This window comes from Pseudorasbora parva, chromosome 18 (genome assembly GCF_024679245.1).
Source record: "Pseudorasbora parva isolate DD20220531a chromosome 18, ASM2467924v1, whole genome shotgun sequence".
Classification (NCBI taxonomy): domain Eukaryota; kingdom Metazoa; phylum Chordata; class Actinopteri; order Cypriniformes; family Gobionidae; genus Pseudorasbora; species Pseudorasbora parva.
The window spans coordinates 27,053,160-27,105,193 of record NC_090189.1 but is presented as its reverse complement, the minus strand read 5'-3'; the positions used below and the strand labels follow the sequence as shown (position 1 = coordinate 27,105,193).

The 52,034-nt window shown below is 38.8% G+C and overlaps 2 protein-coding genes across 7 annotated transcripts; one reads left to right on the top strand and one right to left on the bottom strand.

The window, feature by feature from the left end:
* Positions 1-11,547: 11,547 nt before the first annotated feature.
* Positions 11,548-39,565, top strand: mapk9 (mitogen-activated protein kinase 9). Of its 5 annotated transcripts, none has more exons than XM_067424377.1 (12): positions 11,548-11,839; positions 26,168-26,319; positions 27,107-27,236; positions 29,520-29,578; positions 29,994-30,132; positions 32,392-32,557; positions 32,644-32,715; positions 33,593-33,775; positions 33,921-34,045; positions 34,183-34,234; positions 35,122-35,193; positions 36,889-39,565. In XM_067424377.1, the coding sequence occupies exons 2-12, from the start codon at positions 26,204-26,206 to the stop codon at positions 37,029-37,031; spliced, it is 1,257 nt and encodes a 418-aa protein (XP_067280478.1). In that variant the 5' UTR covers positions 11,548-11,839; positions 26,168-26,203; the 3' UTR covers positions 37,032-39,565. The 5 variants fall into 5 exon arrangements, with proteins under 5 accessions (XP_067280478.1, XP_067280479.1, XP_067280480.1 ...); XM_067424378.1 differs by having other exon boundaries at positions 11,549-11,839; positions 36,892-39,565; XM_067424379.1 differs by having other exon boundaries at positions 11,550-11,839; positions 34,171-34,234; positions 38,861-39,565.
* Positions 39,566-39,689: 124 nt separating this feature from the next.
* si:ch211-247j9.1 (rho GTPase-activating protein 24) lies at positions 39,690-50,040 on the bottom strand. Of its 2 annotated transcripts, none has more exons than XM_067424374.1 (7): positions 49,204-50,040; positions 48,710-48,917; positions 43,254-43,383; positions 43,037-43,110; positions 42,761-42,882; positions 41,618-42,617; positions 39,690-40,527 (listed from the first exon to the last, which is right to left on the bottom strand). In XM_067424374.1, exons 1-7 carry the CDS (start codon positions 49,295-49,297, stop codon positions 40,290-40,292), a joined length of 1,866 nt encoding a protein of 621 aa, XP_067280475.1. In that variant the 5' UTR covers positions 49,298-50,040; the 3' UTR covers positions 39,690-40,289. The 2 variants fall into 2 exon arrangements, with proteins under 2 accessions (XP_067280475.1, XP_067280474.1); XM_067424373.1 differs by having other exon boundaries at positions 43,254-43,386; positions 49,204-50,038.
* Between the last annotated feature and the right edge of the window lie 1,994 nt (positions 50,041-52,034).

Genomic DNA, 52,034 nt, shown 5'->3' with positions numbered 1-52,034 from the left:
ATGCTCTATTGATCAATTTCTATATATAGTAATATATATAGTAACTATACGTGATCATGTTTGGGCTACTTGATGAGCATAGACACAGACATTTGAAGCAGTCTAACTCACCGCCCGCGGTTCTAACGTTGGGACTGCTCCATCCTTCAGCATTAGGCTATTGGAAAATCCTGTGTCGAGCTGGGCCTTGTGAAACAGTCGGCACCGAAATGCAGCGAACAGATATAAACATTCGCGCAACTCAGTTGCTGATCCGGAAAAGCAAATTACATCCACTGTTGCCTTACCGCGGGGTTTTGGGGGAATCTGTGCAGGACTGTCTTGGTCTGGCAACCAAAAACGCACTTTTTGATGTCATTGTTAATTGTGCACATTACCTGTGCAGCGCAGCCTACGAGCGCTTTGATGGGCATAGCCTGTTGCTTTCGCTCTCTCCCTCTCTCTCTCTCCCTCTCTCTCTCTCACACGCTTCCGGTAGAATTGTCCGTAAGGCCCATACAAGGAAATTCCGCCCCCACTAACGTCAATGAGGACGCATGATCGCAAAAAACTTGCCGAAACTTATGACTAACCGGAAGTAGTATTTTTGACAAAGAAATACTCCCATCAAACGTCCACCTTAACTTTTGAAACTTTGTCCATGTTTAGTATGGGATTCCATGTCTTTAACAGTGTAAAAAGATCAGTATGCATGAAACAGCATTTCACCCCCCCTTTAAAATTTTGAGTTCATTGAAATTAAAATTTTGAGTTAATACAATGAACATTTTTTTTGAGATTCGACAACCTTTATTAAAATATTATTAAAAGATTTTGTAAGCATATTGGGTAACCGTGTGTGTTTTATTTCTGATGACGCAGTGAAACATGCCAAATAGTGCTATTTTCATGATTTATCAATTTTATTATGTGGTTCAGAATCAGATACAATAATATTTTGAGTTTCTATTTATTAAACAAATTTCCTTCATTGTATCAACTCAATTTTTTAAATTTCAATTCACTTAATTTTTTAAGGCAACCAGGTTACTTACTTTTTTAAGTTAAACCAACAAAAAACAATGTTTTTTTGTTTTTTTTTACAGTGCAGGTTATTTCGATTCTTTGTCTAGTTATAAAGTATGTTTACAAGCTGTTGCAAACATGAATTAAAACAATCATTAATTAAATCCATAAAATGATCCCATGATGGGAACCTATTAAAAAGTTTGATGAACCCTTTAAGGTTATATATAGAACCTTTTCTTCTCATGGTGCTTTCACACCAGACGCCAATGAAGTGTTAAAGGGCGAATAATTTACATGCTAAGATGTGAATAGTGTAGTAATTTTATGATGTGCAAAAATACAGTAGGATGCCTGGAAGATGGGGGGGGGGCACATTTGAATATGGAATTCTTTATATGGAATAATTGTATAAAACTATACAGTCACTTAAACATCAGCTGGTCGTCCATTTTGAACTGGTTTTACTGGCTTATTTCAGTGCATGTCTTTTCTGTGATTATGTGTCTCTCGTCTATAGTGAAGTGTGCACCAGCTCAAAGTCATACAGCCATCTGCTTGTTAAAATGAGCTCAGATGTTTCTTTCTGGAGTTTTAGTTGGAGGACTGTTATTTAGAAATGTTAAATTTGGCAGCTTGAAGCAGCTAGTCAATTAATCAATTAGTTAATTAACTGAGAATAATTAGTATAATCAAATCCCAGAATGTTAGTTTATATATTCATTTTGTATAAATGTATTCATTATTTTCAGTTGGAACCAACTATTGGTGATTACATGCGAGAAACTGTCCATTAATTTTCTTGCTAATGATTTCATCAGGCCGCCAGGTGTTGCCCTAACCCTCCCCATTTCATGGCTTAGGACACACACACACACACACACACACACACACACACACACACACACACACACACACACACACACACACACACACGTTGGTCTATGTGGTTTACAGGGACTCTCCATAGGCATAGGTGTTTTTATACTGTACAAACCGTATTTTCTATCCCCTTACACTGCCCCTGCCCCTAAACCTACCCATCACAGGAAACATTCTGCATTTTTACTTTCTCTAAAAAACATAATTTAGTATGTTTTAAGGCCATTTGAATTATGAGGACATTTGATATGTCCTCATAAACCACATTTATAGTGTAATACCAGTGTAATACCCATGTAGTTATACAAATTTGTGTCCTCATAAACCACATAAACAGGCTCACACACACACACACACACATTCTTGAATATGTGGTTTGCAGGCACTCTCCAGGTGTGATGGTTTTATACTGTACAAACTGTATTGTGGATTGTGTTTACATCGAAGAGTTTGTTACAATCATAGTGCGGAGATGGGGTGGTGGAGGGATGCTCAAATAAAAATGGTCAACGAAAGAAGGTAAATCTGCTGTATATATACACCCCTAATCGTTGATTAGCTTAATGTACTCCTCCCGAAATTGGTTAATGGGGTGGTTCTGTTTTTTTCTTGGTTGTGTTTATGGGATGCAGTGTAATGTCTATATTTCTTTTTTCATCTTCTTCTTTTTAGCCATATTTTTCATATATTTGACCTTTATTCCACACCGCTGTCTCCTCTGTCCTGTGAACGGCTCGTTTGCTTCCTGCTTCTATGAAGCCCATCTCTCCGAAAAACGCAATAGTCTTCGATTGGTTAGATGGCCAAATGTAGTTTCATGTATTTTTATTTGCTGAAGTGCCAAGCACAGGTTGCCAGAAACGCCATGTCCCTTATCATTACACAGTCACATCTGCGGTGACTAGCAAGGTTTTCTGATGTCACCAACCCGGAAAAGAAGCTTGTTGTAGTCCAAACCGGCCGTTTTTGTAGGCAATAAACTGCCATAACTTAAAAGACAATATCTCCGTTTGCATTGAACTTTCGACGCTGTAACTTTGCAGATACTGTTTATACTCAAGCAGCGACATTACACACTAACTGAAGTTATAAAAAGTGAAATCGCAGATGACTGCAAGCAACACATTCCAAAACAATTGGGACAAAGGCAAGTTTACCACTGTTGCGTCACCTCTATACTTTTTGAATGTTGGTCGTTGCTGTCTGATTCTCCTTTTTTTTAATGATGGCTCATTTTCAGCAGAAGACACACACTGTAAAAAGTAATTGTTGACTACTAAAGAAAAACTTGTAAAATTAACTGATTTTGGAAAATTTGTTGATTTAACTTGAATATACTGAGTATTGTGAACTTTTAGGTGGATGCAATAGCTAAACTAAGCAAGTTTAGTACATAGTACTTAAGGATGTTGAGTGTGTTGTACTAAATGCATATTCGCACTGTTAAATGCAACAGCTGTTGTTACTAAGAGTTTTTAGTAAACTTGACTTAATGTCCAATAATTTGAACTTACAATTTAGTAATCTGAACCATTTGCATGTAATGCCTTTGTTACTTAGAAAACCCAAGTAAACATTACTTGACTGGTTTGAGTAAAACCCCTTTCAGACCATTTTGCCAAAGGAAAAAACCTACACAAAAAAAACAGGTGGGGCGGGCAAAAGGTTGAGGCGGGGCAATACTTAATAGACTTTTCACTCATTTCCTCCACTTCTGCAGTCATCGTTCTTCTTAGTTGCATTCACTCATTTTCCAGTCATCATGAATGTTATTGAAAATACAACTAAATATTCTGGGAAAGCGTCACATAAGCTGACTTCATAAATTTATGTTAATTTCCTAAAATGTCTCACCATTATGGTGATCAGTGTTCCCTTTGGTTGGGCACTTGGAACTTAATTTATATTACTGTAAGTCTCTTCCTATTGATGCAGCAATGCAATACAAAATCACAGTTATCTGATTTCAAAGGAATCAGATAATATACACAGTCACACACACACACACACACACACACACACACACACACACACACACACACACACACACACACACACACACACACACACACACACACATACACACACACACACACATATAAACCGTTCTAAACGGTTTGCGTCTCAAATCAGGGCTGATCCCACAAGTTACTGTAGTTATTAACTTTCTGACATGAGTGACAGTCACTCCGACTAGAAATAAACTAATATCTTGAAGTAGCCTAGATGTTGTCACTCCAATCTTTAGCTGAAGTGAGACATGTTTTGCTGAGAGATCTGATGAACTCACGAGCAGCTGATACTGAGCATGCGCGTGTAACCGAACATAGCGGTTCTCAGATCCTCGGATCAGCAGTACAGAATCAAAAAACGTTTCTGTCGGACATGTTCGATACTGAGAACGGATGAGCCGATGAGCTGCGCATGCGTGTTATTTGTTCAGATGAACGAAATACAAGTTTTAAGTGTATAAAACTAATCACATTTGGAAACATCATAACAAAGCTGTCTCATCACTGTATTATTTTAAAGTTTGGAAACAATGGATTGTAAAATGGTCAAACTAAACATTTATTTGTTTTATCAATAATCCATGATATTTTCAGGAACAGCTTTTTTCTTATTTAATTTCTAAGTCGATACACATTTTAAAATGTAATCAAAACAGTAGGTTTGATATAGACTACATATTTAGCTTCCAGCAGTTCGCAGCTCAGCACCCTATGCTCAGCACACACACACACACTGATACAGTGGTTCTCGAGTCAGATCGACCGGGTTGCAACAGTTCTCGGATCACCAGTACAGAATCGAGAACCGTTTCTATCGGACACGTTCGATCTTTCGGACATGTTCGATTCTGAGAACCGGTGAGCTGAGATACTGAGCATGCATGATAGCGTCGTAACCGAACTGTTTCTTTCGGACTGGGAAAGCTGATGCTGATAATATGAGCACGGGTGAACTGAGGATTTGTTTAAGTATTATGTCAATGTAAGTTTACTTAATCGGTGTAAAACATCAGTGTTTGCACGACAGTGACTGTATTGAGTGCTGTTGCAAAAAATAAATGAAAAAATGTGATGTCAATAACATACTAAGTTTTGATTACAAATACTTTATATGGATGTGTTTGAATGTATTTTCATCCACCGGGATGATACACTCTAAAAAATGCTGGGTTAAAAACAACCCAAGTTGGGTTGAAAATGCACCGACCCAACAATTGAGTTGTTTTAACCCAATGGTTGAGTTGTTTTAACCCAGTGGTTGAGTTGTTTTAACCCAGTGGTTGGGTTAAATGTTGCTTAAGACAACCCAATTGCTGGGTAAGAACAACTCAACCATTGGGTTAAAACAACCCAATTGTTGGGTCGGTGCATTTTCAACCCAACTTGGGTTGTTTTTAACCCAGCATTTTTTAGAGTGTAGGAATGACGTCATTACGTAAAGGCGTAAAAGAACTGGTGATCCGTTTTTTTTAACCAGATCATTGAAACGAACTGTCCAAAAGAACCAGTTCACGGAAAAGAACCGAACTTCCCATCACTATTCTGACAAACTTCTAATTGTGTTGATATAATGCCTCTATATTTGTGACAATATCCAACAATTGACCGTGCTTGAGTCACACACCGACTTCAACATTCAGCATGCAAAACACAACAATGGTAACATTTTTTTTTAACTCTTAATAAGACCATTACAATGATTATTGGGGTTATACTGACAAAAAACAGCAAATAAAATGGTAAAATAAAGCCAAAAATAATAAAATGGAGTTACGATTGCCCTGTGATTAATTTATTCATGCTGCAATGCATTCTGGGAGTACACTTCCTCAGCTCACAGATAGAATCATGTCGACATGAATGGTTTAAGTAAGAACAACTTGATGCAGTTAAGCTTACTTAATTGAGTGTCAAGTTCAGCTTACTTGAGAATTTTAAGGCAATCAGTTTCCACACATTCTTCTAGTAAAATGAACAATCAGATCAGATTAAAAGAAGAAGAACAAGTTAAAATAACTATTTTGTTTGAGTTCTGCTTACAAACCCCAACTTATATATGTAAGTTGGCTGAACTTTTGAAATTGAGTTACTTGTACTCAAGTTTTATGGTAACCTCTACAAATACACAAGTTAAGTCTACTAAGTAGTAGCTACACTGTAAAAAAATAATATGTTCAATAAGTTATGACAACGTATGTTTTTACATTGTTTTAACTCATCAAAATAAGTTAAGAAATGTTAAACTTGTTTTTATTAGTTATAAATGATGTAACTAATTTTTTTAAGTCAGTTTAACATAATTTAAGTTGAAATAACTTAAACACCCAAGTCGATTGCACTGCAAAAGTTCAAAATTTGCGTTTTTTTTTTACAGTGTAGTATCAAGTCAAAAATGATGACCTAATTTGCTTGAAAATTCTGAGGCAATCAGTTTCCACAGCTTTTCTAAGTAAAGTCAACTTATTACTTTTAACAGTGCATCTGGACTGCAGAAGGACAGTCAAACACATCCAAGCCTCTGTAGCACATGCTTAATGAGGCGGGGCATTCTCTTGCTTCCCAGGAAAGATGTCATCTTGATGCAATCCCATTATACACCTCCATGTCTGTGTTACCATCACACATCCAAGTCACCCATGCCGTTTGCAATGATGCACTGCAATACCATGACAAAAGTTTGTTTTTGCACCATTCACTGATGAAAGTCTGGATGGTCCATTTCATCTATGTCTGTCTCTACACCCCCCCCCCCCCCCCCCCCAAACAAGCTGAAACATGGACACATCTGACTCATCTCATCTTCACGGTGTTTTGTGTCATCTTAGATAAGCTCAAGTACAGAGAACTATGGAGCATCTCTACATAGAACTTATCTATAGATTTGTAGTATAACAGAGATTAAATTGGCATGTCTTAATGCAGCAGCAGACTGTTAAGTGACAGCGGTTTTCCAAAGTACTCCTGAGCACATGTGACTATATTTAACACAGTAACATTCATGCACATTCAGAGGTTTTCTGCCTTGCCATATATATATATATATATATATATATATATGGAGTGTATTTATTAGGGGTGTCCCCGACTAAGGATTTACACATTCGAATCAGAATTTTCGAATCTCTCTATAGTCGACCGATAGTCGAATAATCTATGTGTGTGTAAACCATAGACCGGAAAAAAATAAACAGTATAAACGGGTTGGGAAGGGCAGGACACTAGTCAGCAGGAGGCTAAGACTATTTTTATTTTACTTTACACAGGGCACACAGCCACCACTTTTAATAAAGTGATCAAAACTATACACTACACATTCGTAAATGAACCGTTCTCACATAACATTTAAAAGCTGCGATCGAAACACAGAACATCACACAAATATATAAAAGAACATTTTTATAAATAAACCTAAAAACAATACCTGCCTAGAGAGGAAAAGAACACTTTGAGTGCGTTTATATGCGCATTCTTAAGCCGATTGTGCCTATAGGGGGTCGCACACACCGGACTGAAGCTCAGCGCTGTGTCTCAGGATCTCACACCAGGCAGACGTGAACATTACGCGCACAAGCTCAATTTTAAATCACTGCACGATGAGTGTATCTTGTAGCACTAGTATATACATTCACGATTTGAAGGAAATATACATTTATCGCAGCGGACAGGTGTCGAATGCCGCCGTCGGTGTATATGTGTTCGAATTTTAAAGGCGCGACGCGTCCAGTGTGAAGCTCAGTGCCCTTAAAGGGGCGATCCCTCAGCGCCGCGACACGTCTTTATAACACTAAGATTGAGCACCCCCATATTGCCAAAATGGTATGATCCTCGTTTCATAACACCCGCGAAGATTCGACCATTAGATCAGTGGTCGAATCCGGTCCTGCATATCGATGCATCGAATCTTCGACTATTAGGGGTCACCCCTAGTATTTATGTTTATTTTTGTAATTAAATCATCTTTTCCTCTGCACATGAGTTCTCACCTTAGTTTTCTTTAGTTATTTTATGACAGAATGGAGGAGAAGTGTTTTGGTGCTGATTTTTAAGAACAAAGGAGATGTGCAGAGTTGTGGAAACTACAGATGTATTAAGCTGATGAGCCATACAATGAAGTTGTGGGAAAGAATAGTGGAAGCAGGGCTAAGGGGAGAAGTGGACATTTGTGAGCAGCAGTATGGTTTTATGCCAAGAAAGAGCAGTACAGATGCATTATTTGCTTTGAGAATGTTAATGGAGAAGTACACAGAGGGTCAGATAGAGCTGCATTGTGTCTTTGTAGATTTAGAGAAAGCATATGACAGATTGCCAAGAGAGGAGCTGTGGTATTGTATGAGGAGGTCTGGAGTGTCAGAGAAGTATGTTAGAGTGGTCCAGGATATGTATGAGAGCAGTAGGACAGTGGTAAGGTGTGCCGTAGGTGAGACAGAGGACTTCACGGTGAAGGTGGGACTACATCAAGGATCGGCTCTGAGCCCCTTCCTGTTTGCAGTGGTGATGGACAGGCTGACAGATGAGGTCAGACAGGAATCTCCATGGACTATGATGTTTGCGGATGACATTGTGATCTGTAGTGAGAGCAGGGAGCAAGTAGAGGAACATCTAAAGAGGTGGAGGTTTGCTCTGGAGAGAAGAGGAATGAAGGTTAGTGGCAGCAAGACAGAATACATGTGTGAATGAGAGGAAACCAAGTGGAACAGTGAGGTTACAGGGAGAAGAGGTCAAGAAGGTGCAGGGTTTTAAGTAGGATCAACAGTCCAGAGCAATGGGGAGTGTGGAAAAGAGGTGAAGAAGCGTGTGCAGGCAGGTTGGAATAGGTGGAGAAAGGAGTGAGGTCTGTTGTGTGATAAAAGAGTACCAGCAAGAATGATATGAAAGGTGTACAGGACAGTAGTGAGACCAGTGATGTTGTATGGTTTAGAGACAGTTGCACTGAAGAAAAGACAGGAGGAAGAGCTAGAGGTAGCAGGTAGAGGGGGCAGGTAACCCCTACGTTATAGGGACAAAATGTCCCCACAAAGATGGCAGTATCCGAAATCCTTGTTGGGACAATTTTTGGTCCCCTGAGGAAAACATCTTATAAATCATACAGAAGGAGTTTTTTTGAGAAAGTAAAAATGCAGAATGTTTCCTGTGATGGGTAGGTTTAGGGCCAGGGGCAGTGCAAGTGGATAGAATGTACGGTTTGTACAGTATAAAATCCATTATGCCTATGAAAAGTCCCCATAATACACTGTGGGTGTGCATGTACGTGCCCATGACATAAGCTTCTGTAACCCTTGAAGGATCCACCTGGCTCGGCACTGTTGATGCTGTAACCATGAGGTTGTCCATAAAGGCTCTAATAGGTGGCTACTCACTCCAGACTTGCTGAGAGGGTCTCTGCACTCCATCTCTGCTGATTTTACCTGCATATCCATTTCCAGCACAAAGAGGGTCACCGAGATAGTATAGCCAGTGATAATCGCTACTTCCAGCTGGTGCAAGTCAGAAGACAGTGGGCCAGCAGACACTCAGACTTAACTTGCTGTAGTACTCCAGGATTAAATATTTCACCTTCTGCGGTACATGGTATCTCTTCAGTGTTACCTCAACCAGCTTATGAGTTATCGAGCTGTAGGCATTGGTCAGATCCAACCAAATTACCGCCAGGTCCCTTCTGCTCTCTCTTGCCTCTCTGATGAGATGACTCAGCACACCTACAGGTCCTTCTCAAAAAATTAGCATATTGTGATAAAGTTCATTATTTACCATAATGTAATGAAAAAATTAAACTTTCATATATTTTACATTCATTGCACACCAACTGAAATATCTCAGGTCTTTTATTGTTTTAATACTGATGATTTGGGCATACAGCTTATGAAAACCCAAAATCTCAAAAAATTAGCATATTTCATCCGGCCAATAAAAGAAAAGTGTTTTTAATACAAAAAAAGTCAACCTTCAAATAATTATGTTCAGTTATGCACTCAATACTTGGTCGGGAATCCTTTTGCAGAAATGACTGCTTCAATACGGCGTGGCATGGAGGCGATCAGCCTGTGGCACTGCTGAGGTGTTATGGAGGCCCAGGATGCTTCGATAGCGGCCTTAAGCTCATCCAGAGTGTTGGGTCTTGCGTCTCAACTTTCTCTTCACAATATCCCACAGATTCTCTATGGGGTTCAGGTCAGGAGAGTTGGCAGGCCAATTGAGCACAGTAATACCATGGTCAGTAAAGCATTTACCAGTGGTTTTGGCACTGTGAGCAGGTGCCAGTTCGTGCTGAAAAAACGAAATCTTCATCTCCATAAAGCTTTTCAGCAGATGGAAACATGAAGTGCTCCAAAATCTCCTGATAGCTAGCTGCATTGACCCTGCCCTTGATAAAACAAATATGCCTCTCTTTTGTACTGATGTGTTAATGTATCTATTGCCCAGAAGGAAGTTGGAGAGTTTCTTAGCCAGAACATTAAAGAAGATCTTACTCTCAACACTAAGTAAGGAAGGAACTGAAACCTGAAACTTGTCGATGTTTTGAGAGTTCTCCTCTTTAGGTATAAATACCCCTTAGCACATCTCCAGGACTGTGCAGCTTTCCTTCTCATGATTGCTTTCAGGAACCTCCAAAGCCATTGTATTAGCTTTAGGTAGTTCTTACAGACTCTGTAGGACACCCCACTCTGCCCAGGTGCTGAGCTGGATCTCGCTCTCTTGACAATTACCTCCACTTCTTTTAGACTGATTTGATACTGTCTCTGGTGGATTTATCTGTGCCTTATATGAGTCCAATGGTTGGCCCTTCTTAGGGTCGCTGTAGGTGTGCTTAAGTCATTAATCTCACTTTTAGAGCAGGTAAACTGACCCACCTTTTTTTGTGCAAGAAGCTGCTTGGTCAACTTTTAGGGGTTGGCTAGGAATGCCACTCTCCTTCTTGCCCTCACTTTCCTCCTCCTTCTCTGGCTCTTTTCTCTCCACAAGGTCAGGAGCTCCTTCCTGAGAATTGTTTGAAGCTCTGCTAAGTCAGCCCTCTCTTTATATCACCTGTCGCCTTAAACTGTCTCGAGACGTTGGATCCTGGCATCTCAACGATTCGGAGCATAGGCCTTTGGTCTGGACTTGCCAGCTTTTATGCTGTGATAATGAGCTCTATTAGCTTGCCCATCATAATTTGTGATCGAAGTGTACTGTATTCATGGAATGCTATAGCTACAGAATGTTTTTCAGCTAAATGTATTTCTCTTTTTCAAATGAAAAGCCCTCTAGGGCTTTACAGAGATATTTTACTCTAAATCAGGCGTATAGCGCATACGTGTTCTCCAAGGCTCTGTGAATTAGGCCCTGCACAATGCTAGACAATCTTTAGTGAATAAGAAAAAAAAAGTTTGTTCAAGTTAAAAGCAATGTCATCAAAAGCATTTATATATTTTAAAGAAATAAAACATTATGATGTCTAACATCAAAGCTACAGGCTTTAATCCTTAACAAATGCACATAAAAAGTGTGTGTAAAAACAATTTTTTTAATCAGGATTCGTTGTGTCCAAAAAATATTGTCTAAGTTATGGATACACCTACCGTGACATAAATAAGGAATGCCTTGCCTTGGCTTCCAGCTACTTTCAAGCTGCATCAAAAGTTACAACTTGACCTGACGAGCGCGCCATTACGTCATCCCTGCCCAGCGCGCGCACGAGAGAGAGAAAAAAGAGAGAGAGAGGCGTCGAAAAATAACTGTCCCACCACCAACCTCCGCCCCTGCAGTCATGCCACGCTCTGGACTTCACTGTCAAGCCTCTTAAAAGAGAGGAAAATAGACTTAATCACCACCCGGCTAACGTTGTTTTATGTGGACGCGATAAACGCGACACTTCCGCGGTTCAGAGGATCTGTTTGCTGGCGTGCCTGCGTGTGTATGTATGCATGGGAGTGATCTGGAGAGCGCGAGGAGAAGAAGAGGAGGTAAGAACGCAGCGAGCTAGCGATAATTCGTCCACCCCAGACGCTCGTCTATATCTGTTAGCGACCATGAGCACGTGCTTTGATGTTTTTACAAACGAGCGACTTAAACGCGCGTGTTTGCGATCGTGTTGTCGCGAAGTGGCAGTTTGCCGGGAGTTTGGCATGGAGTTAGCGCGCGACACATCTGCAGCAAAGCTCTGGCCTCGCGCTGGATCAGGCCGAAGCAAATGTGCCTCGCAAAACAAAAAACAAGCTTAGTACGAGCGTTTGTTACTGCAAAATACATTTGTTGTATGCGTGTGATTGATTAACTGGTGTGTCTTTTGCTTGGATGTTGCTAACTGCTGCTGGAGGACTAACTAGCTTGCTGTGATGGAGCGAGTGTATCCTGCCTGACCTGACTTGATAACGTGCTTTACCGCACTGTGTTCTACACTGAAACTAACTTGCACTTAAAATATTCTCTAGGTTTGTATCTAGTAGTCATACAACACAGTATTTATCATAAGAAGAGGGCAGGTATCTGAATGAGGTCATTGTGTGTGTGTGTGTGTGTGTGTGTGTGTGTGTGTGTGATGCAGAACAGATGGAATGTGTTGACACACTGCCAGTCAAGTGTAACGCATCCATTTAACCTCACAACTCCTATATGTTGCGACCGTTGAAGGGGTGGTTCACCCCAAATTGAAAATTCTGTCATAATTTACTCACCCTCATATTGTTCCAAACCTGTACGAGTTTCTTTCTGCTGCTGAACAAAAAAATAAGATATTTTGAAGAATCTCTAATTTCTTACATTTCCAATGTAATTTTGTGCATTTTATGACTTATTTACACTGTTAAAGAGTTAGATTCTCATGCTAAAAATGGCCCAAAAAACTATTTGGACATTATGATTGAGTATTTCTGTGCCAAAAACACTCCTTCAGGAATAAAACAAGTTCCGGAAAACTGTTTTTGAGTATGGCCCTTTATGACATCACAAATGGCAGAATTACTTGTACTGGCACTTCTCCCAGATGATCGTGTAACGCAACAACCCGAGCGAGGGCGAGATTGCGCCCATAAACAAGCTTTGTCCGGCTTACTGAAGCCGTCGGCAGCGCTGTCTTTTTGTTCTTAGACCACAAAATCAACAATGTTTCTGGTTCTGAGGGAAAAAAACGTGTTTAGCTTCCCAAATAACCCAGCATTAAGGGAACAGTGGATGCAGTTTGTTTTTCCAGAGCAGCAACGGAGTTCTACAAGTGTGTTTGTTTGTTCCCGGTCTTGAGTCGAAACCGCATCAAATGTCTGGCAATCGGCACGCAAGTGCATGTAATGTCAACAGCACAAACAAATAGTGAATCAAAAGCTATCTAGGGGTATTGCGATGATGTATTGTGTGTGTGTGTGTGTGTGTGTGTGTGTGTGTGTGTGTGTGCTCTAGTGACAGTTTTGCTCCGCCCACTGCACACCTGCACTGTAAAAAAAAAAAAAAGAGGCAAATTTTAAACTTTTGCAGTACAATCGACTTGGATAATTAAGTTATTTCAACCTAAAATTATGTTAAACTGACTTTAAAAAATGAGTTACATCTTGAATAACTAGTTAAAAAACATTTCTTTACTTATTTTGATGAGTTAAAACAATGTAAAAACATATGTTGTCATAACTTATTGAACATATCATTTTTTACAGTGTGCATGAGTTCGGCTGTTTTCGGAAAAAATCTGGACAGCGTATCTGTCTTTTATAAATATGATAAAACTAAAGACTCTTCGGAGTAGGGGTGTGCGATATTGACAAAAAATTATTTATGGGGCCACAATAAGGCTGTTAACAATCATATTAAATTAGTATCAACAAAATTCATCTTCACAATGGAGAGGAAACCGTAGCTGCATTTGAAGTGGCATTTACGCAGACTGTTTAATGAGCTTAGAGGTGACAAATAACCTGTAGTAATGCATAAATAACGTTTTGATGTTTTAAACACATAACGTTGAATATTGATATTCGAAATTATTTAAAACTTTAAAAGATTTTTTAAATGTGAAACTAAAACCACCACTAGGTGGCAGAAAGTCACTGTTAATGAGTGAGTCATTGATATTCAACCGATTCATTCAAACGACTGATTCATTCAGGAACAAATCATTTGACTATATTAATCAAGGGGGTAATCTAGCACTCAGAAACGTTTCACCCATAGGGGCGGCATTGCTAACCAAGCATGCCATTGACTCCCATTCATTTTTGCATCACTTTGACGGTGAATAACTTTACATCTGAGGCGTTTAAAGACTCTGCTTGTCCATTGTTTATTTATAAAGAAACACGACAATGTATAAAAGGCTCCATTACCTTGTATCTTACACTATCGCCCCATAGAAGCTGTTTTTGTAAAAAATAGGCTAATGATTGCGTCATAACCAACGATACTCTGTCACACAGTTGAGAAATTACCGTATAGACCATAGACTGAAAAAAAATATGGATCTAGTGTCCGTGACGTCACCCATAGGATTCCGATAAGCCGTTCTGAAGCTTAAAGTATGGGCGAGCTGGGCGTTGCCATCTTGTGAGCGAGTCATCGCGTGTCACTCCCGCATAACAGAAAATGGGCAAAAAGGCGGGATGTGTGCGGAGCTGAGGTGACGCAATGACTATAGACGGCGGATAAATGGCTATCCACTTGTAACCACGCCCTTAATTATGCAGAACTTTAAGGCTTTATATAACGTAAACGAATGAGTTATAAAAAAATTCACCCCCATCAGAGTTGTCATGAAGATCAAAATTAGCCTTATAAGCCAAAACCACAATTTGTACCAGGCTGTAAACATGTTTTTTTTTCTGCTTTAAAGTTGAGAATTTTAACATGGGGCTCAATTAGATTATGCTACCTTCTGGAGCCTGACCCTAGTGGCCAGTTGAGGAATTGCAGTTTACATTACTTCCGTATTGGCTTCAAGAGAGATCGTGGGAGGTTGCTGCTTGGTACAGACAGGAGGAGACGCTCGGAGGCAATCTTTTACTATCTCTGAGACAGTCGGGGGGACGTGGAGACATAAAGTGCCATATCACCCTGTAGCTCAAGACTGGTTTCCCACTGAAGCTAAGCAGGGCTGAGCCTGGTCAGTACCTGGATGGGAGACCAACTGGGAAAACCAGGTTGCTGCTGGTAGAGGTGTTAGTGAGGCCAGCAGGGGGTGCTCACCCTGTGGTCTGTGTGGGTCCAAACACCCCAGTATAGTGATGGGGACACTATACTGTCAGTGAGCACCATCCTTGGATGAGACGTTAAACGGAGGTCCTGACTCTCTGTGGTCATTAAAAATCGAACCCCGGCATCCTGGCCAATTTTGCCCATTGGCCTCTGTCAATAATGGCCTCCTAATCATCCCCATATCCTGATTGGCTTAATCACTCGGTCTCCTCTCCACCAATCAGCTGGTGTGTGGTGAGGGTTCTGGCGCAATATGGCTGCCGTCGCTTCATCCAGGTGGACACTGCACATTGGTGGTGGCTGAGGAGATTCCCCCCTTCTATATGTAAAGCGCTTTGGGTAGCTAGAAAAAGCGCTATATAAATGTAATTAATTATTATTATTTTTTTATTTTATTTTATTTTTATAAAGTCTGATAAAGTCAAGGGAGAAGAATGGGGAGAAGCCCTCTTCTGGTGAAAATGTCGGTCTTCTCTCTGGTGGCGTATGCCGGACTTCTCCATTCATTTAGTACGCGTAAACCCTGTCCCAACAGACTTACTGCCACATCTCAAAAGCCAATCATAGATGAATAAACCAAAAACCAAATGCTACTTTTTTTCTCGTTAATCTGTTACGCTCGGTTATCAGAATAAAAGATCCGCCGCAACGTCTTTTTCATCGCAATTTTAACATGATAGTAAAAATGTAATTGCACAGAACAAATTGTGGTCACCACAAAGCATGTTTATTCTGTATTTCCTGGGCTGAATTTTCTGGTATCTTTTTTGTACCTGTAGGTTATTTGTTCATTGATGTTGAAGATAAAGTGTGCAAGTCATGCACCCTGTCCATGTTGGTATCCGCCTAATTTGACTAGCTTCATCCAACTGACAGATGCATTTGAGCCGAAATACTGTTGAGTTTGATGTAGAAGACAGGACACGTATACGCTTTAAAAAAAACATTTTATTTGTATGGTAGGTTGTTTTTCTCTGCAGTCTTTGGCCCTGTGATTATTAGACCTGCTGTGACCCATTTTCAGGTCACGTCCCACCAGTCACTACTGTTAAAGTTACATGTATTGCTTATGGATCTAAGATACTGATACTTACCCATCTTATCAACATCCAACCCATTTTGTCTGGATCAGATCTCTCCTCAGCCGTCCTCCCATTTGCCATGTTTGTCAGGATAGAGTTCAGTTGTAATGGTCAGGGATGCATTGACAAAATGCTCTTTTCTCTTGTGGAAACATGGCTCTGAAACAGCTTTTGGGCAGAGATAAAATTCGGGCTAGTGGTCCTGTCGGCTGCAGCATGCTAAAACGGGCCAGGCCGTTTTGACTGTGATTTAGCACAGCATGGGCTAGCAGCATGACTGTAATTCAGGCTGGGCAGAAGCTGACTCATGTACCACTGAGAGCCGAACGGCTGTGGAGTCTGTGCGGAGGGAGAGTTTTGTAGCATTATGTTGCTCAAGCTTTTTTTTTTTTGTCATACACCACAAGATAAGCCGAATACATTACCTAGATTAGGGTTGTGTCGATGGACAATGATATTGTGTATTTTGACGATAGCCAGAGATATCATCAAAAGCATCAGTTATCTGCGATAATCATATCAAAATGACTTGGAATTTGCAATTAAATTATTATTATTAGGCTACTATTATTATTAAATTAATATTCAAATTTATTTGCCCCACAAAATTTTCATAACGAGGATAATAAAAGATTGCATAGTTGATTAGTTTACTCCTCATTGAAAGTGTTTTAAAAACATTTATCTATTATACAATGTATTGTATAATTACAATTATATGTCTATAATAGGTTCTAACAATGCAATAATCAGTCTTCAATGAAAATTAAAGGAATAGTTCATCCATAAATAAAATTATCCCATAATTTATTTACCCTCTCAAGCCATCCGTAGGTGTACATTCTTATTTCAGACTAATTCAATCTGAGTTATATTAAAAAATATCCTGGCTCTTCCATGCTTTATAATGGCTGCCCTATATTTTAAGCCCAAAAATGTGCATCCATCCATTAGGGATGGGCAATATAGCCTCAAAATTATATCTTGATATTTCAAGAATATTTGCGATAACGATATTTATGATGATATAGAAATCAAATATATGGAAAAAGTTTTATTGGTGATTTACAGCTGGTAGGCAGCAGCATTTATTATTGCAAAAAAAGAAGTGCATTTGCTATACCTTTCCAATGATAAGCTACTGTAATTGATGACAGAAAAAGAGAGAGAGAGAGAGAGAGAGAGAGAGAGAGAGAGAGAGAGAGACCTTAGACCTTTCTAATGTTTTTAGTCATAGGCTTTTGCATATTAATAGGTAATCCAGCAGTTTTTTTTTTTTGTAAAATAAGTTTTCGATAAAATATTACAGTAATAATAATTATTAGTATTATTATATTGTTATATTTGTGACATACTCTATTTTTCATTTGTAATTATGAAAATGTTATTGTAATGTTAATATTTCTTATTTTTTAAAATAATAATAATTAATCATATTAATATATAAACACAATGTTATATACACACACTTTTCATTTGTAAAAAAAAAAAAAAGGCAAAAAAGAAACAAATAATAATAATAATTGCATTTTAAATCGCAATCGCAATTTTAACCAGAATAATTGCAATTATATATTTTCCCCAAATTGTGCAGCCCTAGGGCTGGGCAATATGGCCCCAAAAAATTATCACGATATTATTTTCCAGATGAGTCAATATCGATAAATATCACGTTAAAAGTTAAATCTTTATTTCTTTAAAGTTTAAAGGCATATTTTTGTTCCCGAGTGAAAGATGTGAAAACAGACAGTTAACTGGGGTTTTAAACTATCCTTTATTTTCAAAACATGACAAACTTCCCAAATAGGTAAACAATTTATTAAAAATGAGGTAGATTTATTTATTAAAATCTTAACTGTGGTCAGCAATTTTTACTGTAAACTATATATCAATAATATTATTATATATACTTAATTGTGTAAGTAGTAAAACACTAAAAACGCAAACGGGCAAAAAGAAATGCGTTTTAATTTAAGAAATATTTTGAGTCCCCCTCTCTTGTCTCACAGTGGATTGGTCCACCGTGCATCTCTCACTCACACACACGCAAGAATGAATCTCACCGACACACACCTCACCGACAGTGGGCTGAAAAAGATTATTTCTCTTTTGATACAGGCGATGCCGAGTCATTAATACATCACCAAAGACAAACAATTATGATAGCGATGTACAAGTCCAATGTTTTAGATATTATAGTTTGGTAACGTTAGCTTGTAAGTCACCCACTACAACTAACTAGGTGATAAGCCTTTGCATGAATGAAGTTAATGTAGATTGACCGCTGTGTTGGGCTCAATGTTATATGGAAGAACTTTGAAGAAGCACGAAAATGTAATTAAATTCTGTGTGATGAGCCTATGATAAGCAGTCCACGTACTGTTGCTCTGTTTTATGTCAGGTGGGATAGCAAAAAAATATCTCCAAACCACTGAAGTTGAGCGAACTAACTTTTCAACGATATCTGTGTCATACGAGCTGTGGGACTAACAGAAACAGACGAATCAGATTTAACACCATTTCGACAAGTGTTGTCATAGATGCATTTTCTTAAACCGGGATCTGCATGCAGAAACTCAAATTGTCAACGTGTAAATATAATTTATCAGTATATCAGGAACATCCAGTTTGTCACAAAACGCACATTGTATTACATTACAAGTGTAAACAGTATAAAGAAGATAAGAAATTTGAGAAGTCCTGATCTAATTTCACTGCTGATTCCAGCTCAAGGCTAACAGAAGCGCTTCATTACTTGTCAGTTACTTGTCATTTAGGAGATATTTTTGTCCATATCTTCTTACTGGATAGTAATTAATTAGATAAACAATTCTCTTCAAGTAAGCATAACAACTGATTTGACATTTTTATATAAATATAAAAAAATGTAGATTATAAATAATATATTTAAACCAGGTATCACCCTGATACTATTTTCCACTAATGAATAGTGGTATAGTTATTGTATCTGATAATGAGGAACATACAGGTAAGATTGTAAACATGCATCAAATAGGCCTAGTGATGTTTAAGTGACTGATTCCTGCATCAGTTCCTGTAATCTGGGTTTTCATGTCAAAGACTGGGATGATGCATCCCTGCTCCATTACAATATTGGATTATTGGGCCTGCTTTAAACAGATAATGTTTTAGCCATGGTAAAATTGGATCTCAAGGGTTTAAGGAATCAGGCAGCTTAACATTTATAAGTCCCAGCTCACTGTTGAAGGTTTTTGTTAGTATATCAGTGCCAGCTTTGTCTATTATTGATGTGAAAGTGGTCTAACTACAGCACTTCAGCTTGGTTTTGTTTACTAATGAGTCACTAAGGGATGTTTGAAGCTGCAAATAATTTTGGGATTTTCAATGTTAAAAAATGACAGCAAAAAGAGGATCCCTCAGAAAGACTGAATCCCACAGGAGAACCTGTTTTCCAGGTAGCATGAAATTTCTGATATTTGAAGTCATAAGGCACAAGGCTCAGTGTTTGCTGTAGTTTTTTCTCGCTCTCAGAAGAGAAGGAGAGAGAGGACATGAAAGAAAAGATTAAGATTCATACTCCCACATTTTTTGACAAATGTTTAAAATAAAATTTTGCTCACTTTTTTTGTTTTTTGTTTTTTTACAATGGGGTAATTTTGTTGCTTAAGAGTTAACCCAAAACAAGGAAACTTGATTTCAATCTTTGAATTAAATTGAAAAAATAGCACAAATGAATATAATAGAGTAATAGATAAAAATGAAATGAAGAGAAATAAAGAGACGTTTTTCAGGTAATGCCTAACACATACAGATGAATCTGTATTTAAACTGGGTCATTATTGTAGTAAAAATGTGAAATTATTTTTTGAATGTGGTGCCTTCTAGACTGAGAAAAGAGAGAAAATGTATTTTTGTCTCATGGGGATGAAAGACAACAATTCTCAGAATGTGAGGCCACTCCATTCAGCACAATCAAGGTCCCTGCGGGGTCTTAAATTTCAAAAACAAAATGTAAGGCCTTAACAAGTCTTAAATTCGCAGAAGCATTGAGTGTTCTAGATCTTAAATAATGTTATACAGGTCTTAATTTTCCTACGTCCATGTAACGCTACTTCATTGAAATGTTACCACCTCCTGCAGCGCGCGTGTTTATTCCGGGGTGTCGTAGTTCTTTCTTTCGCCAGTCCAACTATTGTTCACTGTAGGGCTGCACGATATTGGAAAAAAACTACTTTGCTACATTTTTCCCCCCAACGATATATATTGCGATATTGAGAGCCATCAATCATCAATCATTACAAGTGAAAGTTTCAAAAACTAATGTTGGACGTTTGATGGAGTATTTCTGTGTCAAAAATACTCCTTCCGGTTTCTCACAAGTTTCGGAGAGTTTTTTTCGAGTATGGGTCCGCTTGACGTCGACAGAGCGGAAGGTCTTTGTATGTGCCGTACGGGCTCTTCTCCTGGAAGTGGTAGTGGGAAGTTCGGATCATTTTACTGACTCGGATCTTTGAGTCTCGTTCAGCAAAATGAACAAATCTTTTTTCGAGTCATTTCGTTCATTTCACCAAAATGATATGTTAAATAGCCCAACACATCTAGTACTAATAAAAATGTTGATTACATTTTAAAACTTCATAAAAATAAACTATGGGGTACTGCAACAAAGCCAAATTATAAGAAACTGAAATGTTTAATTAATTGATTAGTTGTTGGGTCAGGCTATTGCAGTCTAATTCTGTTAGTTCACCTCACCTCCTGATCCGAGACATTCTTTCTTTTGCAACTTCATATTTATCACGTATGTACTCCGCCTCTCGTGTCTTCGAACTCCTTGAGACGTTAGCTGTCGACTCGTTTGTGTCTGACTCTGATCAGATCTGGGGGCTGGGCCGCCCGGACCGTGCGTGACACAGGTCCGGAAACAAAAATGATTAGTTCTTACGAGTCTTTCGGGTTTGAGTCTTTCGTTCTTCCTGTTAGTCCCATAGAGTCTATGCTGTCAATAACGGAAACAGAAAAGATTAGTTCTTTTGATCGAGTCTCGGGTTTGAGTCGTTCGTTCTTTTGTCACGTGACTTGTCACCGTATTGAACACTAGTTCACAACCTTTTTAGGGTGCTTTCACATCTCTAGTTCGGTTAATTTGGTCCGAACCAAGGGCAAACAATTATACATTGTTGCATTTTTCAGATTTTTTGGTTCCTTTTCACACCACACTGATTGCTTTGGTCCGAACCAGTTGAAACGAGCCAAAACGCAGGCACGTGACAACATCCACATCACTCATTGGCCATGGCGTATTTCCTAAACTGCTTTTCCATTGGTCAGAATTTACGTGTGGGAAAATTCCAACAGAAGAGGCAAAGCCAGCAAACTATAATAACACTATGGAGACGACTGCGCGGGCCAGTTTTGTCCCTGGCCATAATCTACTACACTCTGTGTATTTACCACAGTATGCAAACAAAGCATTTCTATAATGAAGCGCGGATGCGACATGAAAACAACGTTCTAATGCACTGCAGACGACGAGCGCGCATCACTCGTCACTTCAAGCGGAGGCGTGCATTAATTATTAACTCTTGACATGCTTCAATCTTCCGAAAATATTGCCAGCGATCTATCAGGTAATAATATCATGCACATAATGTCAGCGCAGCTCACTGCGGCAGCTGGTTCAGTCCAAAAATAATCAGTACTTTTGCAGTTGGTTCTGTTCGAGGTCGGATCATGTTCTCACCACAAACAAACCGCTCCAGAGTTCGTTTGAAATCGTACCGAGACCACCTCTTCAAGGAGGTCTCGGTACGCTTGTTTGGTCCGCTTTTGGTGCGCACCCGAGTGCGATTGCTGCTTTCAGACCTGACCAAACGAACCGCACCAAAGAGGGAAACGAACTCTAGTACGATTCAACCGAACTAAATGAGGCAGGTGTGAAAGCACCCTTTGTAACAAGCATGTAGTTATTGATTTTATTTTATTTTTTATATTATTCTCAGTTAATATCAGACATATACAAATATGGGAAATTTAATCACTATTCAAGTCTAACACCTCAAATACAATTAGACTAATTTAAGAACTAATCTTTTCTGTTTCTGTTACTGACAGCATATACTCTATGGGACTAACAGGAAGAACGAAAGACTCAAACCCGAAAGACTCAAACCCGAGACTCAAAAGAACTAATCTTTTCTGTTTCCGTTACTGACAGCATATACTCTATGGAACTAACAGGAAGAACGAAAGACTCAAACCCGAAAGACTCGTAAGAGCTAATCATTCGGAGATTCAGAGCTGATTCAGAGGCCATATGTTGCGTAATGGGTATGCGCGGTCAACACAAAATGAACGAATCACTCTCTGAGACAACTCGGTAGTCCCGAGTCATAATAAAGTTTCGTTCAAAATGAACGGTGAGTGAGTAAAACTGCTTCAAATGTCTGTGTTGTTGGCTATCGTCGCGTAAGTAAACATCAGTAATCAACAAGGTGTATAATTAATTTATCAATGGAGCATGCGATGTATGGTGTGTGTTTAAATACATTTGTTTACCTGACTAATATGTCAGTTTGTTTATTGTAAAACCACCCAAACATCAACCTTGGCTAGGGGACGTTCTCACAAAGCATGCTTCTTCTTTCAAATGCGCTAACGTTACTCCATTGTTTTTTTTTAATACACTATCTGACGTGCAAACTAGCTTGCTACTGCTAAGGTTTAGTCACATACAGTCCATAAACCAAATCATGTCGTCATTAGTGATGGGAAGTTCGGTTCTTTTCCGCGAACCGGTTCTTTCGGACAGTTCGTTTCAATGATCCGGTTAAAAAAAACGGATCACCGGTTCTTTTACGTCTTTACGTAATGACGTCATTTCTATCATCCCGGCGGATGAAAATACATTCAAACACATCCCTATAAAATATTTGTAATCAAAACTAAGTGTAGTAATAATTATTATTGACATCATCATCATCTTGGATACATTTTTTCATTTATGTTTTGCAACAGCACTAAATACAGTTCACCAAATCGAACTGAATCGATTGTTACATTTACTTCAAGATATTAGTTTTATTTCTAGTTTGAGAGACTGTTACTGTCGTTCAAACACTGATGTTTTACACGGATTAAATAAACTTAAATTGACATAATACTTACACAAATCCTCAGTTCACCCGTGCTCATATTATCAGCATCAGCTTTCCCAGTCCGAGAGAAACAGTTCGGTTATGACGCTCTCATGCATGCTCAGTATCTCAGCTCACCGGTTCTCAGAATCGAACATGTCCGAAAGATCGAACGTGTCCGATAGAAACGGTTCTCGATTCTGTACCAGTGATCCGTTGCAACCCGGTCGATCTGACTCGAGAACCGCTGTATCTGTGTGTGTGTGTGTGTGTGTGCTGAGCACTGCTGCAAGCTGAATGGTCTATATCAAACCTACTGTTTTGATTACATTTTAAAATGTGTATCGATTTAGAAATTAAATAAGAAAAAAGCTGATCCTGAAAATATCATGCATTATTGATAAAACAAATAAATGTTTAATTTGACTGTTTTACAATCCATTGTTTCCAAACTTTAAAGTAATACAGTGATGAGACAGCTTTATGATGTTTCCAAACTTTCAAATAATACAGTGATGAGACAGCTTTATGATGTTTCCAAACGTGATTAGTTTTATACACTTAACCTGTATTTCGTTCCTCTGAACAAATAACACGCATGCGCAGCTCATCGGCTCATCGGTTCTCAGTATCGAACATGTCCGACAGAAACGTTTTTTGATTCTGTACTGCTGATCCAAGGATCTGAGAACCGCTACGTTCGGTTACAAGCGCATGCTCAGTATCAGCTGCTCGTGAGTTCATCAGATCTCTCAGCAATACATGTCTCACTTCAGCTAACGATTGGAGTTACAACATCTAGGCTACTTCAAGATATTAGATTATTTCTAGTTTGAGAGACTGTCCCTCATGTCAGAAAGTTAATAACTACAGTAACTTGTGGGATCAGCCCTGATTTGAGACGCAAACCGTTTAGAACGATTCAGTTCGATTTGGTGAACTGGTTCGACCGGTTCACTATAAAGATCCGGTTAAAAAGAACGATTCGTTCGCGAACCGGACATCACTAGTCGTCATATACCACGAGTAAACAAACGCAAATGTTGACAGGTCACTAAATACAGTAGAGACGGACGTCCTGCTGCTGCGGTTTCTCCTGTTCAATTTATTTCAGCCTCCGGATCTGATTCTGGATCATATCTGTATTAGCTGAATCTGATTGATAACCATGGTTTATTAGGTTAACGTTTTCTTCTCCACGCATGACTATGTCAGCTTTCAGAAACTCTCGTGCAGTAGCTGCGCGCTCGTCGTTCTTTAGCTCCACCCACACGATACGCCTCCAGCCGCTCGTTTTTTTCCGGGAAGACTCGGTACAGCCTATCTTTCTTTTATAAATATAATAAAACTAGAGACTTTTCGGAGATATGAAGGATGCAATAACACTCTATAGGTACTCAAGATTGACGTGAGATCAACGTGTTTCACCCCCCCTTTAAGCCTACATTTCAAAAATTTGTGTCAGAAAATGTATAGTTTTTAAGCCTTTCGCATGTTCGATCACACAGGTGTAATCAGTCTAGGCTGGTCCCTGGAGCATATGATCAAGTGCATCACGATCAACTGCTAAATTCAAATGTTGTAATTTAGCCAGAGACAGGCGCGCTCAGAGCTGTCATATATCACAACTTTTCAGTGTTTTCAACCACATACTGTTTATTTTAGGTTTCAAACATATAAATTCACATAAGTACTAAAAAAACAATACATTTAGAGTTTGTAAAATACACACTGATGTCTATGGAAGAGGTAATAATAATCCTTTCCATTATAATTGGACACGTTTTATTCATATCAGATACACATTGTGTAAGTAACTTCAATGTTCACTCTATTCTATTCCCAGTTCACCAGCCACTTGCTTTTAAGTATTTCAATGAATGTTTACAAGACCTGTATTATTGAAATTTGCATAAGATGTGCAGTCCCTTGACGAAATTCTTGCCTGGGCAATCAAATAGAATTTTAATATTTGTGCATCCGATCACCTAAAAAGGTAATACCACTCCTTTTTGTAAAAGGCAGTCATTGAGTGTCTCATCGTGTTTCTGCTGGCCTAGTTTTTTCCAGCGTGTTCCTGACAGCTGCTTTTTGGCAAAAACGTCTGCGAGACAGATCACTGATTGACTGTTCAGCTTAGTGAGCCAGTGTAGAAGAAAAACGAAAATGATGTAAGCATGCAAACAACAAAGAGGGCAAATTGGTAAGCAAGCACTGCTTTGTTTTGCCTTGTTTGGTTTGCACAGACTTCACTGAAGGAGTGTGAGCTTGAACGTGCGTGTCAAATAGACAACGCACGATGGTATGGGAGAGCAAGGTTCTGACTAAGTAAATATGAATCTGAAAATGGACTCCAAATCCTGTCCCTATTTTAAATAGCACCACAAGTACTTTAAAATTGAGCAACCAGTGTTTAATGAAAAAGAAAAAAGCTATTTTGTTTTTCCTCCTGCTGTACCGAAAACATAACGAACTGTGGCTTCAAAACCGAGGTATGTCCCGAACCGTCATTGTGTATTGTTACACCCCTAGTGGTTTGTACAAATCCCTAAATAACTGTAGCTAATTAGAGAACAGAGGGATGTAAGCTTTCCATAAGAAGTTCAGGGAAGTTTATGAATGAAAGATATCACTTGTTTGCAGTTTTTATGTTTGTTTAAATGTGTTAAGAATGGCCTTTCGGTGGACCAAGGCTTTTATCTCTGCCCTCTATCTCTAATGGCATCCTATAGGTATCCTGTGTCATTCAGTATGGCAATGCGTTATATCTGATTCTCCTTGGATGAGTCATCGGCAATGTCATCCCCCCCACGCGGTGCAGTAAACGCGGGGGAAGTGAGCTCAGTATACAATCATCGCTGCCACATCTCCCATCATCTCTTCATCTCTCTCATTTACTGCGCTCCTTCTCTCTCAGGTTTGATTTGTCTCACGGCACTCAGTGGGAGGAGCCATGACCGAGGGGGAGGGACAGTTTTACAGCGTGCAGGTGGGCGACTCCACCTTTACGGTGCTCAGGAGGTACCAGCAGCTCCGCGCCATCGGATCCGGTGCCCAGGGTATCGTCTGGTGAGTGGGCGGCTGGAATTAGCAGAGTTTTATCTGCCTCCATGCGAATGATGTCATCATCACACATCCCATGAGGCATTGCCTGTCTTCATTTGTCATGAACGCAGCAGATGTGTTTTTGTCATTGACCTGAATATTTAATTAGAGATTTAGATCCCTGGTTTATAGCTGCAGTAATAAGAGGGATTTTACAGCCAGCTGGATGACTAAATTGTTTATCCAGAGCAGGAGATGGACACTAAACCGTACAATATAGTAATGATATACAAAAGGGCATTTAAAGGGGGATGGAGGTATAATAGGACATTATCCATGCACAAATTAGAATATTACATTTTTTGAACCAATGAAAATGTTTACTACAATGATGAAACATGTTCTTTCTGTCAAAAAACGTACATTTTTTTTATTAGATTGCTGGTTTTAAACTCTAAGAAACTATTTTACAAATTTTTTAAAGATTTTTCAAACAAAGTTAATTTGTTCGATTTATATAGCGCTTTTCAAGGCACTCAAAGCGCTTTACATAGAAGGGGCAATCTCCTCAACCACCACCAATTTTAAACCAATATATAGTTTAGTTAACAATATAGGTTATAAGGTTATGAACAATATAGGTTATAAGTTAAACCAGATATAGTTTGAGTTTTTAGCAGAATTGTTGTAAAACCCTAATACATTTCTTGCCGTGAATATAGCCACAGAAGCTGGCATTGCGTTACAAACAAACAAACTACAATGATGATTGTGATTTATTTCAGTGTGCCTGTTTTTATGCCCCATTAAGCTCCGCTCTGGACACCGTACTTGGCATCCCGGTTGCTGTGAAGAAACTGAGCCGGCCCTTTCAGAACCAGACCCATGCGAAGAGGGCCTACAGAGAGCTGGTTCTGCTCAAGTGTGTTAATCACAAGAACGTACGTTCCATTAACAGTGCACTTCCCCACTCAGAAGTACAATTTGATGCTGCATCGTACTAACTGATTCAAGCAACTCCATTTTGGTCAGGGCTGTCACACCTATGGACTGTTCTTGCTTGAATGTCAGACTTCTGTTATACTCACTGGTTAAGAATGTCAGAGGAGTGATGGTCTAACTTTAGACCATCGCTCCTGACATTACTCTCAGAACTGCCTATCATTACACAGCCTTTTTTGGCAGAGAAAATTTAAAATTAAGAAATAAGAACAGGGGTATCACATAAACATAAACTGTTGGTATAAGCTGAATTCAGATGTAATTCTTGGACTAGGGCTGCACGTTTTCAAGTTTTTCATTAACCGTTAACCGAAGCCCTTAGCGGTTAATACTCGGTTAACCATAGTGTGCGTCAGGGTTATTTTTAGTTTATTAATTTGACGACCGCCATCTCCGTAGTGAAACGCGCCTATATAGAGAAATGCTTATCATGGATTACATAATCAGAGAGTAGCCTATTTCTTTTCGTTTTAAATTGTTAAAAGACATTTCAAGTTTCTTAAGATCTATTTCATGTCTGCGAGGCGTACGCTGAGTTTCGTTAAATTAGGATGAGATGCGCTCCAGTTCACGAGCAATGCGAGTGGCCGCGAGGGCGCCTGCATGATTAGAGCATGTAACGTTAGTAAAATATGCAGCCGAGAATGATTCACACAGACTCAGCGTTTGACTCGCGGATGAGCCTCTCCCGGCAGAGAGTTCAAGCGTCTGTGGACTCGTCCCTTCAGCTCTGGCCATCTTGCTTTCAGTCCGCGATTAGCTTTTTTGTTTTCTTCATTACAGTTAAAGTAACCTCTGCTTTTCTCTAGTCCCTCACAAGTTTCTCACTTCAAACTTTTTTTCTTCTGATCCGTTATGCACAGCGCGCGCGGCTCGCGCTCTGCTTCTGCCCTAATGTGACTTTTAGTCCAGTGCGACGTATGTTATTTTTCTCTTCATGACGCATATTTTGACTGATGCGACTCATACTCCGGAGCAACTTATAGCCTGAAAAATGCGGTAAGCACTGCATTGCAATACTTGCATTTTGCCCCGTCACTCTCATTTTTAAAGTGCTCCCACGCTTTCTTTGCCCGCTTCATTGCCCGCTTAGAAAGCTGGTCATGACTTCTTCTTGTGGATATTACAAATGTCTGGGAGCGCTCTGGCGGTCTCTAGGGGTGCAAACATATATTACAACTAAATTCAAGGCACGTCATTGACGCCACTTAACCGAGCAAAATGTTTCACTCGGTTACGCAATTTTTAACGGTTAATCGCTCAATCGGTTAACCATGGACACCCCTATCTTGGACTAACATTAACCATTGAGAATGTCAATTTTCATAATTGATTGTCAGTTAGCAACTGAAAGTGGTGAAACTTTATTTATTTGTTGCAAAATTGCCAAAATATGTAATTTCATTATTTGAGAAATTACAACAGCCATGAATTTGTCATTTATATTGTAATTTTACAATTGTTCCGTGTAGTTAAATAAAATCGTATTATTATTATTAATAATAATAATAAATAAATACTATTTTTTTTTAATGAACTCAGAAATAGACACTACTGTTTTGCTCCTGAATAAATTGTTTTTGTACAAAACGGTTGAAGGAATGATTCAGTGACCCATTCATAAATAGTCACTTGCTTCATCCCTGAGTAATATATTTTTCGTTAATACATTTTTTATTTATTAGTATTAACACTATTAATTATTGTTGTTGCTGTATAGCCAGAATGAGATTTAAATTGGTTTCATAAAAACAATTTAATAATAAAAATAAAAAACCTTGACTCTTTGGAGGGCTTTAAACACTATGTAACTTGTAGCCTGCTTTGAATTATAATAATAATTAAAAAAGCTTGGCAATTTGTATCCTCTAAATAATGTTTGTCATTGTATTTTTTTAAATAAATGTAATATATTAATTTAATTTAGCTGTAATTACTGTTAATAATTGAAGATACAGAAATAAAATAGTTCAAGCATTTCTTTCAACTTTGTATATTGAATCTAGTAAATAATGTAACATTTCATTAGCTCACATTATTATTATTCAGCAACCAGTAAGCTTATTTGATTAAATTATTCATTTGATAGCAGCTAATTCTTCAGGGACGATGTTGCTTATGATTAATATTCAGGTAGTAAGACTAGCCTTTGTTGTCAGGCTGATTCTTATTTGTAGATTAGTCCAGATTTGTTTTCTCATGCTTCACTTTTTCCCATCCAGATAATCCATTTGCTTAACGTCTTCACGCCACAGAAGTCATTAGAAGAGTTCCAGGATTTGTAAGTTTTGAGTTTATAAATCCATGCGTTTATGCTGAGGTAGTGTAATGAGAATTTGTATGGCCGCAGGGTGCATTGATGCTTTGGCCTTCGGTGTGGATATTAACATTCATAGTTTTGCTGAGACCACAATGCAATCTCAAGAGGAACTGATGAATTGCACTGTCCTACTCTTGCATGTGATAATTACAGCTTTAGGATCGAAAATTATATGTTATTAAATCAAGATTAATTACAACTCCTGACAACAGCACTTCTATTGCTGTGTTTTATAAAAGTGTTGCTGACTTCATGTATTAAGCTCGGGATCTGGGGTTGTTTTATGCTAGTCAGTTCTATGCATGTAAGGAACTGTAAGAGATAATTTGAGCTCTAGATGAGCACAGAAATCCCTGAAGAATCTGGTTTCTCTCAGGTACTTGGTGATGGAGCTGATGGACGCTAGCCTTTGTCAGGTGATCCACATGGACCTGGACCATGAGAGGATGTCTTACCTGCTCTACCAGATCCTGTGTGGAATCAGACATCTACACTCAGCTGGCATCATTCACAGGGTGAGATGTTCTCTGTTTCAAGGTTTTTAATCAGTAACTGCAACTGCAATGGGTAAGTAAAGTAAAAAATAAAACTAAAATAATTAGAAAAATGGAAGAAAAGAATGTAATGCCTCAAACTTAATAAAATAAGTGTGTTAACTAACCATTATATTTGCTTCATTTTTTGGTACGCTGTATATAACATTTTGCATCTTGATTAAAAATAAAAATATTCCACTTATTAACATGACTCCTCAATAAATACCTGTAAATGAAAAATGGATTTGAGTGAAATTATTTTGTGAGAAGAGGCTGCAAATGGATATGGAAGAAAGAATCTAGCACCACTATGTAAAAAAGTTTTGATTATACAGTTCAGTGGTCATTATGCCAAATATGTGACCACAGAAGGCTACCATTGGCCAATCAGATTTAAGTGTTTCAGAGCACAGAAACTCCACGCTTTCCCCATTTAAATACAGTTACACGAATAGTTGAACGATCAAGTATGGTGGCGTTTTTCTAAGCAGATTAAAAAGGAGAACTATAATGTATGGCGGAATAGCACTTCTGAGAGTACTTCGACTCGGCGCAGTACAAAAGTTCAACTATTTGTTGTATTTAAATAGGGAAAGCGCGGAGGTGTTTGGTCGCTTCTAACTTGATCTCTGTTTGGTACCATAGTGAATGAACTGGGCTTAGTGGGCTAAGCTAAATGCTATCCGATTGTCACCGCGCATCAGAGAGATTAAGTGCACGCACTGAGACGAGAGAAATATGTATCAACTCTTTTAGTTAAGGGAATAACAGTTTAATATGAAAAAGCGATGAAGTATCACTTTGGTACATACCAACGGTACATATCGTTGAATTTTTATATCACAATATCTCAATATACGACGTATCGCTGCATCCCTAATAATAAGCTTGTTCTGTGGGTCTGTGTTGACTATTGTAACATGACATTTTAGCTTGCTGCCTAAAACATCAATTTAAAATGCAATTTAACATTTCAAAACATAACATTTTGTATCAAACGTGTCTGCATTACCCTCTTGTAGTTGTTTTAAAGATGCTGTTCATATGTATTACAAATTAGTTGGTGGATTAACTAATTAACATCAAGAAAACAATTTTGTTTTGTCTATGCATTTGGACTTCTCATAAAAGCCCAAAAGGTGTACACATACACAATCATAATCAATTCAACAAATTCAAAACAACCACCCAATAAAGTAATCTCTCACAAACGATGCTGACCCTTAGTTAATTCCATTTAATATTCTCACTACCACTCAGTGGCGTAACTTTGTTTTAAAAAGTGTGTGGGACATGTGCGTGTTTGCATGTGTGTGAGGTGGGGGATCATTGCTAATACAATGTTTTATGTAAAATCTGTACAAGATTTTTGCAACAATTGCCGAAAAATGTATATTAAGATGTCCAAAAATCAATTCAGTAGTTCATTTATTGATATTGAGGTTTAATTCTTACATCTAAACGCAATATAGCGTTGGTGCCAAGATTTTTCACGTGAAAAAAGGCATAGATTCGCAAGCTTAACTTATAATTCCTAATGGTCCTTTGTTAAACTTCAGAAGTACACGTTTCTAATCTGCCCTCTTATTTTTTATTTTTTCTCATCAAAACTAAATATCATCAGTGTTTGTACATCAAGAGCAGAGACAGTTTTTGTGCATTTTGTTTTGTGACTTTACCGGTACAAATAGAAAGTCTCTGCAACGGCGTTAAGTGTTAAATTAAAGCGCTCGTCTATGTGAAGACTGCATGCACGAGCCACAAGAGAAATCTGCACCACTGATAACAGCAGCAATGGGAGCCAGATCGCCTCTTTTTTAACAAACGATATAAATGATGCTCTTCTAGTTAACAAGAGATGTTTTGTTTGTATTAGTTAGGTTCATCTGTGCAGCAAGATGTTTCAAAATGTGGTGGGGACATGTCCCACCCGCAAATTACGCCTATGCTACCACTGGTACAATAGTGTTTGTAGACATTGTAAGAACTTTGGGAACCTTCTTTTAGATGGAAGTTTTATGAATTCAGATAATTTGTATTATTTGTACCATAATAAAGGCTTCAAGCACAGGTTCAAAGAATGGTACCCAATTTTTTTCTCTTTCAATAAGTGAAGACCATATCCGACTTGACATGTCACCTGCTGTGTTCGCTGAGCCATTTGACCTTACAGTTTACCAACATGTTAGATTGTCTTTCAGCATGACAGTATGAGATTGTACCATCTCTGCCCCGCAGGATCTGAAGCCCAGTAACATAGTAGTGAAGTCCGACTGCACTTTAAAGATATTAGACTTTGGGCTGGCTAGAACCGCCTGCACTAACTTCATGATGACACCATACGTAGTGACCAGATATTACAGAGCGCCAGAGGTCATCCTGGGCATGAAATACAAGGAGAATGGTAATTTTTTTTGTCAGTAATATTCTTGAAAGCCATTGGAGAGATACTAATAATATTGTTATTAATATTTGATTGTGTTTTGCTAGTGGATATCTGGTCGGTGGGCTGCATCATGGGTGAGATGGTCAAAGGGGGCGTCATATTCCAGGGCACTGATCGTATCCTCTTGATCCTTGTTTAATAGCTTTTCCAGCATATTCACCTGTGAAAATATGCATTTGAACTATGCATTTATATGTGCGTGCATGCGTGTGTGTGTATCTATCTATGTATGTATGGTATGTATATGTATATACATACGTTTATATATATAAGTTAATATATTATATATTATCAGTTAATATATATAAGTTTACACTACCATTTTTTTATGTCAATTCATATTTATTCAGCAAGGATGCATTACATTGATCAAGTGTCAGTAAAGACATTTACGTTTACAATTTTCTATTCATCAAAGCATCTTAAAAAATGTACAAGATTGATAATAAAGGGTTAGTTCACCCAAAAATGAAATTAATGTAATGACGTAAGACCTGATGTGACGTGAAGATGACGTGAAGATGAATGACGTTCATCTTCAGAACACAGTTTAAGATATTTTAGATTTAGTCCGACAGTGTATCTAAGTGTATGCACACTATACTGTTCATGCCCAGAAAGGGAATAAAAACATCATCAAAGTAGTGCAAATGTGACATTAGTTGGTTAATGAGAATCACTTGAAGCATCAAAAATATACTTTGCTCCAAAAATAGCAAAAACTACGACTTTATTCAGCATTGTCTTCTCTTGTTTTCAAACCTCAAATAATGCTTAAAACGTTCATGAATCAGTATATTGATTCATGATTTGGATCGCCTGTCAAACTGCTGAAATCACATGACATTTGCAATCCAATGTTGCCAATTGTTACACGTTTGATGTTTCCTTTGTGGTTTTGGTTTAGCAAAATTCACTGTACTTAATGTCTCATTAAATATTCAATTCCATGTGAATCTTTCACCTTGACCTCCTTAATTGAGTTGCTCTCAGATATTGACCAGTGGAATAAGGTGATTGAGATACTGGGAACCCCGTCACTGGAGTTTATGAACCGTTTGATGGAGACCGTAAGGAACTACGTGATGAACAAACCTCAGTTTCCCGGAGTCAGTTTTAATGAGCTTTTTCCCGATTGGGCTTTCCCGTCAGAGACTGAGCATGACAAGGTCAAAAGTAAGAAATACTAAATCTTTAATGTCTGTTACTGTTTGTTGTTTTTTCTTTTGCTGTCTTAGGTTGCTGTCTTTCTGAGTACAGTCTTAATGTTGTACTAAACGATTACTTTGACATCTGACTCTTCACACCATTCCTAATGTAGCTAGTCAAGCACGAGACCTGCTGTCCAAGATGCTGGTAATCGACCCTGAAAGCCGTATCTCAGTGCAGGAGGCCCTCAGTCACCCTTATATCCATGTGTGGTACGACCCAGGCGAGGCCGATGCGGTCAGTGCACCTCTATCCTTTCATGTCACTTTGTCCTGTTCAGTCAAGTTACAGGGGACATTTGTACAATGCCAAAGAGGGTTCTCCCCTTGAGAGTAGGATTTGTAATTATTGATTGTGTTCAGCCTCCTCCGCAGATATCAGACAAGCAGTTGGAGGAGCGGGAACACAGCATTGAGCAGTGGAAAGGTACAAAAACCCTCTGCTGCCACTACTTCCTGTTGAGCTATACGCTTAATGTAGACAATGAATGCCTACTACAGTAGAAATGATGACTGTAAATTGGTAACATTTATCCAAGTTCTCTTGAGTTCTCATTCATTCTACGGTAATAAGTCTTGTTCTTAAAGGTTAATGGGCCGTATCATACACCTGGCGCAATGCAATGTTTTTTTGCTAGTTTCATCCCAACGCAATTATCATTTTTACGTCTAACACCACGTTGTTTAAATAGCAAATGCACTCGCACCCATCTGTTCACCCAAGCTGGTCTGAAAACGAGGTGTGTTCATGCGCATTGCTATTTTGAGGCAACTAACGTAATTTTTTTCTTTATTTATTATTCTTTATTTATTTATTACGTTACTATTATGCGCCTATGGGCGTGTGCACAACGCATGTACACACACTCTGCTTATTACACACAGATGCAGCAGCACAAACATTTTTAAATATTAAATATAAAAGGATTCCTCTTTGGAAAAGAGTTCAGTCTTTCCTCTTGCAAATTCCACGTAAATAACGAATTCGCCATGGTGCAAGCACATCCGGCTTTTAAAGGGAATGGGAGATGAGACTCTTAATTGGTTTATTGCACGTTACACCAAAAACACCCATTACTCATTAAGAGACTAGGTACAACCCTTTTAGACCATGCACCTGTCATATAAATAGCAAAAGTGAATTCGGACACATCCTAAGTGCAACTGCACCATATGCTTTATACCATGCGCTCAGATTATTAAAATAGGGCCCAATGTCTGCTAAAGGGATGAGATGGCTTTATTAGTGATTTGTAAAAAGATGGAAATGGACAACTCTACTTATGTTTTCTTGGGGGATTTATCTCCATACAGAGTTGATTTATAAAGAAGTAATGGACTGGGAGGAGAGAAACAAGAATGGAGTCCTGAAAGAGGAGTGTTTAGGTGAGTCACTTGTACAAATGTGAAATCTGTGTATTTATCCAGCTGTCTCTGTGTGGTTGACAATGATTTATGCTGAAACTGATAAAAATTGACTTGTATTTTGACTTTGGACTGTAAATAGATTTAAAAAATAATTCCAGATCAATTTTATGACATTTTGCTATACCGAGCAAAGGGTATTTCAGTGTTTTTTTAGAAGTCCCAGCGATAAGTGCCATTTATTTTAAATTAAATGAGTGATTTATGGTGTATTCAGTAGTTTTGTGCTCATATAAAAAATAAAAAGTTTTATTATGAAATAGTGTTTTTGTGAAGATTCAACTTGAATGGTGTACTCAAATTGTATATCCATATGTTGTAGTAGATGATGTATTGCTCAATCTGAAATCACACCCTATACCCTTAAATATGGCATTATTTTAGGGGACCGCCCTTTGTAGTGGTGTCTGAAACTATAGTGGATGTCATCGAGTTTACTCATTTAATCCCACATTGCCCAGCAATAACAAGTGTACAGCAGATGTACACACTGCAGCTGTACGCGAATTCGCTCACTCGTTTTCATTCACTCCTTCAAGTGAACTGTATTAGTGGACTTACATCGGGAATAGTGAATTCGGTGCCCCTGAGCTCAGCTCACCGCATGACAGCTTTCACATAACCAATTATTCATGTGAACCATGCTTTCGAACTAACCTGCCAGTGTGAAAACGCCCTCACATTTATATTATGATATATAAGCAATATCCCAGGAGTAACTAGTGCAATTTCACACAAGTTCTGTTGTTCTGTCCGGAATAGCATGAGTGCAAATGTTTACTGATCTTATACAACAGTTTAATAAAATAAGCTAATAAGCTAATATTGTGTTGCTTTAGGCAACTTTATGTAATTTTAGTCTGTTTTGCCAAGGAAAATATAAAGACAAAACGGAACTGTTTGTTTCCGATTCCAAGCAATAAACAGTGCCGCGTTTTGAACGAATCGGGTGAGCCAATGATTCAATGGACCATAAAGAGAACCATTTACATTTACCGTTTTCATAAAGAGAACCATTTGATTCACTCCTGAATAAAGGAATCAACTGAATGAATAACTCAACGATTCAATTAGACATTTAACGCCACCTTCTGGCAGTTTCTTTTTTAGAGTATAATTCATATTTCCATATTAATAAAAACAAACATGAAAGATATAGTTTACCCACAAATATTTTTTTCTAAAGCTACTTTTTGTAATGTTTATTTGATTTTTACCCCCACAATAATGACTTTAAATGATCGTTTGGGAGTCATTTCTCAGTCGAGTTGTATGTTAGTCTATTTAGGACAGTCAAAATAATTATTTGTCGCTGTCTAAAACTCCCTAGTATCAGTGTAATTTACGTTAAACTAATGTTGATCCACATTGATAGATGGCAATGCAGCATCTAACACCAGTTTGCTATTAGTATGTTAAGTACACAAAGAATAGCAATGCTGACGCTAGCTAAGTAACAACTGAATCACCTTCAAGAGGGTCACTGTCATTTACTGAAAAACTATTTTGAAATCCATCAGATTACAATAAAAATTTGCAATAGTAAATATGTTGTCTGCATTCAATAAATATAACAATGTTAAACATATTTAATCCCCTAAATTAGCACATTATCTTGGGGCCCTTATTTTGACGCATTGCTCTCTGTGTGTCTAGTAGATGGTACGGTGAACAGCAGCGCCACCGCCTCCCAGTCGTCCTCTATTAACGACATCTCGTCCATGTCAACGGAGCAGACGCTGGCCTCAGACACTGACAGCTCCTGCATCGACACCCTCACGGGGCCGTTAGAGGAGTGAGTCTTCTCGCGCGTCTCGCCAGTGTGGCCCATGCCGTGGTCTTGACTGAAGAGAACTGTGGCTGCACGCTCATACAGCTGCAAGTTTACGCTCGTATTCGTTCACTCATGCTTTTTTTTTTCTCTGTGCCATCTCACATATACAAACATTCATGTAATATTCACTTTTAGACAGGTCTGTTGTGGCTAAAGCTCACCAACAGCAACTTAATTCTGTCGCTATTGATGACACAAAAAAAATCTTTATTATCCATTTATTTTATGTTAAACTGCATCTTCACAGTTTTACTTTTAGATTTTAAAAATAACTCCGTTTATAAATGGGCAGAAAGGTAATAGGTTTATGCATTAATGCATTCACATTTCACTTCATATCAGCTAATGTTAATTACCATCTTACCCATCTGGTGGAGTTATTATTGCAGAAGCATGCGCAATATCTGGATCTATCCCTGTCATTTATGTCCTCTCTCTCTGTGCGATGCAGCTTTTATTACTGTTCATTTCATCACCTAAAAGAAGCACAGATATAAATTCTCTGACAAATTTATAGCTAGTCAGCCCAACTGGAGCAAGTTCCTCTTACAAGTATTGCAGCATGATAACAAAGAACTCTTACTAAATAGACCGTTTAACTACAGATCACTGAAATACGCCTATACACCTCTAGAAATGGAACAATAGTGCCTGCCTCTGTACATAGTCACCATACACCCATTTTAGAAGAGAAACGAATGATGCATTTCAGTTGGTTAGGGTGTAGTCGTGTATATATACGTACATAGATTTTGTGTAATTGTTCTTCTTTGTTCTGTGGAAACATTTTTACAGCTTCTGTGATATGATTTAGCATATGTACTGTAAATCAAACTATGTGCAATTTTCTTTTAAAATCGATTTCAAGTTCAATCTACATAGTGAGCATATTTGGTTTCAAATGAACAAAAACTGTAGATGCAATATCCTAATCAAAGCCCTGGTTTCTCATCATTCCAAGAGTAATCACTCATTGCTGGCAAGATCATGACACATCTCGTAAGATTGTACATTTAATCGCGTGAGCTAATGCAAACCATTGCCTTTTTGAATCTCCTCAAACTTGAAAAGCCCTTACGAATGTTGTACAAAGCAAATTTATGGTTTCTTTCCTTTAAACAAGCAAAAATAAAACAGGCTTGTCAGCAGGATTTTTATTTTTTCACTTTCATTTTGAAGATGTCTTTTCAGTCAAACACTGAAGAATTGTCATGTTTGTAATGATTATAAAGGCCATATCATTGAATTTCCTTCATGTATGTCTATTGACTTGCAATTCAGTGGCTTACCATGCGCTTGGACGGTGGTGTACTTTACACCCATTTTGGACGGTGGTGTACTTTAACACTGGTGTTCATGATGACGACCCAGCCATTCATCAGTTCTGTCAATCTTCCTGCTTTCTTTTGCTTCCGGTGTTCAAACGTTTTAGAAAACTGTATGATGATGTGTCCTCTACCCCTAAATTCATTGTAATGCCTGAAAACACAAGCCCTCTTCATCCGAAACGTATAGGATATTGCATAAACCTGCCTTTTTGTTGACTAATTGAGAGCCTCAGGAGGACAAAATTAGTGCATTGTGGAGTTTTTGGTCCTCCAAGCTCTTCTAATGGACTAAAACTTGAGTGTAGGTCTTTCGCTGATGGACAGACCTGGAGGATGAACTTAGCATCACCATATAACATTCATGCCTTAAGCGTCTCACTAACACCACCTGTACAGCTTGCCCTGGTGATCACACAACGATTGACTGTAATGTGCCTGCAATCATGTTTTGTTTCTTTTTCGGCAGGCTGGAATGTTTAATACCATGCCACAACCTCCTTGAGCTTGAGATTTCATTTGGTGCTTCACCTTACTGTCAGCAAAGTGATAATGTATTACAACACCGCAATAGTGCATAGTGTTCCATTTTCATTTGGGAGCCTCATGCACATAAGTTTCGCTGTTGTGGACTCATCGATTCCTTTAACCAACACTAGTGATGGACCTCCGTGGCACTGAGACCTTTAAGACGGTGAACAAAGCTGGCTCACACTTTCTCAAGGGCTCTTCTTTTAGGTGTCTGCTTCCCTTGCGAGAGAGGGTGTGTGTCTGTGGAAAACGGCGTGTTTTTGTCACTGACAATCTATCACTAGAGGTGGAATCTGTACTGACTTGAAGAATCATTCACTTCTTAGATATTTAATCTTCCTAAGAAAACAGTTCTCATGATTGTCGTCATCAATCAAATCCTGTAAAAGGAATGAGTATCTAACTGCTCTGTGCTTGTAATGTCTGTTTAGTTTTCATGTGTTTTGTATTGTTGTGCTGCGTATGGGTGCCCTGTCAGTGGGCTATGATGGGATTTACCCAAATCACAAACCTGTCTGAAGCATATGCAAAGCATAAATGGGATCCTCTGTCTACCATAATGGAGTGAGACAACTTTACTCTGTGAAAAGAAAAAAGAACCATCTGTTACGACTGGCCAAATAAAAAGCTCAAACTAATGTAATATTTGACGTGTTTGTTTTTTTCATTTTATTTCATATAGTACAAATACATTCAGTGTATGAACAGTATGTTTGTTTACAAGGTATGAGTGTTTTGTTACCGACACAGGACTCATTACAAATGTACAGCGACCCCCATCCAGGACAGAGACTTTTTAAGTCTGAGCTCATTTATCTTCGAGCATCCCTAAGGAATGGTTTTCATTTGACTCTCTTTTCTCAAATATGACATCCATGCTTAGACATTGTCTACATTATTAAACATTATCCTACTTTTGGGTCATTCCATTGTCTTTAAACACTTAAATGGTGAGGAAAAAAACATTTTGAACATGCTTGTCCATACAATTGTTCAGGCAACAGAACTGTACTTAAAAGTGGGGCAATGGTTTCCCTCAGGAATGCATCCTCATTTCTACAACCCTGAAACAGACTCCTGCTTTCAACACTGTTATTATTCTGAAATTGCTGTTTCCCAGCCATGATCTTAGAATACTTGCAATATTACATATTTTTTCTCCCTAATTAAACTCAGCAGCTCATTTGCCAAAACTCCCAGACTTCTTTCTGAAATCGGGGGGATCTGATAGTGAAGATATCTAAAATATGTACTGTTATGAGGTACTCCAGGACCACAGCCGGAAAGCACTGCCCTAAAAAACAGAAACTTTTCCTGTTAAGGATAGATTTGTAGCACAGCTCATGTATGACAATCGGCAAACGAGTTTAAAAACTCTGAACAATGCGACTGGTTTTCCGGGCCTCTTTGTTAAGCTCTCCGAATGTTTCGAAGAACTGCTCCATCTCCTGTTGCAGAGTGGCGTTCCGTCTGTCAGCGTCTGCACGGGCTCGCTCTACATTACGCATTTTGATCTCGGCCACGCTGACCCAGCGCCGCTGCTGCTCCAGAGTTGAGCGCAGGCCTGCGACCTCCCCCTGAAGTACCTTGTTCCTTTGCTCCAACCTGAAGACAGAGAACAGGGTAAGCGTACTCTGTTCATGCACACTCCTTCCTTAATCTAGTGCTTCTCAACTCTATTCCTGGAGGCACACCGACACTGCACATTGTCAAAGCCTTCCTAATTAAACACACCTTATTTTCAACTCATCGGCTAAAGACTCAGAAACCTAAAATGGTGGGATCTAAGGCCTTGTCCACTAATACGTTTTCGTTTGAAAACGCATCTTATTGGCTTTTTAAAAACAGTCCTAAGTGGATTAATTTGAAATCACTGTTTTCACGCTGTAGTGTGGAAAACAAAGGTATTTCGCATATTGTACCCATATATATTCGTGTTTATATTGGTATTGTGTCTGTTATGTATTATTTACTTATTTCTAAATAAGTAGAGTTTCCATAGAGTTGCTAAAGAAATGTTACTCTGCACACTTCTTATCACAGTCCTGCAAAAATTTGCTCATAACTGACATCCTGGGAAAAAACGTTTAAGCGTTTTAGACCAAACATGATGGTCGAGTTTGCGTCATGAGCGCATCAGTGAATGGTGAGAGATTTTGCTAAATAAAATTATTCTGCCAGAAGAATAGTGTGAGAACTTTATGATGTCTGTTCTGTCTGTATCATCTCAGTGAGCTTTTATGAGGTTTTAGTAAGGGGAATTTAACGTTTTCCTATGTTTCAGTGTGGATGAGAAGCGTGTCCACGGAGGGCACTTTGAAATGAAAACACTGTTTTCAAATGTATCTGGATTAATGTAAACGTAGCCTAAAATGTGTAATGTTGGCAAGCCTCCAGGAAGCAGGGTGGAAAAACACTGCAATAATGCTCCTAGAGAGCTACCATCATTCATATCCAACCCTGCTTCTTTATACCTACGTGTCATTTTTTAAGTCATAACAAACACCTTAATTTGGTTGGTTCTGGTGTGTTTGATAAAGGATACAGCTAAACTTTCCAGGAGAGTTCTTCAGGAGCAGTGTTTCTGCCTTTAGAATTGCTATTAAAGTAATGACTGTGCCATAGATTTGCAATTTTCTCTTACAAAACAATTGTACTATATCGGGTACGAAGACAAGTGATGAAGTGATCTTACCTGTTAATTTTTGCCACATACTCTGCCTTTTGCCTGGTCATCTGTTGACGAAGCCCTGCTACGAGGCACTGCATTGCATGGGACACTGGAAAACCTAAGGGCTCTTGGGGAGCGTTTGGCAAGAAGACTTCACTGCTGCCAGTACTTAAAGGGGCATCTGTGGGAGCAGATGAGGCTGGGGAGTTAGGACGAAGGCCTTCTTCACCAGAGTCCATTCTGAATGAGGAGAACTGTCCTGGGGAACCATGGCATGGGCTTGCAGCTCCACCACTCCCACTGCCCCCATTCAAAGGCACAATCTCGCAAGAGGACCAAGGGCTGCAGCTATCAGCCATGCTGGCAGTACCTTTGACCTCCTTGTCTTCTGTATAACGCTCCCCCTGCTCCTCAGTAACTATGTTGTCATAGACCGATAAGGTACTATCCTGGACTTTACTGCTGCCTCCATTTTCCCCAAGCACACTCTCAAGACTCCAGCTGGGTTCTTCCATGTCAGGCCAGCTCCTTGACTGCATACCAATTTCAACCCCAGCTTCCAGCACTTTGGTCATAGAAGAGCAGGCAGGTGGTGGGGTGGAGGGTGTCGGTACATGTCTTTTATGGAGACATTCTTGTGCTGCGCTGTGTCGATTGTGGTTGTCATAAATCAGAGTAGAGCTGGATTGCGAAGAGTCTTCTTGAAGCTGGTGCTCTGTGTCTGATAGATGATGTGTAATCTCACAAGGGCTTTGGAAAGACCCTATCCTCTCTGTGGTTAGTGGTAAAGAGTGTTTATGTGGACAGGCTAGAGTCTGATCTGGAAGTGTCACATGATCTTTGCTCAGCAGAGGCTCTCTCAGGGGGGTAGGCGGTTCATGCACCCATTCCACAAGGTTGCTGTGTCTTTGTATGGGGTGGACGGCTTGCAAAGATGTCTCAGGAGGGTTGCAGTTCTCTCTGGAGAAGAGCAAGCTGTGCTCACGGATCAGTTCAGACATTATTTGTTGCACAACTGCTGCCCCTAGTGTAGGAAAGAGGGACGTGTAAGTTCATGGTCCACAGCTATGTGGCAAAAGCGTCAAAAGCATATGAGCACTAACTTAAGATCTCAGCCATTTACCCTTTGCTTCAGACCCTTTTTATGAGGACCTAGATATTGCTCACCTCCAATAATACTTTCTGGGTCCTCAGCTTTGGGGCGGAGAATATTTGGCCCGAAAACCGTTGCCAAGTTCTGGATACTCATCTTGTTGACACTGGAGTATGATTGGACGTCATTTAGGAATCTGGTACAAAGATAGGTCATAGCAGGGTTATCAGATGTGAGCCTTGACTAAAGACGAGACACTTCATGGCAAATTAGGCTAAAGCTCCGAAGGTCAATATCTAGATATTGAAAGCCAAATCACTAGATCTTTAGATGAAACAAAATGATCTTACTGGCAGATGTATTTTAGGAGGTTAAAGTTTGCTACAGGCAGCTCATAAAGGAGAATCTTCAAATCTTGCAAACCCTGAAGTTCAGAAAAAGAAATAAGAAAACGATTCACGTCTGCGGCCACCCCTTAAATGACCAGAATGTAATAGTATATTCTTGTTTAAATTCATCAAAGAGCATTGTGCTCTTCTTTAAAGTGAGTTACATAGTTAACTATACCTTTTCTCTGTTTGAGGGGATTCTTTTGCCACATACAAGAAACTCTTCATAGCGGGAAAATGGCACCAGAGGTTCAGGCAGCTCTCTGAGATAGAGCTTCAGCAATGATGCCACTGTGTGGACATCTGTGCTGCTGAGAAAGCAAACGTGTATTCACTGCGAGAGTAAATTCATTCACATGCACTTGAACAGATGAATTTATTTATTAATACACACACACACTAATTTATAAAATCCTCTGAGAATAAATTAGCTAGAGCTCCAGCCCAATCAATCCTAGCTTCCTTGGCCTAAAACGATATACAAACTCAGCAAAAAAAAAAAAAGAAACACTCATTTTTCAGGATACCGTTCTTTAAAGGTAAATTTGTAAAATCCAAATAGGCTTAGGTGGCTGTAACTATGTTCTAATATTTAAATTAATAATTTGATACAATGAACTTATTTTGTGCACGTTTTTACAATGCACTTATATAAAAATAAAACAATTACCTGCATGTAATTACATTTATAATTACACTGTTGGCACTATATTGCAATATAATATGAAAACAATAAGTACAACAACTTTTTGTTAAAAGTACATAGCAGTTAAGGCCGTCTAATATAAAGTGGGACCAAACAATGCGTGTCATGCTTGTTCATTGAACCATAAAAAAATATTGCACATGCAATTGCGGTAGAATTAATGTCACAATTACAATAACTTATTACACTAAAGAGACCGATTGACTCTGAAAGATGCTCAGGGTCCCTGCTCACCTGTGTAAACATGCCATAGGCCTACTGCAAGTAGGCATGAGGATCGCAGATGTAGCCAGGACAGTAATGTCTGTAATGCCAAACGCCTAAGACACAGCTACAAAGAGACAGGAAGGACAGCTGATCGTCCTTGCAGTGCCAAACTGCATGTAACTATATGTTTCCCACCCCCAACGGCCTTCTTATTTTACTGAGAGTATGTAGAGGTGGGCAAAATTTAGACTTGAAGAATCAGTGTAGTTTTAATTTATGTGCAATTTACTGAATTGCGGTAAAAAAAAAAAAAAAAAAAACTCTTCAGAAATTTTTATTTTAGAACATAGTGTCTTTTCACATGGCACCATTGTCCATAAATATAAACAGTAAGGCCTATAAAACGTGAAATTCAAGATTTTTTAAAACTATATTTTTAAACATTCAGACAGGTTTTGTTTTGACAAACCTTTATTTCCTAGTCAAAGACACTTATTGCAGTTATGTTCATTTCTTAAACTTCCTTAAATTCAAAATTCTGCATCTTGTTTGCTAATTTAAATTCAAGTACTTTACAGTGCATCTGGAAAGTTTTTCACATTTTGTTGTTACAGCCTTATTCCAAACTTGATAAAATTCTTTTTTTTTCCTTCAATTCAACAAACAATACCCCATATTGACAATGTGAAAAGTTTGTTTGAAATCTTTGCAAACATATTGAAAATAAAAAACAAAAATTATGTTGTACATAAGTACTCACAGCCCTTGATGTGAAACTCAAAATTGAACTCGGGTGCATCCTGTTCCACTGATCATCCTTGATGATCTTGAGTAAAGTTTCTACAAATTCTACAACCTATATATTAACTTTAGGGCTGTCAATCGATTAAAAAATGTAATCTAATTAATAACATACTGTGTGATTAAATAATCTAAATTAATCGCATACATAATTTGTGCTGTTAAAGTATATTAAATATTTAAAGGTCCTGTTCTTCGAGATCCCATCTTTCAAACGTTAGTTAGTGTGAAATGTTGCTGTTAGAGCATAAATAATACCTGTAAAATTATAACGCTCAAAGTTCAATGCCAAGCGAGATATTTTATTTAACAGAAGTTCCCTTTCAAAGCCTACAGCTAACGACCGGTTTGGACTACACCCCTGCACTTCCTTCAGGAATGACGTCACTAGAACCGTTTGTTGACTAACCCTCCGCCCACAAGAACACACAAAATAGGGGGCGTGGTCTTGTTGCTCTCCCACGTGGAGAAAAGCGCACACAGAGTGCGTGCATCTCCCCATTATGGTAAGAGGCGGGACCTTTCCAGGCAAAGTGCGCTAAGCTGCTGTCCAATCACAACACGGGAAGCGCTGGCCCAATCAGAACTCGTTACGTGTTTCTGAAGGAGGGACTTCATAGAACAAGGAAATCATCAGGCCGTTTTTAGGACAGAGGAAACAGCGCTGTACAGATAAATAAATTGTGTGAAAAGTACTGTGTTTTTTTACACGCGAAACATGAACTCATGTTATATTGCACACTGTAAACATAATCAAGGCTTCGAAAACACACAAAATACGGGACCTTTACATTCAAATGAATCAATGAATTATTAGCATTAGTGACATTAAAGTTAAAAAGCTCTTATTATTTTCACTGCTCATATATTGGCCATAACAATCAACAATATAACCTAGTATGCTAAGGAAATAAATTCAAAAGTGCTCCAGGAAGAAGATGTAAGTATTTAGCTACACTTGTATGCATGTATGTATTTACCAGAGGTGGACAAAGTACACAACTTTCTTACTTGTAAAAGTAAAAGTACTACTGGTCAAATATTACTCCGTTACAAGTGAAAGTTGTAAAAACAAATTTTTACTCAAGTAAAAGTACAGAAGTATTTGTTTTCAAAAGTACTTAAGTATAAAAGTAAATTTCCTTTTTTATGCCAATGCATTATTTTATTATTGTTGTATAAATGCACACTGTTATCATGATCTAAGTCATTCAGTGATGCTCTATCTGACGTACTAGCATACGACTAACTTAAACTCATTTAAATACTTGTATATGTTACAAAGCTCTTTACAAAGCTGATGTCACTTTAAGGCCAAACGCACGGATCCAATAGACTGATACGCATCTGATATTGTCCCAACTTTCCTCTTCTCTTTCTCCCAGATGTTTATATTGTTATTATTTTATAAGACATGCACCAAGTGTATGCCAACTAAACTAATCTTGATTTTTTTTTTTTTAACTGAAACATACTTTCAAAGTATGGCTATGGGTACACACACTTGTGGCTAAGAACCGTCTTCTTCCATTTTGCTATGAACTGATCAGTGTTCAAAAAAAGTTGGGAAAATGTATATGACCCTATAAAAGTGATTCCTGACAGACTGTCTGAAACAACAACACCAAAAAAACTTTTAAAGATGGAAAAAAAATCATCCTCCGACTTTCAGAGCTGCTGCAGAAACGACTTTCGACCTAGATAGAAATGTAGTGGAGTAAAAAGTACGATATTTGTCTTTCAAATGTAGTGAAATAAAAGTAAAAGTATCCTAAAAAAATGATACTCCAGTAAAGTACAGATACTCAAAAAGTATACTTAAGTACAGTACTCAAGTAAATGTACTTAGTTACTGTCCACCTCTGGTATTTACAGTTTTTTTTCACTGTATAAGGAAACTGGTCTGCAGGACATTGCGATCCATTTAGCAAGGGAATTGCTCAGTCGATCACATACAGAAGTTTTATTAAGAAGGTGCGTTTACATGGAGTACTGTAATCTGTTTAAACATCCAATTCAGATGAAAATGCTTCAAACACCTCAGTAGGAATAAAAATGGCCAAACCGAAATTGTAATCGGTTTGAGAGGGGTTGGATGGGATAAACCTTTCCATGAACCGATCAAATGAAATATTCCACCATTTAAACAACCCTGTTTACTATGTACGTCCTTCTGTGACGTGATCATAGACTGTAATATACACATAGACAATAATATATAAAATATATATAGCGTAATAGTAATATTATTAGTAATATATGGAAATACGCCATACAAACACCAGGCTTGTTTATAAGAGAGGAAAGTTCATTTTTCTGAGGGGCAAACTTTTTATTTTGTAACACGACATGAAGATAATGTTGTCATGATGACAGAGACAGCCCGAGACATAGAGCCATAGAGCTACATCTCATCTTGACAGCGATTTGTCTCAGGCAGTTTTTACTTACAGCATGGTTTGAAGATGACGTTGACTGCTATAGATGTTATCACGGGACGTTATGTCGTACCTCTGGATTAACTTTAATTCCTGAATGCTTTACATTTGGTACTTTTATCAACACTTCCATCAAGCCAGGTTTTTTTTCTATAAGTAAATGTTCCAATCAATAATCCAGACAGCATGTTCTCATCTCCTTCCTTCATTTTACAGTTGAATAGTAGCGAGAACGGCTCAGGGTCAAAGTTCAATACGGAATGGATTAATCTGGGTTTTTTTTTTTTCAACCCCTTATTTTTTTCTCTCAGATAAATTTATCGAAATTAACGTGTTATTTGGACAGCCCTAATATTAACAGTACATCAGAGCACAAACCAAGCCATGAAGTCCAAGAAATTGTCTGTAGGCACAGATCTGGGGAAGGGTACAGAAATATTTCTGGAGTAATGAAGGTCCTAATGAGCACAGCGTTTCTCTGTGGAGAGAGGAGAACCTTACAGAAAAACAGCCATCTCTGCAGCACTCCAACAATCAGGCTTTATTGTAGAGTGGCCAGACGGAAGCCACTCTTTAGTGAAAGCCTGTCTGGAGTTTGCCAAAAGGCACCTGAAGGACTCTGACCATGAGAAACTAAATTCTCGGGTCTGATGAAACAAAGATTGAACTATTTGGCATGAATGGCAAGCATCATGTCTGGAGGAAACCAGGCACTGCTCATCACCTGGCCAATACCATCCCTACAGTGAGGTATGGTGGTGGCAGCATCATGCTGTGGGATGTTTTTCAGTTGCAGGAACTGGGAGACTAGTCAGGATCGAGGAAAAAGATGAATGCAGCAATGTACAGAGACATCCTTGATGAAAACCTCTTCCAACAGGACAATGACCCTAAGCACACAGCCAAGATAACAAAGGAGAGGCTAATGGATGACTCTGTGAATGTCCTTGAGTGACCCAGCCAGAGCCCCGACTTGAAGCCGATTGAACATCTCTTGAGAGATCTGAAAATGGCTGTGCACCAACGTGCCCCATCCAACCTGATGGAGCTTGAGAGGTCCTGCAAAGAATGGGAGAAACTGCCCAAAAATAGGTGTGCCAAGATTGTAGCATCATACTCAAAAAGACTTAAGGCTGTAATAAGGTGCTTAAACTAAGTATTGAGCAAAGGCTGTAAATATTTATGTACATGTGATTTTATTTATTTTTATTTTAATAAATTTGCAAAGATTTCCAAAAAACTTTCACATTGTCATTATGGGGTATTGTTTGTAGAATTAAGGAAAACATGTATTTAATATGTTTTTGAATAAGGCTGTAACATAAACTGTGTAAAACACTGTGAATACTTTCAGGATGCACTATATGCTTTATGCAATTATGCCTGGTAAAGATAAAACCTTGCTCTCTTTAGCAAACATATACATTATGCTGATTTAAACTTCTCTTCTGTACCTTGTTCCTATTAACGTCCACCTCTTACCTGTCAAAAGATGGTTTCTCCCCAGCATCAAAAGCTTCCTGCAGCTCTTTAACCAGTGTGGCCTGGCCGGGCTGCCTGAAGAGTCCCACCTCTGTGAGCCCATGCTCTCGTATAAAATCGACACACTGCTCCACCACAAGAGGAGCCATGTGATCCCCATACCTCCTCTCATACAGGACTGTCTCATCCAACCTTTGACCAAACACACCTGTGATAAAATACAGGTATAGCGCTGTCAGTGACAGACCCCATTTAGCTTGTTACCTAATTTAGTCAATAAATATGTGCTGAAACAGTGAGAGGACTCACTATAAATGCAGTTAACCTCAAAAGCGTAAACAAAGATCCCGTTGAGTTCGCAGGATAAAACGCATCAAACAATAATTATTTTCTGCTAGAGAAATGGCTTTGGGTTAATGTGCGCAGCTGCTGCACTGCACCAAAATCTGCCTCTGTGTGTGATGGTGTGTCCTCTCCCAATATTTAATACTTACGTCTTCTGAAGCTCAGCACCCTTTTTATCTTCCTGTAAGCAGAGTGAGACAGATAGCTTCCAGTCCGATGGATTGTCTGCTTGTTTTCAGGCATCTTTTCTCATCTGTCTCTCTATCCCTCCGTCTTTTTTTGGGGGACATACATCCGCTATCCTGACCTCACCCTGTTTTCAGTAGCAATCCTTAAACTGGCACCGAACGAATGTCCTCAATGAACCTAATCACTTTTGCTCATGTTTAACAAACTTGTTTAGTCTAGAACTGGATGTTCCTTTCCCTTTGCTCTTCCTCCTCCCTCTCTCTCATTCTCGCTCCGAAGGCAGGTAAGGCACCGCAATCTCTCTCTAACACACACACACACTCTCGCTCTCTCTCCCCTGCTGATGTGCAACACTGAACCTCCAGCTCAGAGACGCGTGCTTATCAGATATATCAGCATTCCAAATCAGATGACGGTCCTCATTCTGAAAGAGGAGGCATTGTTCAAGTGCACACCTCTAATTTTGAGCACATTTCTGTAAAAGTATTCCTTCAGATTCAGTTCTAATTCCGTAGTTGAAGGACAGAACACACAACAAAGTGTTTGCTGGTAAAGTTGATGTCCTTATTTCAGGGAACAAGAGACAGCAGATTAAATTTGTCCCAGTTCAGTATGCGTCCTTAGGGATAGATGGTTATGGAAGCACTTCCACACTTGTCCAGCCAGTGCTCGACCTCTTCTACCGCGACGGTTGCTTCCTGCGGGAGCTTACGATGGAGACACCTGGTGCTTTTCAATAAAATGGGAAGAGTATGAAGTAACGTTCCCTTTGACACCGCCTCTTGAAGTGGACGTCTCAGTCATATGCCATTGTTGACAGTGACATCAACAGAGACATGTCTGTGTTCGCCTCTGAGGGGAGGTTATGTTTGTCTGGACTTAATTGTCCAAAGTTTCCAGTGACATGAGTCAGCACCTCCTTGGTTTACTGTCAAATGAAGTCTGCCTCCCAAACTGAATTACAAACACGGTTACACTTTCTCTCTTGCTCTCTCATTCACGGCTGTTGATTTGTATATACTATCTTTCCTGTACCCTTTCTTTGCCAGTTTTCTGTCTTCTTTTTTCAACGTCTTGTCTGTATCTAGCTGCTCCACTGCAGGGTCACTGGAGTGTGGCCAAGGTGGCGCCAACACCTTCTTTTTTTCCTATTTCTGCCCCCTTACCATGAATCATTAACACCACAAAAGACAAATTGTCTAAAAATAAATGAGCTAGAACTTTTTGCTGGTTACTTTGTTATATCACCCTTTCTTTTTCTCTGTCCCTGTGCACCTCACATGGCTTGCTTCCAAGAATTTTCCATTGGACACAGCTGAACACACCCCTCCAACCCTTTTTATATATTTGTGCCCGGTAACTTGGCCCCTGATGGGAATCCCAGTCTAAAACAGATCCTTAGACATTGGCCCAGTGAGTGTGCCGTATATGAATGGTTGTGTGTTATCTGGAAAGGCATCTCTCACCTTTTAGGAGCCCCAGAGCTGTGTTGGGTTATGTTGGAGAGGTAATGTAGGAAATTCGTTGGGGAATGTTAATCTCTCCTGGGAAATAACCAGCAACATGGTCTCTACAGCTCAAGTTTCGCCTTCAGCTCGGATTTAACAGGGATAGTATACGCTTCCTCACACATGTAAAATAATGTCTAATAGGTTTTTGGGTTGTTTGATAAAAACAGTCATTTTATACTGGTTGGCTATCTTTTTAATGTCTGGTATCTGCCACTGCAACACATTTCTCCCTGAGACCAGAGTTCGGTGCTGCACCTTCCCGTCTTACCTGCAAAGTTCTGGTGAGATCACTGCAGGTTAGGTATTCTTGGTTTATGATGTTATACAGGGTTTTTCCTCTCCAAGATCATATATTCTTTGAGATATATATACCATTATAATACTTGATTTGTAAATAAAGGTCTGTGGGTTTGAGTTTATAGCTGTTTCTGAACGATGTTGAACTCGTTATTGGGTGACAACACAAGGACCCATTAGCATTACACGCACAATAACTGGAATTTAAATCTGTGAAGAAACAAATGATCAGTAAACTGTTGGACAGATATACATTATAGACTAGGATTTGAGCGCTCAACATCTCTTTGTGCAGTGTACTCTTTATTGCACACTAGCACTGCAACTCTGACTCTGTGTTGCTTTAAGCACATCATTCTTCACCCGGGATGCGCATAAGCGTTTAGTGTTGCCCTGAAGCGTTTTGAATCGTTTTGAAGATTCAAACGCGATTTGAAGCGTTTCATATGGTTTTATGCACTGAACGATACTATGGGCTTCGTGTGTGCACATAAACGGGTTCCGTGCACCCTCATAATACCTTATGTAAACACAATGATCCAATTAAATTGTTATTACACTCATAATCGTAGTAAACAATCACAAATTATCTATTTTATATGCAAAAACAGTCATGCAAACACCTTAAACGCATTATTACCGCTCTGACCATGTGCTCAGTCCTATACACAGATGCCGTGTGTTGTTCAACTTAATGAATGAACACTCTCTGACATTCTGAAGTTTTCCCTCCACTCTGAATCATTAAACTGTCAACACAATTCTCTGTCAGTCTATGCCCCTTATCTTCACGCAGGCAAACCCAGTTTTGGCGGCATTGCAAAGTTCATCACGGCGCAGAATAACCTTCCAATACGTCCATAGAAATGTGATTCGCATTTAAAACAGTGGTCAGTTACTGTATGTGAGTTCATCATTTGTGCTGTGGGGTATGCGAAAAATGGCAATAAAAAATAACCAATACCATAGCAAATAATCAGAAT

What these genes read in the sequence shown, in the direction of transcription:
- mapk9 (XM_067424375.1), top strand. Translation starts at nt 26,204, where the DNA reads ATGACCGAGGGGGAGGGACAGTTTTACAGCGTGCAGGTGGGCGACTCC. An exon ending in GGTGCCCAGGGTATCGTCTG is followed by an intron (nt 26,320 to 27,106) that starts GTGAGTGGGCGG and finishes TGCCCCATTAAG; the next exon opens with CTCCGCTCTGGACACCGTAC. An exon ending in CAGCATTGAGCAGTGGAAAG is followed by an intron (nt 34,235 to 35,121) that starts GTACAAAAACCC and finishes ATCTCCATACAG; the next exon opens with AGTTGATTTATAAAGAAGTA.
- si:ch211-247j9.1 (XM_067424373.1), bottom strand. Translation starts at nt 49,297, where the DNA reads ATGCCTGAAAACAAGCAGACAATCCATCGGACTGGAAGCTATCTGTCT. An exon ending in GGTGCTGAGCTTCAGAAGAC is followed by an intron (nt 48,918 to 49,203) that starts GTAAGTATTAAA and finishes ATTTTATCACAG; the next exon opens with GTGTGTTTGGTCAAAGGTTG. An exon ending in CCCAGAAAGTATTATTGGAG is followed by an intron (nt 42,618 to 42,760) that starts GTGAGCAATATC and finishes TTCCTACACTAG; the next exon opens with GGGCAGCAGTTGTGCAACAA.